This window comes from Dipteris shenzhenensis, chromosome 29 (assembly GCF_047967505.1).
Source record: "Dipteris shenzhenensis isolate YYH24624 ecotype China chromosome 29, Dip_SZ_1.0, whole genome shotgun sequence".
In the NCBI taxonomy this organism is placed as follows: Eukaryota; Viridiplantae; Streptophyta; class Polypodiopsida; order Gleicheniales; family Dipteridaceae; genus Dipteris; species Dipteris shenzhenensis.
In genome coordinates, this window is record NC_141624.1 from 31881425 (window position 1) to 31953513 (window position 72089).

At 41.4% G+C, this 72089-nt stretch overlaps 1 protein-coding gene across 1 annotated transcript; it reads right to left on the reverse strand.

The window, feature by feature from the left end:
• Window positions 1–42863: 42863 nt before the first annotated feature.
• Window positions 42864–46324, reverse strand: LOC147882713 (pentatricopeptide repeat-containing protein At2g33680-like). Its single transcript, XM_087401154.1, has one exon. It carries the CDS (start codon window positions 46219–46221, stop codon window positions 42886–42888), a length of 3336 nt encoding a protein of 1111 aa, XP_087257280.1. The 5' UTR covers window positions 46222–46324; the 3' UTR covers window positions 42864–42885.
• Window positions 46325–72089: the final 25765 nt, after the last annotated feature.

Sequence of the window (72089 nt, forward strand, 5' to 3'; positions counted from 1 at the left end):
CCGCCTCTCAGCCCCGCAAGGCCACTCCCTCCCTGCGTAAGCCTCAGCCCCACAAGCCCACTCCCTCCCTGCGCAAGCCTTTGTTGGAAGGGAAGGGGGTTTAAGAAAAGTCTTAAACTCCTCTCCCCCCCGTGTGAATAGACTTACAGCAAGTGTCCTTAAGTGCAGGAAACAGGAAACAGAGTGCAGGAAACAGAAAACAGAGTAAAACGGGACAAAAAGAGGCAGTTTTGAGGGCAAAAAGAGGCAGTTTTGAGAGTAGAGAATTCAGCAGCTCCACCATGGCCCTCAGAGGTAATTTTGAGCAGAGAATTCAGCACTTCCAGGAGTAAGGAGATGCCACAAACAAGGAGCTTCACCATGGCCCTCCAAGGAGCAAAAGTAGAGAAAGATAAAAGCATAGGTAGCAGTACAAGAGCCGAAGAGGCAAGTTCTTCTTTACCCTTAACATCTCCTTCCCCACCACCTCCAACGACCTCCCTTGCCTCCACCCCAACCCTTTCCTACCCATCTACTTTACTCAATCCTCCTGTGGCTCCAACCCCATCTCCTTTACTTCCATCTCCCCCATCACTTCCGGTTACCTCCCTTGCCTCAATCCCAACCCTTTCCTACCCACCTCCTCTACTCAATCCTCCTCCTCTCCCTCCTTCAGTTTCACCTCCTCCTCTTGCTCCCGTTCATTCCTCCCTAGCCCTTTCCCTTGCTTATTCCTCCCCTCTCCTAGTCCCTACCCATCCTCTTCCTTCCTCTTCCTCCCCTCCCCTAGTCCCTACCCATCCTCTTCCTTCCTCTTCCTCCCCTCCCCTAGTCCCTACCCATCCTCTTCCTTCCTCTTCCTCCCCTTCCCTATTCCCTACCCAGCCTCCTCCCTCCTCTTCTTCCCCTCCCCTAGTCCCTACCCAGCTTCTTCCCACCTCTCCCCACTGACCCTCCCTTTCAGCCCCTTCCTCCCCTAGTGTAGGCTCTTCTTCGGTCCCTGACTCCCTACTTCCTTCTATCGGATCTCTCTCTTCAGGACCTCCATTTTCTGCACCCCTCCTTTACTCACCTTCTTACCCTCTTACCCCCTCATCCTTGTACCCCCTCTCCCCTTCACCCTCCACAGCGGAAGCAGTCCTGGCAAATAATCTACGATTGAGAGATTTAGTTATGCAGTGCATGGAGACTTGCAGACTTCAGGGCGCTGCGATTCAGTCTCTCACAGCACAGATACACACACTGACTGATCAGCTATCGACAGTTGAGAGTCATAGATCTGATCAGAACTCCCATATTCGCCAGCTTCATACCAGAGATATTGATCGGGACATCCAGTTACGGACACATGCTGAGCGCATAGTGCAGCTGGAGGCACGCATTCAGGAGCATGTTGTGGCATGCGATGATCGCCTCCGGTAGCTGCATGTAGCTCCTCCAGCTAGTGCAGCAGTTGAGGAGAGGTTGGCCACACTGCAGATAGAGGTACAAAAGACCTCAGAGTGGGTGGACGTTGTGCGTAGAGCCCCACAGGCCTAGCAGACCACAGTCTCTGAGACTATTGCCGAGAGTCAGCGGCGAGCTCAAAAGGCCCTCAACATCCGCATCCGCGGAGTTGAGCGATCAGATACGAGATCAGCCATGGATCAGGCGACAGAGTTCATATCTGGGACACTCGGAGTTCAGGATCATGGCATAGTAGCTGCATATCGAGTGGGCCGGGATCCACAGCACGGCACCAGCCACTTATCATCAGATTCAAAGATGCTGAGGCCCGTCTCATAGTATTACGAAGGAGATCCAGATTGAGGGACCATCCACAGATTCACATGGATGAGGACCTTACAGCTCTTCAGTGGGAGGAGCATAGATGTCTCATTGCACAGAGGGATGTTGCCCGTCGTGAGGGCAAGTGGGCCGTGATCAGAGAGGGCAGACTTTTGATAGGAGCTATGCGATTTAGACCGGCTGGAGCCCACAGTTGACGACACGAGGCCTATGGGACACGTAGTCTGCCAGATAGCTTGAGTTTCGCAGTTTGGAACTGTAATGGTTCCCTCACAGCTCAGCCTGGCAACTTACGAGAGGCCTTTTTTGATCAGGACATCGTCTTCTTTACAGAGACCCATGAGAGCCCAGAGAGAGGCTTGCCGCAGGTGACAGGGTATGCCTGGGAGTCTGTCTTTCGACAGCAGACTAGACGATCAGGAGGAGTCAGAGGATCTGGCGGTGTGGCAGTTCTTTATAGAGAGCATCTCAGATCGATACTCACAGTCATGAGGAGAGACCATCGGGCCAGATATCTTTGGGTATGGATCAGGAGACCCCCCCTGAGAGACTTGTTTATTGCAGTATGCTACTTTCCCTCGAGACAGTCTCGTTATGCCTCAGATGGACCAGGACAGTCACCTTTTGAGGATTTGTCAGCCGATGTCTTGGAGTACTCACACCGTGGAGAGGTCATCCTTTTAGGAGACTTCAACGCGAGGACATCAGACAGACAGGCAGAGATTTTGGACTTTGCTTAGGATCCAGTCTTAGTTCCAGCTGCCCCAGATGAGAGTTTTCCACGCTTATCTTCAGATAGAGGGGTAGAGGTGACAGATCAGGGACATCGCCTATTGGAGCTTCTCTCATCACATGGCATGGTCATTTATAATGGACTTCGACAGTGGCCGCATTCATCCACAGCCACATGTTTTCCCTTCGCGGGTGGTGGTACGAGCGTCATTGATTACGTCTTGGGTCCCCCGACTTTAATTACTTTTGTACATAACCTCACAGTCGACCCTTTTATGCCTTTAGCCGATCATGCACGTCTGCACTTTATTCTTACCCAGATTCCTCATGCCCCCCCTTCTAGACATCATGAGTGTCAGCCATACTATGAGGTTCATTTTGACCACCAGTTTGATGATATTTATAGCCAGCACCTGAGTGGTCTTCTCCGTCCGCACCTTCTCAATGCCCTACCCTCCACACAGGATCGGTGGGACCTTGTACATACCTCCATCATCTCGACAGCCCACAAGTCCTTCCTCGTCACTTGCCACACATCCAGTCCTCCACCAGTCGGTCTTGTGCCTTGTAATGGATGGTATGATGAGGAGTGTAAAGAACTCCGCAGGAAGCTTCACCTTGAGACACAGGATAAGTCTCCCCTCCTCATTGAGATCAAGAAGAGTTACAAGCGTTTGGTGCGATGCAAAAAATGCCAATTTCTAGCCCGGAATGAGGAGGAGCTGAGAAGTTTACTTTTCAGCTGTGATTCCAAGGAATTCTGGAAGAAATTCCTTCGCTTGAAATTTCAAACTCCTCTTACAGACCCGCAGGTTTGGCTTGCCTATACTTCCACTTTATATGATATTCCAGAGCAGCCACAGATCGACTTATCCCATGTGGCTAGACCCACCTCCTCTGCCTTATTCTCATCCAATAGTGTCCGAGCAGCAGCTCATCGTTTGAAGACTGGGAGAGCTAAGGACCATGATGGATTGCAAGCGGAGTATGTAATCCATGGGATTGATGCCTTAGCTACAGTCCTCTCCCGTCTTTTTAACGAGTCCATTTGTACAGGTCTTCTAGGTAGGCAATTAATCTAGTCTCTGTATGCTTCTCTAATTAGTAGAGTCTTTCTTTTAGCGATGCATGATCGCCCATACATTCTTGTACTGCTATGCATAGACTAGGTATTACAAATTCTAGTGGGACCACAGCTTCAAGGCCGTACACCAATTGAAAAACTGTATTTCCTATACTGACCTTGAGTGTGGTTCTATATGTCCATAAGGCTACATTTAGTTTCTTTGCCCAATCAGAACACTTTGGTTCTACTACCTTGGTGAGGATAATACATAGAAATTTGTTGGTGGATTCAGCTTGTCCATTCCCTTGGGGGTAGTAAGGTGTGCTCTTTCTATGGATCACCATAAAGCCAGACAAGAGTTCTTGGATGACCTCATTGACAAAATGTGTGCCTCTATCTCTAATGCAATTTCAATGGGACATCCATATCGGGTGATCACATTCTCGTACAAGAACCTTGCTGTGCTTTTGGCATCTGCCTTTCTGATGGCCAGCCCACTTAGTAAAGTAATATGTGGCCATAATGATGTAGCGTGCCTGTGTTCCTTTTGCTACTGGATGGATGGGACCCACAAAATCAATCCCCCATTTTTCAAAGGGTTTTTGTGCAATGACTGTTGTTAGGGGATTGAAGTCTTTGTGTTGTGGTATAGAAGTTCATTGGCATACATCATAGCTTTTGACATATTCATAGGCATCTGACCAAAGTGTTGGCCACTAATATCCTGTGAGGACTTTTCTTACTGTTGCTTCCCCTTGGAAATGTCCACTTGCAATGCCTTCATGTGCTTCATTGAGGATTGGCATGATCTCATGTGGCATCACACCTCTCCTTAAAACCTGGTCCTTGCCCATCTTGTATATTTGTCCTTTGATAGGGTGCAACTTTTAGAATTAGTTTCCTAGCATCCACTGCTTTCATTTCAAGAGGTGGTCTTCCTGCTATTAATTTATACCCAATGATGTCTACACACCAATCACGCACAACGTCTATTTGAAATAATGTGGCATCTGGTAGGTCATCTTCTATTTCTTCCAGCTCTTCCCCTGTCCTCAATCGTGACATGTGATCGGCAATGAAATGTTGAGCTCCTTTACTCTGTACGATTTTAAAATTGAATTCTTATAGTAGTAGAAGCCATTGAGTGATCTGGCCTGTGGTACATGGATGATTCACAAGATATAAAAGGCTTGATGATCTGTGTAGAAGATAAAGCCAATAGCCAATAGATAGCTTCAAAATTTCTTCACGCTATAGATCATTGCCAAGGCTTCTCTTTTTGTTGTGGTGTACTTCACCTCCGCATCAGTTAGTTGTCTGCTTGCAAAGTATACTGGGTAGTCCTTGTTGTGTTTGCCAAGTTGACATAACACTCTCCCTACTACATAATTGGAACCATCAGTATGTACATGAAATTCTATGTCCCAATTTGGTGCCATTAGAATAGGGGCTGTGATCCTCCACTTGAGGGTTTCGAATGCTTGTTCGCATTCGTCTGTCCAAATGAAGTTGACTAGGAGCTTGTATAGGGGCTTTGCAATCGTGGCATACCTCAGTATGAGTCTTCTATAGTATCCAGCATGTCCCATTAAGACTTGAATTCCCTTGGCATTTAGCGGGGGGGGAAGTTCCATAATGATCTTTATTTTGTCCATGTTAGTTGCAATCCCATGTCGAGAGACTATGTGTCCCAAGACTACTCCGTGTGTGACCAAGAATTGGCATTTTCGAGGATTCAAAGAGATTCCAAAGTACTTCTTCAAGGCATTTCAAGTGATCTATTTTTCCTGAGTGTACGCACTGTTGGGATAAGTATGATCAAGGGCTTGCTCTATGGTGCATATGTGCATCTAGGGGAGTCACATGTGTGATTGTGTGTGTTGTAAAGGCACATCAAGTGTAGTGTGTGACCGAAGTAATGATGTAAGACAAAGGCAATCCCACTGATGTAGGGATTGATTCCCACTGATGTAGGGGCTGATTGCCACTTATGTGGGGAAGGTATTACCTTCTCCCCCTTTCTATATGAGAGAGACTTCTCTCTCACAATCATAATAGAGAACAACATATTGCTTTCATTGTGCTCTTACACCTCTTGCAAGATGCATCTATTCTATCCTATGGGATTCTACACTTGCTATCAGAGCTTTAGGTTCTAGATCTAGCCTAGCCTAGCATTAGATGCTTTCTCTCGCATAAACTACTAGTTTCTCAAAGCTTCTTCATCTTCTCCATTTTTCTCCTTCTGCCTCAAATCTTTGAGAGCTCTGTTCTCTGCCTACAAATGACCATTGCTTAAACCCTTTGAGTTGCAAACTCCTCACGTATGAGCAAACTTCCAACTGCAAGCATTTGGGGAAATTTCGTCTATACACGCAACGCCAACATGAAGACTCCTCGATAAACTTTTGCACAATGCCACCTCTGTACTTACCTATTTGCAAATTCCTCTAAGCTCGAGCTGGATGACACTAAAGGCAAGCTATTGTTGAAATCTGAGCTTGTTTGGACAAGAAATGGAGGTGCAATAGACAAAAAACCAGTCGATTTTCTCAAGCTTGGCTATGGTGACCTGGCACAACATTGTGCCCTTCCTTGGTGGTGGACCTTCTCTAGTATAATGCCTTTCTTTCTGCATAAAAATCCCCTTGAATAGAGCTATGACCTGTGAGAATTGCACCCTCCAAGTTCAGGTCTTTGTTTTGGACAGTTTTGACAATGTTGTGAGTTTGATGCTACATTAAATGCTACTTTAGCATTTCTGATGTTTTAAAGTGTTGAAATAGCTTTCCTTTGAGTTGCTATACCTGGATTTTCTTGGAATACTTTCATTTAGCCACCTCTATGAAGCATGCAAGTTGAAGCATCATTTCCATTATGTTTTGTAGTATGGAATTTGGTTGCAAGCCTTTGCTACTCCAAACGCTTGTACTTTGAAGCTCTTCAACTCTTTTGAGCCTTGTAAGAGAGTAGACACTGCCCATTTTTGAGTTAGACCCTCTCATGGCTACCTTCTTGAATATGGATAAGTTCAATGGTAAAGGCTTTCACACATGGCAGATGAAGGTTAAGTTTGCATTGATGAGGGAAAACCTCTGGGGGCTTGTCACTAGCAGGATCTCTTGCCGGATGTGTCAGAGTTGAGGATTCTCCAGCATTAGAGGCTGTTGAAGAAGTAGTTGAAAGCCTATGGCATCATTGCCCTGACTTAGGAGATGACTATATTCATCACATTTCTGATTTAGAGTCTCCTTCTGAAGCTTGGCAGAAGCTTGACATTATTTTTGGTGCTAGCTCTCACATCTTAAAATTTTCACTTAAGATTGCTTTCTTTGAATTGAAGATGGCTAGTGGCACTCCTTTGGCTGCCCATGTCAATTATATGTGGAGTCTCATGACTCAACTTGCTTCTATCAACTCTCCAATCACTACAGATGATGCAATGGCAGTGTTGCTCAAAAGTATGCCAGAAGATTATGATCATGTTGTTACCATATTGAAAAATCTTCCTAATCCTACTCTTGAAGGTCTTATTACTACTCTTCAAGAAGAAGAAAAGCACATGGAACTCCGGAGAGGCAATGACATAGCCTATGCCATAAAAATTCAGAAGGGCAAGTTTTCACCTTACAAACATTGTGGGAAGACTAATCACCTCTCAAAAGATTGCTTCAAGATCAATCCATGCAAACATTGTGGCAAAAAAAATCACCATGAAAAGTATTGTAAAGCCAAAAAGGAAGCAACTACCAATCTACTTTTAGTTGATGTGCCTCCACAAGATGAGGCCTCCTATGAAGACTATGCTTTTTAAGCACTTTTTTGTTTATCATCACTTGGTCAAATTTTGAGGTTCTCTGCCTGGAGTAGTACTCCAAAAAGAATATGTTATGTAAATCACCTCTGGTCACCATATGATGTAGACCATGTGATATGTGTTTTGTCTATCCCATTTCTGTGAACCTCACACCCTTAGGAACCCTTGCTAGCATGAGATCCTAGCCAAAGATTTATCCTTGACCACCATGAGATGGCATGAGAAACTATGAGACTAGATGTATCCTTGACACTGCAAGAGGCAACCCCTTGAGGGGGGGTATGTTGGGATAAGTATGATCAAGGGCTTGCTCTATGGTGCATGTGTGCATCTAGGGGAGTCACATGTGTGTTTGTGTGTGTTGTAAAGGCACATCAAGTGCTATGATGTGTCTAGTGTGTGACCTAAGTGATGATGTAAGACAAAGGCAATCCCACTGATGTAGGGATTGATTCCCACTGATGTAGGGGCTGATTGCCACTTATGTGGGGAAGGTATTACCTTCTCCCCCTTTCTATAAGAGAGAGACTTCTCTCTCACAATCATAATAGAGAACAACATATTGCTTTCATTGTGCTCTCAGACCTCTTGCAAGATGCATCTATTCTATCCTACAGGATTCTACATGCACAAGTCGTCAAGGAAGACTTGTAGGAACTTGTTGAGAAATTCCTTGAAGGCGGTGTACATTACCCTTTGAAAAGTAGATGGGGCATTTCATAAGCCAAATGGCATGACTCTATATGCAAAAATGCCCCATTCTATGGCAAACGCTGCCTTTTCTTGATCTTGAGGTGCAATTTGTAATTGGTTGTACCCGTTGAACCCATCCAAGAAGCTATACACTTCAAATCTTGCTACCTTTCTAAAACTATTTCAGTCAATGGTAGGGGATAATGATCTTTGATTGTTGCTGTATTGACATTCTTGAGATTCACACAGATTCTAAGCTTCTTGTTTTTCTTAGGAACAATGACAATTGGTGACACCCAATCGGTATGCTCGATCTCATAAATGAAACCAGCCTCCAGTAGTTTTTCTAGTTCTTCATAGACATGGGTGCCATACTTGGGATTTGTCCTGTAAGGTCCACACACCTTTGGTTTGGATCCTTCCCTTATTGGTATGGTATGTACTGCAACTTCTAGGGAGATCCCTTTCATTTCTTTGTAGGACCAAGCCATGCAATCTCTATATTCCATTAGCAATTCTTTCAATTCATTTTCTTCTTCTAGAGTGAGCTGTTCACTGATGTACATAGGCTTTTGTTCTTCACCGTCCAAGGCAAGATTCAGTTTCCTTGTCTTGTCTGGTCCTTCATGAACTAGGGTATCCTCAATATTATCTATTTCTTTGAGCTCTTATTCCTTGACTAGCCTAGGCATTTCTATTGTTGCTTCTCCTCTAGTGTAGTTTTTGAAGTAATTGGGAACTTCCCTTAGGCCTTCATGGCACTTTGAGGTGCTTGCTTGGCTGCTAGCTCTGCTGGAATATGTTTGGTCCAATTCACATGTGTTCCCTTGTTCTTCTTTTTTGTTACTATTCACCTTTTCACTCTTCATTCTCACATTGGGTTTGAACTTTCTAAGCTTTTTGCTTTGTGAGACCAGTGATGGATTTTCAATAGGAGTTGCACTCCCAAGGAGTGGTTCTTTGGCCATACAACGACCTTTAATCCCTTTAGGATCCCATTTACAATTTGGGGACTCAAGTGCTTTGGTGGGCTTAGTCAAGTACAATTCTACCACCCTTTTCTCCATTCTCTCCACAACCAAAACACTTGATGGGTGTTAGATATGTGGTGGGCCTTACTTGATTAGCATACATCGAGATTAGTCCTTCGGCACCATCCATGTACTACATAGGGTACCCAGTTTCATACTCATAGTGAGGTTCCAGCTCTTCAATTTGGAGTTGTTGCATCGGAACTACTGGAGCAAGATTGGGAGCCCATGGATATTGCAGAGGATTGGGATTCCTCATTAGTTAAGGCACTTGTGTTCTCACCGAGAGTGGATTGAGACATGGCGCTTGTGCATTAGGTGCCAGTCCTGGTTGTCTGTACACTAGGATTTGCGACGGCGGTTGGTATTGTTGGGGCCGAGGTTGTGCTACCCTCAAATTGTAGAAAAGTATTTACATCATGCCCTGCAGCATTGCAAATGGGGCACCATAAGCATGGGGGTGAGCCACTTTTGGTGGGTTAAGTCTATTCCTTAAGATTGGGCATTCATTGGCTGTATGGTTGGCCATACAATGTGGACACCAAACATTTTCTCTCCATGGGTATTGTGGTGGTTGAGAGAGACACAGCTTTTGCTCGATGGCCTACATCATTTCTTCTTTTACTCTTAGGGCCATGGATTCCACTCTGTTTTTGGTGGTGCGATCTTTGTGGGAAGTGCTTCCCTTCTTTGAAGATTTCTTGTTGCAATGACTTGATTTATAGCCATCACTGTCACTGTCAGAATTGGTCATGTTGTCCTCAATGTCAATTGCAGCTTCATGAGCGTCACTGAAATGTGCATAGCTGCTGCTGACTTTTTTCATGTCCTTGTGCGAATGGATTTTTTTAGGCAAGAGATGAATCATGCTATGAGGTACTTGTTGTCTAGAAGGGGATCACATTTTCTATTAATCTTTTCATTCTTCCTAGGTATGTTCAAAACTTTTCTTTCTTGCACATATCTATATTGCCGCGTTGTAATGTGGGGTCATCTTGCAAGCTTTCTGTTTGAAATCTTCCTGTAAACTGGTCAGATAGCAGTGCCGATGTGGCTCTATCCTCTACAAGAAGGTCGAGGTACCAATCTGAAGCTTCATCGGTTGGGGCCATCGGGAACCAAGCGGCTTTGGTTTCATTCGACTGGTCACCTCTAGTACAGCATGCTGCATCAAAGAGTTGAGGGAACCTAGCGGGGCATTATACTTTGGCATTTTCAATTTACCAAAGTGTCATTTGCGATTGTTGTTGTTGCTGCGGTTGTGTCGTTCTTTAAGGTGTTCTGAAGGACTTTGATCGTCGCTACTTATTGCTTCTTCAATTGTGATTTCCTCCATTCTGCTTATCGATGGTGAGAGGTTGAATTCTTGAAGAACATCGAGGGCCCAAGAAAGCTTGCAAAAGTATGTAGGGGCTAGTCTTCGTCCAGATATGAGGTGGATAAACAAGTCCTATTTGTGACTTTTAGGGGGTGCATATGATTGCGAAGTCCAATTATGATTTTGAACTTCATGGACCCGAAAATGGTAAAAAATAAGCAAGCAGTAGGTCAAAATCAGTGCCTATGTGAAGCAACTACTAGAGCCCAAAATTGATGGTTAAACACTTCAAAAAACTTCATTTACAATAGATCTTTACATGTGTGAAATCTGGGTTCAATCCGGGTGCAATTTGGTCTTTAAACGACCATGATATGGGCTTCCAAAAAAAGGAGTAAAAATTGTTAGGGGGGTTAGAGATGCGTTAGTGTCATAGGGACCATCATGTTAAAAATGTGCCTAGGATTGTTCCACGTGAGTGGGAAAATGTTCCAGTGGAAACAGATTGTCAATCGGAGGTCACGGTGGAATCTTATTATCAAAATTGTGTGAAAAAGGGACCCACATGTGGGTGCAAATTCACAAGTGTTATGGATGCCTAAATTGTGTGGAATTGGCTAAAAAAAGTTCCATAGCTCAATGGTTTTGTGTGAATTTGTGGTTCAATCAGGGTCCAATTTGGGTCCCAAACGGCGGGCAAGATATGGACCCTCAAAGTTCAGGGATTTTAGGGACCCGTTTGTCTTTAGGGCCAAGTGTCAATGGTCCTAGACCTTTGACCTAACTAGGGTTGTGTACTAACTGCTAGTTAGTTTGGACCTAGTTACTATAATTGGTCCTTAGCCTAACCTAGTTTATCTAACTATAACAGTTAATCTTAGTCCAATTAACTAAAGTTAATTACTAATTGATCCACAGTTAAGTTAATCTAACTCGATGGTCAATTTACTTAACCTATGGACAACTAACCTAACCAGTTGATCAATTAACCTGATCTAAGTTCAACTAACCTAGCTACGATTAGTACTTTTAGGGTGGGTTAGTTTTTTTCTTTTGTAATAAGGGGGGGTGGCAGTGTTGGCAGATTTGGAGATGTAGGAGGTGGAGGAGGATGCAAACGGAGAGGGGGGGTGGAGGATAGGAGGTTTTGGAGGGAGGGAGAGAGGGCTAAGGCCTCTAATAGTGACCTGGGGCAGTAGAGAGCAGCTAGGCTGGTGGGCACCAGGTGGGCGCCACTGGCGTAGAGGCGAGAGGAGGGTCACAGGTAGGAGGAGGCGGGTGGACCATGGCACCGATGGATGCACCGTTGCAAGAGGCGGGCGCTGTGTGCATAGGCCAAGCCTTACAATAAGCAAGGACTTATTAGGCCCTTACTAAATGGCTAAAGCCCTTAGTTATTAGGTAGGGGCTAAAGCCCCTTAGGAGTAGTTTTAGGGAGGGGTCAGCCAGGAGAGAAAGAGAGAGAGAGAGAGAGAGAGAGAGAGAGGGGGGGGAAGAGAGAGAGAGAGAAGAGGGGGGAAGGAGAGAGAAGAGAGAGAGAGCAGGGGGGAAGAAGAGAGAGAGAGAGAGAGAGAGAGAGAGAAGGGGGGGGGTGGAGGGGGTAAAGGGGGGGTAGAGTTGGGGGGTGGAGGTGGAGAGGGGTGGTGGTGGAGGTGGAGGGGGGAAAGATTGAAAAGGGGGGGAAATGGGTGGTGGAAGTGGGGGGGAAGGGAATGGGGGGTGGAGGTGGAGATGGGGGGGGAAGAGGGAAGGGTGGGGAAGGAGGTGGAGGGGAAAAAGGGGAGATGGGGGGTGGAGGAGGAAAAAAAGGGGGTGGTTGGAGGAGATGGGGGGGGGTAGGATGGGGGATGGAGGAGGAAAAAAGGGGGTGGTGGAGAAGATGGGGGGGTTGGAGGAGATGGGGGTGTAGAGAGAGGTAGAGAGATGGAGGAGATGGGGGGTGGAGGAGATGGGGGGTAGAGAGAGGTAGAGAGATGGAGATTGGGGGGTGGGGGAGATGGGGGGTGGAGGTGGAAATGGGGAGATGGGGTCTAGAGAGAGGTAGAGAGATGGAGAAGATGGGGGGGTGGCGGAGATGGAGGGTGGAGGTTGAGGAGAAAAAGGGGAGATGGGGTCTAGAGAGAGGTAGAGATTGTGAAGATAGTGGGAAAGAAGGAAGGAGTCTCACTTGCGGCTTTCTCACATACACAATGGGGGAATACACACAAAGGTGGAGGCTGAAAATAGTTTTCTTCTTCTTAGTTGTGAAAGCCAAAAGAACTCTAGTACAAAGAAATAGAAGAACCCTATATGTGGGTCTCAAACCAAACTCAGCTAACTAAGGTGGCATACTAACTGAGCCACGAACTAGAGTACATAAGGATAGCTATCATCCAGCTATTATTCATGGGCGGTGTACCAACCGCATCTGCAGCTAACAAGTCGGTGACATAAATGCACAACGGTCACTATGGCATATCACAAGTGAAGCTCGATATCTCAACACTCCCCCTCGAGCTCAATCCCAATTCCTGCACACCAAGCAGGTCGTCTCTGAACTTGCGTAGCTTTTTTGTGCCCAATGCCTTCATGAACATGTCAGCTACCTGATCCTCTGTGCTGACATAAACTAGATCAATAGGACCTAGTAAAACCTTCTCCCACACATAGTGATAATGCACCTCAATGTGCTTTGTTCTAGCATGATAGACTGGGTTATTTGCTAAGTGTATATTGCTTGTGTTGTCACAATAAATGACAACTAGCCCATCTGTGGACTGATGCATATCATAAAGTAGCTTATACAACCAAGATACCTCACATGTAGCCATTGCTGCACCCCTGTACTCAGCCTCTGTGCATGACAAGGCAACTGTAGGCCATTTCTTGCTGCTCCAAGTGATTGTAGCACTCCCAAAAGAGAACATATATCCACTGGCAGATCGTCTATCAAAAATACTACCAGCCCAATTAGCATCAGTGTATCCATGCAACTGTATCTGAACCCCAGCCTCATAAAATAGTCCATACTGCAATGTGGACTTTACATACCTAAGTATGCGTCTAGCCACATCCAAATGCGGTTTCCTTAGAGCCTACATAAACTGACTTACCAATCCAATAGCATAGCTCAAATCTGGCCTAGTAATAGTCATATAAATCAAACTTCCTACTATGCGTCTGTACATAGTAGGATCTTCCAGAAGCTCACCTGCATTTGTGCTCAGCTTCACATTCTACTCCAAAGGAAGTGAAATAGGATTACAGCCTGTCATCCCATATTTGGACAGCATGTCCAATCCATACTGCCTCTACAAGAGTCGTATCCCACTTGGTGATCTAATCTCCTCAATGCGCAAGAAATAACGTAGCTCTCCCACTTCCTTATTCTCAAACTTCTGCTTCAATAGCATTTTCACATGAAGGATATCTTCAACACTATCACCTATGATGATCAAATCATCAACATAAATGACAAGCAGCATAATACCTTTCTCTATTTTTCTCACATAAAGTGAGAAATCTGCCTTGGAAATCTGAAAGCCAATTGTGACAAGATACTATCCTATCTTATCAGACCATGCTCTAGGTGCTTCCTTCAAGCCATACAAGGCTTTCTTCAACCTGCAAACAAACTCAGGATGAACAGCATGAACATAACCTAGTGGTTGCTCCATAAAGACCTCTTCTTGCAAATCACCATGCAAGAAGGCATTCTTTACATCCATCTGATGTAAAGACCATCCCTTTGATGCAGCCATAGCAATGATTGCTCTTACGGTTGCCATTCTTGCAACTAGACTGAATGTTTCTTCATAATCAATGCCATATGTCTATGCATACCCCTTGACAACTAATCTTGCCTTGTATCTATTCACAGAACCATCTGCATTGTGCTTCACCTTACTAAGACCACTTACAGCCAATTGCATTCTTGTCTTTAGGCAAAGGCAGCAATTCCCATGTAGCATTTGCTTCCAAGGCATCCATGGCTTTCTCCCATTTTTCTTTTCCCATGGCTTGCTCAAAAGAAGTGAGTTCTAGTCTCTGTATCACTTTGACCATATAGGCATAGTGAATGGATGTAAATCCATCATATTTCAGCCTATCCATAGGATACCTAGCTCTGGTAGACCTATGCAAAATAGGCTCACTTCCAGGTGCTCTCAAAACATCCCTGGTCTTCCTTACTCTAAGTGTAACAATAGAAGGAATACCCAACTCATCATCAATGCTCTGTTCTGAGCCACTGGATTCACCATCCACATAAGAGTGACCTGCATTCACATCAAACATGGGCTGATCTACCTTCTCTTTTCCTTTTTGTGATACCTGCATACCACTATTTGCATTGCTTTGAGGAGATTCTCCTGATCTCAATCTGCTTGTCCATGGTGAAGTATGTGAATCACTGCTAGAGGACACTATAGGCCCACTAATATTTTTTGACTGCTGTGAATTCTATGCAGCATTACCATTTTGTGCATCTATATCATCATCACATTTACTGGTTTATACCAGCTGCTCATCTCATCAAAAACATCACTGCTCATTGTAAACTTACGAGTAGAAGGGTTATAGCATCTATACCCTTTCTGCTGTTGTGCAGAGAATAACCAATAAAGATGCACTTCTTAGCATTTGGACCTCAACTCATCTGGCACATGAACATAGGAAATGCAACCAAAAATTTTCAAATGAGAAATATTTGGTTTCCTACTATTATACATCTCCTCAGGCCTCATGCCATGTATTGTTGTAGTGGGAGTCTTGTTCATTATGTAAACTACTGTAGCAACTGCTTCAGCCCAATAATAATCTGGTAGGTCTTTTTCATTTAGCATGGCCTGAGATACCTCTCCAATATGCCTGAATTTTTTTTCTGCAAGTCCATTTTGATGTGGGGTATGACTGCATGAATATTGTTGCTTTATGCCATGCTCCTGCAGGAACCTTACAAACTTATTTAAGAGGTACTCTCCCCCTCCATCTGACCTTAGGAATTTTATTTGCAGGCCTATTTCTTTTTCAACCATAGCTTTAAAAGCTTTGAAATGCCCAAACACTTCTCTTTTCTTTTTCATAAAATACACCCAAACTTTTTTGATATAGTCATCAATAAAAGTGACAAAATAATGACAGCCTCCAATAGATGCAGCTTTAGTAGTCCACACATTAGAGTGGATTAATTCCAATGGCTTCTTACTCTCTTGAAAATGTCTAGGAAATGGTTTCCTTGCTTGTTTTCCAAATTGACAGGCTTCACATACCTTATGCATTTCTGCAACCTTGAATTTAGGCAATCCTACAACAATGTTTTGGGCTTGCATTGATTTAAGTTGCTGTACATTAACATGACCAATGCGTTTATGCTAGATATCAATATCTGCAACTACACCAGTCCCATGTGCAAACATCGCTGCACTCAATTCAGGCATGTCCGCATCCAACGTAAACATCATGCCCTTCTTCTTTCCTTTTGCTATCAAGCGACCGTTATTTTTCATATCCTCAACAAAGCATCCATGAGGATTAAATCTGACCTACAAGCCCTACTCAACCATTTGACCAACAGAAACCAGGTTCTTGGTGATATTTGGGACATGAAATACATCAGACAGGTATTTCTTTTTCCCATCCTGCATAGACAAAGGAATTTTACCAATCTGCACAATAGGATGTGCAGCATCATCACCAATCTCCACAAATCCTGAGCTTTCAATTTTCCTTGCATCTTGCATCCATTCTGCATGTCCTATCATGTGGTTTGCAACACCTGAGTCAACATACCACACATCATTGCTTTCTTCTGCACTTTTGGTCATGTGCTGCACCATAAACAGATGCTCATTTTTGTCATCACCCTGTCTACTAGAAGATGCATAATTCCCTTGCTGCAATTTTCCTTTCATGATGTCATTTTACTTTTTATAGCAGTCTTTAGCCATATGACCCATTTTACCATAGTAATAGCATTCAACATTGTTGTTTGCATTTTAACACCATATTAGAGAATTTGGGAAAATCCTGATAATTTGGGAACTTTTGAGGGGTTGTAATTATGTAACATTCAATGTTTTTCATTGATTTTTCCCATAGATTTGGGAGTCCATCCAAATCTTGCAAATGTGCATGGTTTGCATCAACATAAATAAAATGTCAAATGTTGAGGTTTCGACCAATGCATGGTATTTTTTGAGGGGTTACAATTACAATGCATTGAGTGCACTCCATTGGCTTTCTCCCTGGATTTGGCCATGTATATGAAACTCACAATTTAGAGTGTGCCTGTTCTGCATTAGCCGAGAAAAAAACATCATATGTTTGAGTTTAACGAAGCATTTTTTGCCTCTTCTCAAAAAAAGGTGGTGTTCAAAAACACCATTTTAGTTTAGTTGGAGAAAAAGTAAGAATGCAACACTAGTCCTTGATATTTTGTCGAGTGTGCAAAACTTGCAACCACAAAGCAATGGTCTGCAAAAAAAAAGATAAAGAAAAAAGATCAATGTCATACCTTCCAAATATTTGTTAGTATTCAAATAAATTATTGTTGTGCAAGGAAAAAAAAGTCATGCTTTTCAAGTACCTTCACTCCATTGTGGAGTCAGCATCAGAGTCGGAATCTGTTCTATGAGCCATATTAGATAAAGCTCGCTTGCGTGCAATGGTTGGTATCTTCACCTTGATGGGGAGGTTGCTGCTCTTCGAGGAAACCTTCTTTGAGAGGTTACATTTTGGAACCCATGACCATACAATAGCATCAACAGATTCCCAACGTGGAGGATCACCTTTATTGCACATCCAAATCTTGTTCCAACAATCTGCATACACCTCCTCAATTTCTGCATTGTGTCTTTTGCATATAGGTGCCCAATATTGTATGAAAACCTTCTTGAAATTTTTAGATTTATTATCCTTCTGTACATCAGTTTGAGCAATGCCTAGCCAAATTGGGTAAATTTTTTCTGCTGGTCGGACCAAAAGAAAGTGTCCTTTTTGTACATCAACCATTGGATCAAATGATTGTTTTGGCTTTTTCCTTTGAGGTCCACAGTAATGATCATTCAACTCTTCAATTCCTTGAAACTCATCGTTTTCATTATCAAATACTTGCACACAATCAATATGTTGCGTCTTTGGCCAAAATCTCTCGTACATGCCCTCTACACTATTGTTTGGTTTATCAAGCTCATCAATCATGTTCTTCCAGTACTTCACTACTGGCTTGTAAAACTTTGTGAAAGATGCATCTGGACCTTGCAGGTGTGCCCATTTTTCCCAAAAGCGTACATACTCCTTGATACCAACTATCACATCTAAGTGATCCTTCACATACTTGAACATGGTTACATAAGGTGGCTCTCCACTTGGTAGCATTGGATGACCATCCGGATGTCTCTTCCACAACTCAATGCCACCTTCACTTGGTTGCCAATCTAATGATCGTGGATGCACTTTATATTGCATGATAGGAACTTCATTTCGCATAAAGAACCGAAATTGGAGAGGCTTTGAGTGTCCCACTAAAGAATCTTTCCCATCGCATAGGCATCCATCAACATAGCTCTTGAAATCAGGGACTTCCGTTACCAAAAATGGCATTGGAGAAGACTCCTCACATTGTCTAAAAGTATCCATGAGATGTGCAAATGTCAATGTTTGGCTAGTTCTTAACCTCTCTGAAAACCTGCTAAACATTGCATCAATATCCTCATGTGTATGCCCAACCATCAAGAATCCCAATTGAATTGACTTGAAAATCCCTCGAGCAACAAGTAATGATAGGTATGCAAACAAGTACCTATTCTTATTTTCAGAACCACAATTATCCAACTGCAACAATAGGTGTTCGGGTAGTTTCTTATAAGGATTTTCTTGATGGGAACTTCCAAGTCCAAGGTCTTTGAATGTTCCAACCACTGCTCCAAGATGAAGTTGTTGCTTGCCATTAGAAACATAGTGAGAATCCAATGCTTCTCTTGAGGTTAGTGCATTTAGCAGAGCGTTGTCAGACCTTGGCATCCCATCATGTACCAAATCTCCAAGTGCATGGTTATCAAGTCTTTCAAGATTTCTCAAACACAAAGCCAATGAACCAATTGTGAAGTTAGGATCCGATGGCCACAAGGATAAAGAAAAGTGACCATAACATCCTTGACCATGTCCATGTGTTATCATGCCAGTCAAAGCCACTGGGAGCTGAAAGGACTTGTCTGTGTCCTTTGAACGATTGCGTAATCTAGGGATGGCTGTCTTCTTTTGGTCCATCTTATCATGGATAATGCATAAGTATGTCTGAGGATACATTTCAGAAAATCTGCGCCAAGTGTAGTACACATTTCTACAACTTTTTTGTTGTAACATGTGTTTTCTTCTATCTTCCATCAACTTATTACGTTCATTTTGGCATTTTGTCGCTGCAAGCTGAGCCTTGATTGCACTACACAAACCACACTTAGAGAATTCACTTGTTTTTGACAAAGTTACATGCTTGAATTCAGAGTTCCATATGCGGTTGAATGTGGAAGTTGACATCTCCTTACAACCCAAACTATGCTTTAATTGCATGTTAACTTCATAGAGAATATCAACCTGCTTGTATACATCCGGTATCACCAACTGTGTTTCCCTTGATCCATCCTGAAGTGTTCTACTTTTGTGTGGCATACGCTCAGAATTGTTATACACAAAATCTTGGATTATGGCTCTACCCAGTTCTGTGTGGTCCCAACCTCTTCGCACGATTCCTTTATTACCATGTATGCACCTTCGTATACCAATTTCAAATTGCTCCCTGTATCGATAAAATGTTGTTTTTGGAATACCATGCATTTCATACCATGCTCTACAACAAACTTGAATACCATTCAATGAAAAGACATATTTGAACTACCCATTGTCATCTTTTCGACAAGCAACCCCAAGAGTGTCATATACATAATTGGTGCGAGCCTCCAAACTTTGGCCCCAATACTCTATGCGTAATTTGGATATCATTTGACGATCGGCAAATTGACAACAATTTTGTTTACAACAATCAATCATAGATACTTTTATGACTGCATCCCTTGTGAGTCTAGATGATGCTAATGGCATATCATGTTTTTTAGCTTTTCTCTTTATCATGCAGTAACGCCTCTTTTTTGTGGATTTTTCCATTGGGTCCTCATCTTCCATGTGCTTTTTCCCAGAACCACTTGAAGAATTTATGGTGTCATCGATTCTTAATGAAGTTCCATCTAAAAAGGTTATTTGTGCAATGGGCCATTTTATTAAGTGGATGGTATCGATGCCTGATACATCACTATGATACTTTTCAATTCCCACACCTAGATTACCTTCACCAAGCATCTCAAAATTTATAGGTTCAAATGGGTAGACATACAAAACAACACCCTCTGCAATGCTCTTGGTTTTCTGCTCATCCCATATTAAGACTTTCTTGTCCTTCCATGATTCTCGAATGGAAAACTCATCATATTCACATAGAGGTTCAACGTCAATGGTATCTGATGTTATATCATTCATTGGTACAATAGCTCCATTGACATTGTCCACACAACTCATTGATCGTGCTTTCCAACGAACAACACTACCCAAAGCCTCATAGACTAAGAATGCATCCATTGTAGGAAATGGAAGAAGTGCACTTTCATCCATACAAATATCGATCGCCACCGATACATTGTTTTCTCCCAAGGGCACACCTTGGCACATGTCATCATGTGATGTAGAGAATATTGTCCCAATGGCAACAATCTTTCCACTGACAAGCAAGTTGACTTTAACCCCCACTTTCAATGTGGCACCTGCATAGTACATAGCATTTGTTATAGTTCAATATTGATATCTGATGGTGTGACTTAGGATGAAAATGCTTTACAAGATTTCATTGCAAGACCAAATCTTCCTAAACCTTGGTGCTTTGAATTGTAGGCAGCAAAATTTGGCTACATGGCCAAATCTTCATAAACCATGGTGCTTTGAAAGGGAGATAGCAAGATTTGTCCACACAACCAAATCTCCCAAGACGCTGGTGCTTTCAAGAAGCCATCAAGATTCATCCACACATCCAAATCTACTTAGACCTTGGTGCTTTGAAAGAAGCCCACAAGATTTGGCGACATGGTCAAATCTCCCCAGACCCTGGTGCTTTGAAAGGAGCCAACAAGATTTGGCCACATGGCCAAATCTCCTAAGACAGTAGTGCTTTGAAAGAAGCAATAAGATTTGGCCACACGGCCAAATCTGCTCAGACCTTGGTGCTTTCAAAGAAGCTAGCAAGATTTGGATGCACGGCCAAATCCTTCGAGACCTTGGTGACTTCTTTCAAAGCACTGAGAAGATTTGTTTGTGGCATTCTTTCAAACTTGGGGAGATTTGGTCGTGTGTCCAAATCTTCTAGGCTTCTTTCAAAGCACTAGGGTATGGAGAGTTTTGGCCGTGCAACCTCCTCTTGCATGCTTCTTTCAAATCACCAGGTTTTGGGAGATTTGGCCATGTGGCCAAATCTTTCAAAGCATTAGGGTTTGGGAAGATTTTGCCATGCTACCAAATTTTTCTAGCTTCTTTCAAATCACTAGGAAGATTTGGCCACATGGCCAAATCTTCTTTCAAATCACTAGGAAGATTTGGCCACATGGACAAATCTTCAAACGTTAAATTTAAAAATTGAAAATCCAGATTTGAAAATTTAAAATTTAAAGTTCAAAATTCAAAATTCAAAATTTAAAATAAAAAATTCAAATTTCAAGCGTCAAGTTTCAAATTTGGAAATTCAAATCTAGAGATCCTACTTTCAAAAAAATCGTCATGATTCACGCTATCACACTTTAAAATCATACTATTACTTTAAAAGCAAACTAGAAAATGTAAAACTATTAAAAGGCAAAGCTAAACAAACCTTTTAAACCAAGCATAAAAAGTAAACCTATGAGAAGGAATTGAATTTGTCTTCATGGGGGATCAAGTGCTAGGTTCACCTTGTTCTCTCCCTTCCTAGATCTCCAATGTGTACGTAGGGTGGTTTGAGAGCTTTAGGACAACGTCTTAGATGGGGTAGTTCTTGGAAAACACTCCTCCACCCTTGTCTAGCTAATTGCAAGCAAAAAAGTTCAAAACTATGTCAAAATGAGAGGTCCCGGGAGGCTCCCCATCCCAGTTTGTTCCTAACAATGTGTACTTAACTATGTAGGTTTTAAACTTCCATTACCAATTCAACTCTCCATAGATTCCACACACAATAGTTGGATTAGAAAGAAGTCTTTTTTTTTTTTTTTTTTTTTTGCTCTTCATGCTTTTGGGTTGGGGGGGGGGGGGATTGCCCCTTTCTCCCCAAACTTTTGGCGGTTTTTTCTCCCTTGCTTTTTTTAGGCATACTTTTTTCGGGCTTTCTTCTTCTTCTCCTCCTTCCTCTTCTCCTCCGTCGTGACTTCTTTCCTCCTCGATGCACTTCTTTCCTCCTCGACGCAGAGTTCCTTCCTCCCCTCCGCGCCACCACTCGACGACGTCTTCTTTCTCCTCCGCCGTGACTTCTTTCCTCCTCGACGCACTTCTTTCCTCCTCGATGCAGAGTTCCTTCCTCCCCTCCGCGCCACCGCTTGACGACGTCTTCTTTCTCCCCGGCACTCGATGCTCATGCTCCTCTACCCTACGCTCGACGACTTCCTCGACCACGTCTTCTTTTCTCCCCTCCGCGACACTACTCCACATTGCCCTTCCCCTCCGCAATGCTGTTTCTCCTCCACAACTCCCTTTCTCCTCCACGACTTCCACGCTGCTCCTCCCCTCCGCGACACTGCTCCACGCTGCCCCTTCCCTCCGCGACGCTGTTCCTTCCTCCCACAACACAGTTTTCGGCCTGCTTCTTCTTGCTCCTTCCCCCCATGACCCTATTTTTGGCCTATTTCTTCTTGCAGAGCACTGCTTCGAACTGTTTCTTCTTCCTCCGCACAGTTTCGGCCTGCTCTTGCCTTCAGTGACAGGTTTCCTTTGCTGGACGACGTTCCTTGGGTAGGCACAAAGGACAAATCTATTTCTTCTTCATAACCCTCAGCAGGCCACTCTTTCGAAACGAGATCTCATCTTGACGAAATCCAAACAGCACAAGCTCACAAACAACAATGGCTACTCAATCATCCAAGTAAGAAAACGAAAGAAATCGAAAGTGTACCTAATTCATGCATGTTCTCCATTTTCTCCATTTCAGAACACCATGATTTGAAAGAAAGACTCTTGTAAAAGTAGGAATCTCGAAGTGTGATTTGAAAGTAGGGTCTTTAGTATATGATTTGACTTTCAGATCTTCAAATTTGAAATTTGAATTCTGTATCTAAGATTTTGAATTTTGAATTTTGAATTTTGAATTTTGAATTTTAAATTTTGAATCTAAGATTTTGAATTCTTCAGATTTGAAATTCGAATCTTAAGATTTGAATTTTAAATTTTAAATGGGGAGATTTGGCCATGCACCCAAATCTTCTGGCTTCTTTCAAAACATACAAGATTTGGCCGTACGGCCAAATCTCCCTAGACCTTGGTGATTTCAAAGAAGCTATAAAGATTTGGCATCACAACTAAATCTTCCTAAACCTTGCTGCTTTGAAAAGATTGGGCCACACAACCAAATCTTCCTCGACCCTTGTGATTAGAAAGAAGATAGCAAGATTTGGCCGCATGGCCAAATCTCCCTAGACCCTCATGATTAGAAAGAAGCTAGCAAGATTTGGCCGCATGGCCAAATCTCCTTAGACCTAGGTGATTTAAAAGAAGCTAGAAAGATTTGGCATCACAACCAAATCTCCCCAAATCCTGCTGCTTTGAAAAGATTTGGCCGCATGGCCAAATCTCCCTAGACCCTTGTGATGAGAGTGCGGCCAAATCTCCCTAGACCCTTGTGATGAGAAAGAAGCTAGCTGCATAGTCAAATCTCCCTAAACCCTCGTGACTTATAAAAAGCTAGAAAGATTTCGCATCGTAGCCAAATCTCCCTAAACTTGGTGCTTTGAAAAGAATTGGCCGCAATGCCAAATCTCCCTAAACCTGGTGCTTTGAAAAGAATTGGCCGCACGGCCAAATCTCCATGGATCCTTGTGATTGGAAAGAAGCTAGCAAGATTTGACCGCACACAAATCTCCCCAAACCCTGGTGCTTTGAAAAGATTTGGCCGCACAACCAAATCTTCCTCGACACTCGTGATTAGAAAGAAGATAGCAAGATTTGGCTACATGGCCAAATCTCCCTAGACCCTCATGATTAGAAAGAAGCTAGCAAGATTTGGCCGCATGGCCAAATCTCCTTAGACCTAGGTGATTTAAAAGAAGCTAGAAAGATTTGGCATCACAACCAAATCTCCCCAAATCCTGCTGCTTTGAAAAGATTTGGCCGAACGGCCAAATCTCCCTAGACCCTTGTGATGAGAAAGAAGCTAGCCGCATAGTCAAATCTCCCTAAACCCTCGTGACTTATAAAAAGCTAGAAAGATTTCGCATCGTAGCCAAATCTCCCCAAACCTTAGTGCTTTGAAAACTTGGTGCTTTGAAAAGATTTGGCTGCACGGCCAAATCTCCCCAGACCTGGCGCTTTGAAAAGATTTGGCTGCATGGCCAAATCTTCCTAAACCTGTGCTTTGAAAAGAATTGGCCGCACAGCCAAATCTCCATAGACCCTTATGATTAGAAAGAAGCTAGCAAGATTTGACCACACACAAATCTCACCAAACCTTGGTGCTTTGAAAAGATTTGGCTGCACGGCCAAATCTCCATAGACCATCGTGATTAGAAAGAAGCTAGCAAGATTTGGCCGCACGGCCAAATCTCTCTCCCTAAACCTGGTGCTTTGAAAAGATTTGGCTGCACGGCCAAATCTCCCTAAACCTGGTGCTTTGAAAAGAATTGGCTGCATGGCCAAATCTCCCTAAACCTGGTGCTTTGAAAAGAATTGGCCGCACGGCCAAATCTCCATGGATCCTTGTGATTGGAAAGAAGCTTGCAAGATTTAACCGCACACAAATCTCCCCAAACCCTGGTGCTTTGAAAAGATTTGGCCGCACGACCAAATCTCCATAGACCCTCCTGATTAGAAACAAGCTAGCAAGATTTGGCCACACAGCCAAATCTCCCTAAACCCAAGTGATTTAAAAGAAGCTAGAAAGATTTGACTGATTTGAAAGAACCTAGCAAGATATGATTGCACAGCCAAATCTCTCCAGACCCTAGTGCTTTGAAAGAAGCCCACAAGATCTGGACACAAGGCCAAATCTCCCCAAACTTTAGTGCTTTGAAAGAAGCCCATATGATTTGGCCACACATCCAAACCTCCCCTTCCAGTGCTTTAAAAGAAGCCCATAAGATTTGGCCATGTCACAAGGCCAAATCTCCCCAAACTTTAGTGCTTTGAAAGAAGCCCATATGATTTGACCACACATCCAAACCTCCCCTTCCAGTGCTTTAAAAGAAGCCCATAAGATTTGGCCACACGGCCAAATCTCCCTAGTGCGGCCAAATCTCCCTAGAATCTAGTGCTTTCCAAATCTACTACTATGTCTAGTGTCAATTCTAGATTCTATTTCAGATATGTTTATCGATAATGTGTTTTGTCTAACATTAAAGATTATAAAGATGATAGTTTGTATATTGCTTGGGTTTTTTTACAGGAAAGACACAAATGTGAAGAAGGTTGAGAAAGTTGTAAGTGGATTTGCAGAAAAAAGCATACCTTGGTACTTTGACATATATAGTATTGAGGGAGCACAGTTGACACGAGTTCACTTATTTGTTTTGTTACCTAATAAAAGTGCATACACTTGTGTTGGATCGGTACATCAAATCACTGAAGATGTGGTTGGAAAAGAGGGAGATATTGGATTGTTGATCATTATAAATCAAAATAAGAAGTTTCTCTTGGATCCCAGCGATTATGAAGCATCTCGTATGAAGTCTGATGTAGATGACAACATGCACTCAAGAGGCTGGATAAGTGTTCAATCAATTGATGGAAATGAAATTGACACAGTGACAACAATCATTGAATCATATCGCAAAGTTTCAGCAACATTAAAGAAGCATAGGAGTGGGGAAGATAGTGGGGAAGGAACAAAGAAAGGAAAATCGGCTATGGTTCAAGCACCAGGTGGTAGCGGAGAAGGGGCAAAGAAAGGAAAGCTAACTATAGTTGATGTACCACAAGAAGGAACACCTCCAGAGGGTATGCTAGCAGTTGTGGAAAGAAGCAGTGGTAGTGAATTGGAGCCAAGTGGAAAGGTCATAGGAAAAAAAGGGCAAAAGAAACCATCAGGCTTGGTGGAATATGAAAAATACTACCCATTTGGGTTGCATGCAACATTTTCAATTCCAGTTACAAGATGTCAAAAATCTCCTCCAAGCTATGTATATAGAGGGTTGAACAAAGAGCATGTGGAGAAGCTTGCTGCAGACTTCGGTTATAACTCTAGGCCTCCTGCTGCTGTAGCGGATTTAATGCCTTTCAATCCTGAAACAAAGCAGCCCCTGGAAAGGGTAGATAAAAAGGATTTAACCAAGTGCCACTACTGGATACTATCTGGACAACATTCAATATATGCTGCTAAAATATTCACATCTAATGATGATAATAGCACGGCCCAAAGAAAGAACTACTACCGCACCCGCCAGGCGAGGATTGTAGTGAATTGTCCCGCACGCTTTTGTGTGGAGATATCAAAGATGGCAAACCTGGAGTCTCAAAATATCTTGAGACAATCTCCATACATTGATATACTTAAGCAGGTGAGGGGACAATGGATTCTCTTTAACAGACCCAAGAAAGCACAACAAGGGCTTGCAAAAGGACATCCAGATCGTGAGAATTGGGATGTAAGTATAGCTTTTTATTATGAATCATTTTTTACAAGTCAGTTTTTGTAATTATTGCATTCTAATGGATTCATATATTTTGCAGGCTTTCATTGACACTGGCAAGGTAACATTGGGCAATAGCTTTGCGACAAAGGATGTACATATGATAATCACAAGCGATGCCATTTATGATGGTTGGATCTCCATCCTTGAGGATTACATTGCAGGAAAATATTCACAAGATGGAAAATGCCGTAGGCAACCCACACTCTCAATGTTTAGATGCTTGCGTGGATTGAGTGATGATCAACTTGGTCAAATTCAAAATGACATTAAGGAAGGTAGAGTAGTCATAGCTAAAACAAAGACTGATGCCATGATTCTTGATATTGAAGGACGAGCTATGCAGATCAAGAGAGATGCTGCACTACAAGAAGAACTTTATATGTTTATATCCGCAGAACGGCCTTCTTTAGTGTTAAAAAAATTGGGATGAGTGCAGATTACATTTCAAAATTACTCCAGAATTGTATCATCGGATTCGTGGTTGCTCTGACTCATGGTTAAAAGTGAAGCTTCAACAGGGCAAGGAAACTCCACCATTGCCTGATGCTGCAAAGGGGTATCTGAGGTGGATTATGGGACAAAGTGAAGGTGCAAGTCATGGATCGAATTCCACCCGGCCTTGGAGGTTCTACACAGTCGGTTCAAACATGGAGGGAATGGAATTTATACATAATGTGTACCAAGAGCCAATGGCAATAGGGGTTGCCTTTTTGGATGTAATGTATGGACCAAGCAGAAGTAGAAATTGGAATGAGGATCGCTTTGAGTGTTTGTTGAAAAGCTTGATGACAATCGCTTCTCCCCCAGTGCAATTCCTTCTTGTGGTGTTCTTGACCATGGATCATGTATCATGTTTGAAGAAAGCATTAAATAAGACATGCGGACAATGTAAAATACACTTTGGTTGCCTTAATTTTGAAACTGCAGATATATTTGTCACTGGATCTATGGATGGCTTAATTGCCTGTGTACTGGTAAGCAAGGAAAAGCATTTCAACGATATTGAGCGCTATACCAATGCACAATGTAAGCCATCGATATATGTTGCAGATGAAAAATATGAAAAATCAAGTGGTGCAGAAGAATCAGGTGATGAGGATGATGATGATGAGGATGATGATGATGAATTTGACATTGAATTGTCCTTGAAAAGAAAACGTTCAAGTATCATGAAAGACATGATTATGGGTTTCTGTCGAGAAGATGAGTATGTATTGGACTTGTTCTCTGAGGGGCTTGCTGCAATAGAGTCTCTTTCTTGTAAGAGGCGTGTTGTTTCAGTTGTTGAGACTTATGAGGAGTTGGCAAAGGTTGAAAGTATATGTTGCACGTATGCTTACAGTAATCATGAAATTCGACAATGGGCTGGCTTGCAAGAACCAATATTGGCAATAGAGGGGGTGCCAAAAGAAGATGATACAATTGAAGGTGGAGGGGATAAAGAAATTGATACCATACCAGGACAAAAAGAGCTTCAACCGTTCAATGAAGAGCAGCGTGAGCATTTACAAAAACACGCTTCAAAGTTTTGGGAAACAGAAGAGGAAGCAACAGGTCCTTGAAATTGTCCTTTTATATGGTGTTCGTGTTTTCCATATGTTATCTTGCTATATTCTCCATATGATGTATTAATTTTGTTCCAAAGATCTTTTAATATTTCTTGGAAATTTCTTCTATCTCATTGCCATAATTCAAACATTCATATGTATTCTTGAATATGTTTAATTTTCTATATTTCATGAAAAGATGTGTTTGCATGTTGTAATACCTTCGGAGTGTGATACACATCCAAATTTATTTATGAGTTCATAAATGTTAAAAAGTGTGTTGAGTCTTGATTGTGATGAATGAATTAGTGTAAATTGTTGTTTCTATCCTTATTCACTTCATATGAATGCTCAAATATGTTTTGGCCGCTTGGCCAAATATTTTGTTAGTGGGAACACTCGGGCAATGCTAGTTAATGTTGGACTCCACTCTATCTATTACGCAAAGGTTTTTGGCATTGTAAGGATATGTAGTTTTGGGGATTAAAATAACTTGAAAGGGTATAGATTCAACAACTTTAGGGGGTATACTAAGCATATGAACATGAATGCTTTCTTTTTTTTAGTATTCCAATTTTGTTTTGAAAAAGAAAAACATGAATGCTTTCACACAAACAAATTGCATTGAGAGCACACAACCTAAAGTTTGACAATTTGGTTTTCCATCTCAATCTTCAGTTTGTTTCTACATATGAATTTCATTTCCTTGTTTATCAACAGATATTGGCCATCTCAATTTCTCATCGCTAGAAGCATTGCCTGTACATGTGACACCTGATCCAATGATTCATTATGTGCCTAATTTGAACATTAGCATGCAAGTTCCAAGCTCAACATGGTTGATTGAAAATGTTGAGGATGCAATGTCTGCAGTTAATGTTCCATTGACAAATGTGAATGCAAGCTTAGAAGGTAAAGGAGAAGATGCAATGTCATTGTATGAAGCCAAGGTGTAGGAAGAAATCTTAGAAGGTAAAGGAGAAGACATAATGTCACCCTCAGAAATAATGTCAAAAGAGGTGATAACAAAAATAAGACTAGCAGTGATAATAGATTTGAAAGGGTTATTGCTCGAGCATTGTTTTTCGAAGTCAAATAAATATATGAGCTTGCACAATGGGAAGCATTGGCTTGTTCTCCGTCCTGGGTGTTTAGAGTTTCTACAATGGTTGCTCGATCACTACCATGTTGGCATTTGGTCCACTGGAGGAGAAAAGGGCATGGTGCAACACATGCTGGACAGTTTGGAGCATCATGTTAACAGAAAGTTACATTTCTTCATGGTTTGGGGTGCGATGGCATGCCACAAGCATACAAAGAGTAGAATCATTCGACCAGATAGGATGAATGTGGAAGCGGAGTTTAAACCATTAATGAGAGTGTGGTGTTGTTTCAAAGAGGAATGCAAACCAGCAAGAACAGTGTTCATTGATGTTTCACCTTACACGGGTTGTGTTAATCCAGCAGAAAATTGCATTTTCCCTACAAAATTTGATATAGATTGTGGTGATTCTATTTTGCTTCATGAGTTATTACCGTACCTACAGATGCTAGATGATGCAGTAGATGTGCACAGTGCCATCTCTTCTAACAGATTTGGTCAAGCTCCGATTGTCGAAGGGCATGATATGTTCTATTATTTTCAACCAGTGATCCTCAAATTCAAAGAAAAAAACAAAGAAGTTCTCGAAAGGATGAATGTTGAATCTCATATGTCTACTCGTAGTTCAAAAAAAGACACAGAGAAAGGTATTACTTCACCTATAACCAAAACTAGAGTGAGAGGGACTTGTCCTACTACAAGAAGTATGGTGCATGCTCATCATGTTACATTGAATGAAGAGGAAGAATGCATGCTAGGAAAAATTGCCAAAATGGGGCCATTGAAAGATAGTGAGGCAAAACGCTTTGCTATGGTTCTTGGATGCAAGGAAAGGGGAATCACTGCCGATGCTGCAAGGGCATTCTTAGCCAACTTGATTCGATTTTATTGCATAGACAACCCTTAGGGAATGTGAGTGATCTTGTTAATTAGAGTTGCAAACACAAATGCTCAACTAAAACATTTGTACCTACATTCTGATTTATATTTGAACTTTATTTAGATCTGATTTGCAAAACATTATGTTTCAATTTGTTTTGTGAAAGAATTAATAGACATTGAGTTAGTACCTTGTCCAAAAAATGCTATGTGCTTTATGATGTGAGTTTGTATTCCTCCACTAAAAGAATGATTCTTTGATTTTAAACATATGATAGGTGTTGCAGATTGTCCTGAAAAGTTGAAGAGCTATCTTATTACAAATTTTGATCCTGCATCCAATGGCTTATGGAAACATAAATTGCCCATACCCATTGAGCATGTGTTCGAAATGAATGGCATCCATTATGAAGTAAAGAAATCAACAATACCTAGGGCAGGATATGGTCTTTTTGTACATACGAGCATCAAGAAAAAACAAGATTTGATGGTATATAATGGTCCAAAGTATGATTATGATACTTGGAGATCTCTCCTCAAGTTTTTTCCAAGGATGAAGACTTATGGAATGTTTGAAGATCCATTCATTGAGCCATTGATAGATGTGAAATGTATTGTGGGAGATGTATTGTATGGAAAGATTGCTGGATATATAAATAGCTCAATGTATTATAAAGAAAGAACAAATGTTATATTTGTATACATCCCTAAACTACCACCTTGGGCTCAGAAGTCACAAGGAAATTTGAGTGCCCATGGCTACATTACTGTGCAAACCATAAAGGATATCTCCTTCGGAGATGAGCTACTTTGTGAGTATGAATACTAGTATGGAATTGTTAATGATTATGTTAAACGATGTGGTGCAAAATTGGCTATGTGTCAATGGTTTTGATTATATTTAGTACAAGAAAGAAATTTAAAAAAAGGTTTTTATCAAGACCATGTCTCTGAGTTTCATGAGCTCTATTGTGATGGAGAGTTTCATGAGCTCTATTGTGATGGAACGGTGTTTTTGAACACCACATTTATATGATGGATGTCAAAGCTCTACCATAATCCTATTGCATATGTCAATACTGCAATTTATCAACATAGAAACATATGCATTTGACATTAATTTGATACATCTAATATACCAAATAAAAATTGACAGTTGTTGCAAGTTTATTTTTGTTTTTGAAGACCACATTTATATGATGGATGTCAAAGATCTATAACAATCCTATTGCATATATCAATACTCCAATTTAATTTACTCCAATGAATCTTTCTAATGCAACATCTATAAATTGGCTTTTGTTTCTGGTTTCGATGTATACGAAACAACAAACATCTTTCTTTCACTAGCAAATCAACAAATGTTTTGGCCATGGAGCCATGTTCACATCTATTAAGGCCTTTTGCCATAGCAACATACGGAAGATTTTTGCTTGGGTTTCTAGGAATTGGGAAAGTATTGTGCATGGTTTAGTCTCCCCCAACATAATTGAAGCTTGGGTCCTCAATGGAGCTAATGTTTCAATAAAAAACATCAAATTTTACTTTTGAAGTGACTATATTTTATTTCGTGGGAATTGGGATTTTCCCAAATTCTCTAATATAGTGTTTTTTGGCCTCTCTGCCATCCACCACGACCTCTTTGGCTCCCCCTCCCTCTAGAGCTACCATGTCCTCCTCCAAAGGACTGGTTTTCTTGAGTTTCTACATATTCTGATTTCTACCATGGCCTCCAGATCTGGCTTTCTCTACCTCTACCTTTACCTCTTCCAGCATTTGAGTAGAAGATAGTTTCTTTCAAAGTTCCTCCTGAAGAAGATGCACCACCATTTCTCTGCTCTTCAAAAATTAGAAGAGCAAACAACTGCTCAAAATCAAGAAATTTTTCACGGACGACAATGGATGTTTGGAACTATGCATAATCCTTTCCTAGACCATTCAAGGTCACGGAAACTAAATCATCTTCCACTGGTGACCCAATGGAAGCAAGTGCATCTGCAATTTTCTTCACCTTCATGTGGTAGTCATTGATGCTCATATTTTCTCTCTGCACATTGTGCAACTCCTGCTTGAGCTACATTTTCCTGGCTTGTGTATTTGTGCTGTACATTTTTGCCAAAGTATCCCATGCCTCCTTTGTCGTACTTGCATCCTGAATATGCACAATCATAGAATCTGAAATACTGATAGACAACCAGTACATAACTTTTCTGGCTCTCTCATGCCATCCTTTAAATGCCTGCATTTCTTGTTGATTGGGAACATTAGGAAGAACTGGTTCTTCTTCATTTCCTGTAATGAACTCCCAATAGCCTTTTCCCATAAGGAAATTCGTCATTCTAAACTTCCATGCTTGGAAGTTGTTCTTGTTAAGCTTTTCAGTGACAATCTATGAAACAGAATCAGATGCCATTAATGAACACTACAAAATATTTTGTCACTGCAAAAAACACAGCTTCTACCTCATTGGGCAAATCTGCAAAACTGATGAAAGTGGTATTTGACCGCACAGTCACTTCCTAGTGACGATTTTGCATCAACAGGCAATAAGGATGATTTTGTAACTCCCAGTATCTCTGTGCATAGGCATACGATGCAATTTCTATGGCAACTTTTCACCGACCTGCAGCTGGTCGCACAGCAAAAACAGGGCCTTTTTCTCAATGCTTGTGGAGAACTTCCGCCTCCAAAATGGGCCCCAAAATGGCCTCGAATCAGAAAAATAAAGTCACAGAGGGCTTCGGTCTCTTAGGCAGCATATACTGCCCTCTTGCCACACCGCAAGGGGCGTCCCAATCTGAGACAATGCACTCTTGCACTTTTCAGCTGTGCTACCTGCAGAGATTTGCTACCTAACTCGAAAAAGGAAAGCAACACTGGTCCTCTTACCAAGACACCATGAACTTGGTTTGCTTTCTTGAGCTCCTTACCATGAACCAGGCTCTGATACCATGTGAAGATAGTGGGAGAGAAGGAAGGAGTCTCACTTGTGGCTTTCTCACATACACAATGGGGGAATACACACAAAGGTGAAGGCTAAAAATAGTTTTCCTCTTCTTCGTTGTGAAAACCAAAAGAACTCTAGTACAAAGAAATAGATGAACCCTATATGTGGGTCTCAAACCAAACTCAGCTAACTAAGGTGGCATACTAACTGAGCCACGAACTAGAGTACATAAGGATAGCTATCATCCAGCTATTATTCATGGTCGGTGTACCAACTGCATCTGCAACTAACAATTCGGTGACATAAATGCACAACGGTCACCCTGGCATATCACGAGTGGAGCTCGATATCTCAACAGAGATATGGTGGAGTGGAGGGTGATGGAGATGGGGGAAAAGGGGGATGGGGTGTAGAGAGAGGTAGAGAGATGGTGGAGTGGAGGGTGATGGAGATGGGGGGTGGAGGAGATGGGGGGTGGTGGAGGAGATGGAAGGTGGAGGTGGAGGGGGAAAAGGGGAGATGGGGTGTAGAGAGAGGTAGAGAGATGGGGGAGGGGAAAAGGATGGTTACCTTGAGTGGGGGAGATGGGGGATGGATGAAAAAATTGGAGGTGGGGGGGAGGAAGATGATGGGAGGTGGAGATGGAGATGGAAGGGGGGGTGATGGAAAAAGTGGTTGTGAAGGAGGGGTTTGATGGAAAAAGTGGTGGTGGTGGTGGTGGAAATGGTGGACGGAAGTTGGAGGACAGAAAATAGAGATAGACGGAAAATATGAAGGCTTAATGGAATTTGGAGAAGGAAGTGGTTAGCAAAAGTGTGGGGAAAGAAATGAGGGGGTTTGGTTTTACTTTTATAGGATGTGGGGGGATTAAGGGTTAATTTTTGGTGTTTAGTGTATTAATGTGATTTTGTAAGTCAACATTACCCTTTTGCATCATTTGAAAGCATTTTTTCACTCCTTTGCCTTGAGGGATGTATCTTGAATGGCCTTCTGAAGGGGGTTCTTTTTCACACATGCAAGCACGTGCTCTACTTTCGCTTCAAGCGCTAACCTCCCCGGTAGTGGTGCCAAATGTTGTCTCTGTTTTACCCAAATGTAGGTTCCGAGAGTGTTGGTCACCTACAATTGTGTCATTGCTCGTTGTAGCATAGGTGTTCACACGTGTAGCATAGTTCCTCGAGTCATATTTTGGAGAGAGGTGTAGGCTAAAGCATGGAAAACGGATCTCATGCGCGTGTGAATGAGAAAGAGTTATAACAATTGATGGAGGCTCTCGCCTCCATGAGAGTTCAAGGGTTTAGAGGGGGATTTCAGGGTTCGAAGGGGGATAGGGTTGAGAGAACTAACTAGGAGCTCCAGGGTTCAGAGGAGGTTGCAAGGTTTGGGAGGAGTCCAAGTTTGAGGAGTGGAGAGCTAGTCTCCTTCACGGATTCGAGGGGTAAGGGTTGAGGAGGAGGGACAAGGAAGGAGGAGGAAGAGGGAGGAGAGTGGAGGAGGAGGGAGGGAGAGGGAGAAGGAGAAGGAGGAGGCGGGAGGAGAGGGAGGAGGGAGGAGGAGGGAGAAGGAGGAGGAAGGAGGAGGAGGGAGGAGGGAGGAGGGAGGAGGAGGAGGGAGTACAAGGGTAGAGAGTGCAAGGGTAAGGGCATGCTAGAGCACAATAGTGTAAGGGAGCATGGACGCAATGGAGATCAATCGCATGAACACAATAGTGAGCTTGAACACTGAACCCCAAAGCGTAGGAGCTTCATTCCATTGAGAGATATTTATACATGTTGGTCTCTACACAATCTATAGGTACCTCTGTGGTGGGACCTCTTTTGTAGGAGACCTTTTGGACAAGAGTACCTCCACTTTTGGGGGGGACCTTTTGGGTCTCTACACAAAGTGGGGGGACTTTTTGGGTCCCTACACAAAGTGGGGGGACCTTTTGGGTCTCTACACAAAGTGGAGGGACTTTTTGGATCTCTACTCAAAGTGGAGGGACCTCTGAAAGTGTAGGCTTTTAGTCTTTCTCTCTCTAGATTTAGTATTTCTCTCTCTAGATCCTGATTTTGCAAGTATGATTGGATCTTTTCTAGAGAGGAATTTGGTTATCCTCATCCTTTAATATTTATCATACTATCTTTCAGGCTCAAGATATGACAAGCGGAGCTTTGCCGCTACTCTACACACACAATGCTCTCATAGTTGTTGTCCTAGACTGCACTTCTGGCCCTTGTTGCCATAGGGTTAGCATATTCCTTCATGCCACTTTAGCCCCATATAAATGTTTTTTGAAGGGGCAAAGAAATGAGCAAAGTGGGATCCTTGGAGACCACGATATCACTACCTCTAGGAATCGGAGGGACCTCCAAAAGTGTAGGCTTTTAGTCTTTCTCTCTCTAGATTTAGTATTTCTCTCTCTAGATCCTGATTTTGCAAGTATGATTGGATCTTTTCTAGAGAGGATTTTGGCTATCCTCATCCTTTAATATTTATCATACTATCTTTCAGGCTCAAGATATTACAAGCGAAGATTTGCCACTACTCTACACACACAATGCTCTCATAGTTGTTGTCCTAGACTGTTGCCACAGGGTTAGCACATTCCTTCATGCCACTTCAGCCCCATATAAATGTTTTTTGAAGGGGCAAAGAAATGAGCAAAGAGGGATCCTTTGATACCATGATATCGCTACCCCCAAGAATCCCCCTTTGCTCATTTTCCCCCAAGCTCCCTCTTCTCTTCAAAGATAGTGTGTTGTGTGTTCTCTTGTTTCCATTATAGTGCCTACAAGATCCTCGCCAAGGTCTTGAGTTTGCAGTTACGGCCCCATCCACTGACATCATTCACGACACATAGATGGCCATCCTTTTGGATTTGAGAAAGCTTATGATAGGGTGGAGTGGTCTTTTCTGGAGGGTACTATGCGGAGATTAGGTTTCTCAAACAGATGGATCAGAGCTAGCCAACATGAGCATGGGATTTTGTGGGTTGAACAAGCACCACAATACAATGTTAATACTAATGCTGAAGTAGTAGCCTTCATAAATGACCATATCACATATGACAAAAAGCTCCTTAGTGAAAAAATGACCGAAATACAAACTCACAAACATACAAAGACATGTACAAAGGGTCAGTGCAAACTTTGCAGATTCCACTATCCCAAGCCCCCAATGCATGCAACAAAGAGACTAATTCCACTTGAGTGTGGAGATAGGGATAAATTCAAAGAGGCATGTATTCGGATTCGGCAAGGAATTCAAAGAATTGAAACCATAGAAGACGTATAGTTCCCACAATGGTTGGACAGTTTACAAATAGACATACAAACATACATCCTATCCCTAAGAGCTTCAATATTAAAACCAACGTTATTCTTAAAATGTGAGCCGAAGGACATCTTTACCAATGCTTTTAACAAAAAGATTAGCTTCCTCTGGCAATCTAACATGGACATACACTTCATCTTGGACCATTAGCTGCTGCATCATATTGCACCTCATACATTATGAAAATGGACACCACACTCACGCAATTGATGCGCGACACATTTACAACATGCTTGCAAGAGAATAACCCCACACAAAAGAGATTAAGGAAAATGGGGAATACTTTTCTACACACCCAACAAATGAGCACACAACTTGCAGCGTTCATAACTCTCTCACTACCGTGGCACAGATCCAATAGGGACTTCCAATTCATAAACACAAATGAGAAGGGGAAAAGAGCATTCATTTTAAAGCGTAAAGACAAACTATAGGCATTGAACAATGAATCCACCGACATTTCTTGCCGAAGTATCATCGACAAATATATCAATTGGCAAAACATGGATGACTTATGTTTGGCAACCTTTGCTGCTGAATACAACCATGACAACAATACTTCTAATAAAAGAAAGAAACCAAAAATCTTGAGGTTTGTCAAGTTCAACAAATTTAAAGACCCTGACAATCACTACCGCAAGCAACTTCTTCTTTATTGCCCCTTCAGAGATGATGAGGACGAGCAATTGATCTCATCCACAAGACTTGGAAAGAAGCCTACTATGCAACTGAAAATATAATACACATCAACAAAGAGAAGTACAACTACCAGTACTATGATGACAACGACATAGAAAGTCTTCCTACAAACATCATAGACGACACCAAAAATGGTAGAAGCTCGGCTCTCAGCAACGAAGCACAAAAAGAGAACTCCTACTACTATATATCCTTAGACATGCTAGTGATATCAAAAACCATCAAGAGCGACCAGTATATGGTCATTGCCAAGGAGCAAGTTCTAATGGACAACGCTGAGTACTTCTAGAAGATAAGATCACTCAACAAGGAGCAACATTAACTATTCAATGATGTAATGTTGTGCAAACAACTAGTACCACAAGAAAAAATACAATTTTTTCTTATTGGAGCGGCAGGAACGCGGAAAACATATCTTCTACTCCTAATAGTGCAAGGCTTAATTAGACACTACCACAGGAATTCAATACATGTTGACTGCAACCTCCCTACAGTGCTCCTTCTCGCCTACATCAAAAAAGCATCGCATAATATCAATGGTAATACAATTCACTCCGCCTTGCACCTTCCTACACACACAAGCAATTTAACATCCTTTCCAAGGGAGAGATTGGACACATTAACAGCTCTATATTCACAAGTTCAACTTATTATTTTTTATGAATCTTCCTTGGTTAGGAGAAGAACAATGAATTTTGCATATTTAAGAATGCGTACTTTGAAAAAAGATCAGACACATTTCTTTGGAGATGTAGATATCATTACGTGTGGAGACGTCTACCAAGCCCGTGAATTCATAGAGAATGCAATGAGGCACAATTTTTAAACTTTGTTCAAAGAGCGGTTACATATATAGGCAATTGCCTCCATGTTGGTAGATCCTAGATCCACAATCATCTCCATGATTATCTCAATCAGTCACCTCACTTACACATCACACCAACTTGACATACCTAACTGATGAGTCACTAGAACCTTCTAGCACACCTACACTCACACACTCCTTGCATAGGACTCCAAGCCCATAGGCATACACACACACACATCAATTTGCCCCTTCATTCCCCCCCACAATTTGATGACCTCATCCCTGAGCAGTAGTACATGGGATGCTCCATGGCTTGCCCACTATCATGTGGCAACACACATGGCCCCAACTTGTGACTCACTCTTAGGATTCTTGGTTTACAACTGGGAGATAGACAATGACTATGTATGAAAAGCCCAATGAGTCCAACAAGGAAAGAATCTCAAAAAATTAACAATCATATAAGGGTGGACTATCCATGGTAGAGAACCATTATTGACCTCACACACACATAACCTAGAAAACATATGGATCCTCACCCTTGTCAGAATTGACCTGGGTGTTGTAAGCAGTGAGAGCTTTGACATTCTCTGGTTCTTCTTCTTCTTCAGTCTCTGATTCTCTCTGATTCTTCAACAAGATTGGCTGAACATCTCTTCTTTGCATAACATTCCTTTTCAAAGTGTCCAGGTTTGCCATAAAAGTTACACTTCATTTTATTCTTTCCCTTGAAGTTGCTTTTGGCCAAATGTGCCCCTTCTTTGTAATCACTTCTTTGTTTGATCTTTCTTTCCTCTTTCAAGAGGGATGCTTCAATTTCTACCAAACTTATCTTTGGTATATTGATGAGTGTGGTTACAATAGTGCCATATTCTTCAGTGAGACTTCTAAGTAAGATGGAAATTACAATATCTTCATCAAGATTAAACTTGATGCCAGAGATAACTATGTTAAAATGCTCTTCATTGAATTTAGATGTGAAGAGATGGATTCCCCTCTATCCAATTTTAAATCAAAGAACTTGATAAGCAAGCTAGACTTAAAGCATCTCCCTTGTGCTCCAAAGATGTGCTCAAGATGAGTCCATGCAGCATGAGTAGTCTCACACCCATCAATGTGATGGATAAAAGAATCACTCAAACCAAGAGCAATCATAGCGAGTGCTTTTTCATCTTTGGGAAGCCATGAAGCTTCTCCCTCCCTAGTTGTAGGTTTAGTTTATTTTCCATTTGCCACCTTCCATATTCCCCTTTTCATGAGAATAAACTTCAGTTTTGTTTGCCAAGTGTGGAACCCCTCTCCTTCAAACTTATCTATTTTGAGTTTGGAAGCCATTTTGGGAAGGTCTTACCAATTTTTAAGGCAATGTCTAATCCCTTTTACAAAAGATCAATATTTTTGAACAAAGAAATCACCTTCACCATATAGATGCAAATTGCAAGATAAGAATTCATAAAATCCTAGTTGTTTGGCATATGTATAACCAGTTGGCTTCTCCCACAACCTCTTAGTTAGGGTCTTCTTTACCTTGTACTTTGTCTTTGTAGTCTTCTTGACATTGAGCACTTGAAGTTGGGCATGTTGTCAAGAGATCAACATCAATTGAACTTGGAAGACCATTCTCTGAACTGAAAGGGCACACTTTGAATCTCTGAACTGAACTTTCACTCTCAAGCATTTGGTGTAGCATCAAAAACTCCAAATAATAGACTAGAAATGATGCAAAGAACACGGGAACTTTGGAGGCTTGATACCTCACTTCAAACATCATCAAGCTTGCAATCATAGATCTCTAGGTAATGAAGACTCAAAACAAACCATAGGCGAAATGGCACATTATATCTCCTGGGGCAGTAGCATCTTCTTCACTTGAGGAAACTTTGTCTTCTTTAGAGTCGACTGGTTTTTTGCTTATTACTCCCTGATTACTGGACCAAATCACTCCAAATATCTACAGTGGGTAGCTCTAGTAGTAGAGAAAGCATGGCTCAGAGGAATTACGAGGTAATCGATTATGGTGGACCAGCATTGCAAAAGTGGCGCGGATGAGACAGAGATGCAGTGCGCAAAGATGGCGACGAGTTCCATCAATCCCTTTGGTTATGTAAGGAAGTTCTGGCTGAAAGGGTTTCTCAAACCATTGCATGGATGGAGAGAACTGAGCTTCCCAAGGTCACGGTGGAAGAAGGAGAAATGGGAAGCATTTGGGAAGAAGATGGAATCTACTTGGAATATCATTCTAGGCACTAGGATTCTCATCAACCTCTGATACCACATGTGAATTAATAGAGAAAGCAATGAGGCATAATTTTCAAACTTTCTTCAAAGAGTGGTTACATATAGAGGCAAATTCCTCCATGTTGGTAGATCCTAGATCCACAATCATCTCCATGATTATCTCAATCAATCACCTCCTATGATCACTCACACATCACACCAACCTAACATACCTAACTGATGAGTCACTAGAACCTTCTAGCACACCTACACTCACACACTCCTTGCATAGGACTCCAAGCGCATAGGCATACACACACACACACATCAATTTGCCCCTTCAAGGCCAAGCTAGTCAAAGATTCGTGGGTCTTCAAAACAACCGAGAGAGAGCTAGAATGTCTTGTGGAGACATATTGGCAAACTCAACAAAACATGCGTATGCCCAGCACCACTAGACCACACATTCCCCCACCTATACTACACAAATTTGGAAACAAGAAAGCACAACGACATGATAATGCACCTTTGCAATGGGCAAAAGTATGTGCTTCTTGCAAGGGATCACTTCTCGCACGCAACATGCAACAAAACAAAAACACTAGAGGATCCAAGAAACACATGCGGCTTGCACACCAAAATTGAGATAAAGGAAGGAATGCTAGTAGAACTCTGCTCGGAAACATCGACCAACAAGACGAACTAGTAAAAGGTGCCAATGGAGTTTTTAAGACGGCTTCAACATCCGTCGAGAAGGACATAGTGTGGATAGTGTTCCCTTCAAAAGACATTGGCATGTGAGCACGCCAGCATAACATCGATGCCTATGAAAACAACATTCCAAAACAATGGACTCCTATTTTTAGAATTGTGAAAGAGGTGCAAATAGGACCTTCAAAAACAAGCATCCTCACTTGAGAACAATTTCCTATACAGGCGGCAGCTGCAAGAACAATACACCGTGCACAAGGGCTAGCATTGGAAAGACTCACTTTCTGACTAAGGGGAGTACGAGGACATAGGCTAGCATACACGACATTATCCTGAGTAAAGGACATTGAAAGGTTGTACTTGCTAGAACCACTTACAAATGAAAACTTCCACGTCGATAGAAATATACAAGATGAGGTGCATAGACTCAACACGAACGCAACTTGGGTAACGATAGAGAACTCTCATCACCAGCAGAGACAAAACAAACAAATTTCACTAGGGTCACTAAAGACAAGGTCGCTAGCAAAATACAACTAACACCATGAGGATTCAATGCAATTGGAAATTTTTCTCACACAAGACAATGAAGACGGAGCTTATGGACTTCCAATCCTACCAGTGGCTCGCACTCGAAAAAGCGAGCAGAAACCGCAAGTCCGTAAGCTGAACGAAGTATTGAACGATTGGAAGTCCTTCAGTACTTCGTTCAGTATAGAACAAGTCCGTAAGCTGAACGAAGTATTGAACGATTGGAAGTCCTTCAGTACTTCGTTCAGTATAGAACAAGTGGTTTCTGCCTCGCTTTTTCGAGTGCGAGCCACTGGTAGGATTGGAAGTCCGTAAGCTGCGTCTTGGCCTTGAAGAAAGTCTCTGAAGCGATCTGGATTTCAACTGTTTTTCACAGTATCAAGCGATATGGAATCTGAATTTCATTGTCTGTAAAGCGTTTTTCAAAGTTCTTGCATGAATTTCAGATACGGGGCCTCGATCCACCGATACTGTGCTTTCATGGCCGAAATCCCCAATAAAGAAAGGCGTAGTTGGTACTGTGCTTTGATGGCCATCGTCTGTTTCGTCTGTTTCTGCTTTGTTTTCCTCGAACCTTGATTCTGCCTCGCTTTTTTGGGTGTGACCCACTAGTAGCATTGCTGGTCAACTAATCTTTGGCCACTCCTTTGATGTGTATTTCTTGGTAGCATTGCTAGTCAACCAAGGTGGGGTTCTCATAGGGGCCCCGCTTGGTTCCTGAGGCTTCAGGGTGAGGCCTATTTCCAACAAGTCTCACACTTATTATGTCCTCCAAAGTTATCTCACTTATTCTCCAATAAGTCTCTCACTTATCCTATTCTTCAAAGTCAACTGGTTGCTTGTGATGGTTTAACCATGCCAATGTGTTGCCAACATGTAGTAAGCAATCACTCTCTTTCTGACAATTACTCTGTTTCTGAAAACTCCATTCAAGAACAATAGAATTGATATTTTTTTTCTAATAGAGGCACTCACACTAAACTATCACCTTCTCCCACACTGGTTTGCATTGCATACGAACACATCAAAACATATCTCAATGACCACACAAAACTCTCCTTGAAATAATACTTGTTTTCGTTCTCTTTTGTTTATTTGACGTATTTAGTAAGCACTGGGTTTGTCCAAGAGACTCCGCGGGTCTTTAGAAACCCAGTATAGCTGCTTATGCTTGGGCACTGATGACGATATAAGTGTTGCTTTGCTTTCTAAGTATGTCTTTCTTTTGTTTTTCATAAAAGTTTTTGTCTACCTCTTTTTTCTTCTCTTTCATTTTCTCTTTTATTTTATGTGTAGATTTTTTGTCTTTAGAACAACAAAAAAATCTAAATTTGTATGATTGGACTTACTCTAGTCTTACGAAGGTATATTTTTGGGGGGAAGCTGCATTATGTGAACAAGCAGAGAAACTAACCATTCTTGGGCTTCTTAACATGCTGCGAAAACACTGAGTATAACAAAGAATTTGAGTACGTGCATATAAGTTCATTTCAGGATGGAGAAAAGGATTACAGTTTTAAACATTTTTCATATTGTGTAAACCAGTATATTCAGGTTGTTCACGTTTATCCTATATATCAACCTCTAATCCTATGGTAGATTGAGAAAGTGTAAGATCTAAGAAAACAAAAGAATCCCCTCTTGACGTGCAATTCAATTCACAAGAGTCACAAGCATAGATTCCTTTTCCAAAAGCACAAGCGTCTTTGTACATAAAGTCTTGAAAGTCAAGAACAACTGGTACAAATAAATCATCTATAAAACGCCTAACTTGGCTAACTTGGCTAAGCTAAATTTCCCCCCAAAAAGATTGAATGTCAAGCATTTCTAGATTTGGAACATGCCCTTCCCATCTGGTCTCAACACCAAGTCTAGATTCGGCACGTGGCCTTCGCCCTTCATTCGTGAAGTCAGGATTTGCATCACAATTGAAATTTCCTCACTTGGATTGTCACTGACCACAAAGTCATGTACCTTCTTATTCACCTCTATCACAGCGCTTGCAAGCTTTTTTTTTGCTCCGGCATGTTTCCTCAACTCCTCTATTCTGTGTACATCTTCCCAACTGCCAGCACTTGCATGGATGCTTGCCATGAGCACATATGAAGCAGCAGCATCTGGATTCATCTGGACAAGCTCCTTAAAGCATTTCAATCCTAGTTCTGCTTCCCCATAAGCTTTGCATGCACTTAGCAGAGCTGTCCATGCCCCTTCAGATGGAGGGCACTGCATAGTATCTAGAAATTTCTCTGCATCAGACAAATGTCCTGACCTTGCAAACAGATCCACCATACAATTATAGTGCTCAATTGTTGGTGCAATGCCATGTTCTTGTCTCATTACCTTAAAATACTGCTGGCCCTTACAAATCAGGTTTGAATGGCTGCATGCATTAAGAAGACATGTGAATGTAATCGCATCTGGCTTCACACCCTCGTCTTGCATGTCCTCAAAAAACTGTATAGCCATGTCACCATCATGGTTTAGGCCAAATCCTTTTATCATTGCATTCCACGACACAACATCTCGGAATGCCAGCTTGTCGAAGACCTCCCACGCCTCTGAAAGTGAGCCACATTTTGCATACATGTCAACCAAGGTGTTGCCAGCAGGAATATCTTCTTCAAATCCCTTCAGTGTAACCTCAGCATGTATTTCTCGACCCTTGTCTCTGGCTCCTATGCTGCCACAAGCTTTCAAGACACGAACAAATGTAGCAGCATCCGGAGCAACCTCCTCAAATTGCATCTGTTCAAAGCAACTAAGTGCTGCTTGACACAATCCATGTTCAGCATATCCTGCAATTAGTGCAGTCCAGCACACGACAGGTCGAACTGGTAACTTGTCAAAGACTTCCCCTGCCTCTCGAAGTGAGCCACATTTGGCATACATGTCAACCAAAGTGCTGCCAACAAGTAGATCCAATTCAAAACCCTTTCGTGTGATCTCCATGTGTGTTTCTCGCCCCTCGTCTATGGCTCCAATGCTGCCACAAGCTTTCAAGATACCAATGTACGTGACAGCATTTAGTGACACACCCTCAAGTTGCATCTGTTCAGAACACCTCAGTGCTTCTCGACCAAGTCCATATTCAGCATACCCCCCAATTAACACAGCCCATGACACAACATCTCGAACCGGCAGCATGTCAAAGACTTCCTGTGCCTCTGACAGTGAGCCACATTTCGCATACATGTCAGTCAGAGTGTTACCCACAGAAAGATATCTTTCAAATCCCTTTTGTGCAATCTTTGCATGTATTTCTCGGCCCTTTCCTATGGCTCCTATAGTGGCACAAGCTTTCAAGACACATACAAATGTAACATCAGTTGAAGCAAGGCCCTCCAATTGCATCTGCTCAAAACATCTCAATGCTTCCTCATGAGGTCCATGTTCAGCATACCCTGCAATCAATGATGCCCATGACACAACATCTCGAACTCCCAGCTTGGCAAAGACTTTCCGTGCCTCGAAAAGAGAGCCACATTTGGCATACATATCAATCAAAGTGCTGCCAACAAGAAGATCCCTTTCAACTCCCATTTTTAATACCTCAGCATGTATTCCTCGCCCCTTGTCTATGGCTCCTATGCTGCCACAAGCTTTCAAGACGCACACAAATATGACAACATCTGGAGAAACACCCTCCAGTTGCATCTGTTCAAAACATTCCAGCGCTTCTTGACCGGGTCCATATTCAGCATACCCTGCAATCAGTGCTGCCCATGACACAATATCTCGTATTGTCAACTTGTCAAAGACTTCCCGTGCTTCCGCAAGTGAACCACATTTGGCATACATGTCCACCAAACTGCCACCAACAAGAATATGTCTTTCAAACTCCCTTCTTGTGATGTCCATGTGAATTTCTCGCCCCTTCTTTATGGCTCCTGTCTTACTGCAAGTTTTCAAGATGAAAACAAACATGAGAGCATCAGGAGTAACACCCTCCAGTTGCATTTGTTCAAAGCACTTCAACGCTTCCTGGCCATGTCCATGTTCAGCATACCCTGTAGTCAGTGCAGCCCAAGATACAACATCTCGAACTGGCAGCTTGTCAAAAACTTCCTGTGCCTCTGAAAGCAAGCCACATTTGGCATACATGTCAACTAAAGTGTTGCCCACAAAAGGAAATCTTTCTAAATCCATTTGTGTCATCTCAGCATGTATCTCTTTGCCCTTGGCTATTGCTTTTGTACTGCTACAAGCTTTCAAAGCACAAACAAACGTGACAGCATTTGGAAAGACACCTTCTAGCTGCATCTGTTCAAAATATGTTAGCGCCTCCTCACCAGATCCATGTTCAGCATATCCAGCAATAAGCGCAGTCCATGACACAATGTCCCGAACTGGCAGCTTATCAAAGACTTCCTGTGCCTCTGCAAGTGAGCCGAATTTGGCATACATGTCAACCAAAGTGTTGCCAATCCGAACACTTGTCTCAAATCCCTTTAGGATGATATCTGTGTGCATTTCTTGGCCTTTGTCTATGGCTTCTATGCTGCCACAAGCTTTCAAGGCGCAAACATAGGTGACAGCATCCGGAGAGATCCCCTCCACTTGCATCTGTTTAAAACATTCCAGCGCTTCCTTACCCAGTCCATGTTCAACATATCCTGCAATTAGTGCAGTCCATGACACAACATGTCGGATTAGCAGCTTATCAAAGACTCCCCGTGCCTCTGCAAGTAAGCCACATTTAGCATACACGTCAACCAAAGTGCTGCCAACAAAAATGTCTTTTTCAAATCCCTTCCGTGTAATCTCAAAATGAATCTCCCTGCCTCTTTCCACGTCTTTCTGCCTAGCACAAACTTTTAATAGGGCCAGAAGGGTATACCTGCTAGGAGGTACACCATCCTCTTGCATTTTCTGGTAAAAGTTGAAAGCTTGCTGCATTCTCCCACATTGGATATACCCTAGTATGAGTGAAGTCCATGAATGCTCATTCCCATGGATCAAGGTGGTGAAAACCTGCTGAGCATCGGACAAACTTCCACATTCAACGTACGTGGGCACAATAAAGTTCGCAACAGCTTTATGAGCTTCCATCCCATTCTTGCAAATTTGTGCATGCACATGTTTGGTGTATACTAAACTTCTATTTTTCCTGCACGTCTGCAAGATGGATATAAAGTTCTCGACCGAAGGCACTTCAGCCATCTGCTCCACAAGACTGAAAGTTCACTGTACTTCAGAACTAAAGCCGGCCTAGCACATGTGATCAGATTGGGCACAAGCCTGTTCTTGCTTTGCATGCAGAAAGTATGTCTTTCTTATTAATCAAGCTGGCTGTCGAGCGTTTCGGCTCACCCACCACACAGTCTCGGCCAACAAAGCAAGATCTTTCTTCAGCTTCACTTGTGTAGAGGTTTTCCCAGCCCCCTTCATCACACAATGTTCTCTCTGTACGCCTGCCATAAGCACTCTGTACGTGACCTTGGTTCCGCATCTGCAAGCAGGGACACAGCAAGAGCGAGTAACGAAGTGGCGGACTATTGCTGCATTCCCTGTAGACAAAAAAACTGACCTCCACAACCGAAACATGAGGTGACGGAGGGGAAGTAGCGAGCAGGCATCGACAGAGCGTCATTGCAAGAATCCTCCCGCACGCCCAACTCTGATATGGATGTAATCCTATGAAAGGGTGTCCCGACAGAGGCTTAAGATGTAGGGAATCGGCTCCCGGCGGAGTACCGATTTCGCCGGCGACCGGCCGTAGCCGGTCACCCGCCTTTCCGACCGGGAATCAGCGACCGGAGCCGCATTCCTGGTGGCGCAAGGAGCACACGTGTCAGTTTCGTATTTGTTGAGTTCGTCGCGGGCGGCTTTGGTGAGCGTGACATGTGTCATAGTGGCGTGTGTGGTGCCCCAGACCTCGTTCGTGTGGCGAGCAAACAGGCCACATGGCGGTTAGAGGGGCGTGGTGATCTAACGGCTACCATGGGGCGATGATTGCAAGCCATTGGATGACATTTAGATGCGCCGCGCACCTGATTCAAATGAGTGGTTTGAGGTGGACGTGGTTGAGGACCCAGCTACAATAATTTCCAACTCAGCTAGTGCCAAGGATGGGTGGAGGTAACAGAACGTTTTGAGCCATAAATTGCCCTTGGTTGGTAGGAGTGGCTCCTTGAATAGCCAATCATCCTTGATTTGACGGATTCGGTGGTGTGAGCAATGTTAGAGGTGGGGCCTTTGTTGATACATCGGCTGGGGTTGACCTTACGCATTAGGAGAAAAGAGAACTCATTTTGGGACCTTTTGGCCAAAATGAAAAACCCTCTCCACCAATCACAAGAGGGCCGATGTAACATTGAGAAAATAGAGAAAATACAAAATAGTTTTACATAATAAGAGAAAGAGACAAAACTTTATGGAGGTACAATTGTATAAACCTGACAAGGAGTCATTTTCAAAAAAGATCACAGAATAAAATATGATTTCCCTCCTAAAGAAGTTTTCTCACTTCAAAGATTCAAATGTGCTTTCTTGAGTCTAGGATTGAGCCTATTTTTCCCCCAATTGTCCTGCTAGCACTTTCCATCCATGGTAATAGGCACCCTAGGGTGTCTTTCGTGCCTAAACGGGCTTTATTGCTTGCATTCCTACTTTTCCTCCTAGTTCTCTATCTTGCATTTTCACCCATTTGCGAGTTTGGTTCTCTTTCACGAATCATCCATGGCAACAGGCAACCCAAGGCGTCCCAATGCGAAGTGGTCGTAAGTCAGAAATGCAGATGAAGGGCAGAAGACCAAGACATAGAGGTGGGAGTTGTTTCTCAGCGACCTAGAACATGCATATCATCTATAGAGCTTGTCAATAGGATGAATGCATATGGTCACTGGCAAAAGATGGTTGTGTCGAAAGGAAATTGGATGCTAATGTAGCCAACGAGAAAAAAACCACAGTCGAATAATATATTTCTGGCCTTTTGGAAAGGAAGGGTCAAAGATTTCAAAACAATAGATGGTAAGAAAGGTATTAAGAAAATACTAGTCGAGCATGTATATATATATATGCACAATGAACTTCTGCTACATGATTATCCTGATTATCTTCCACGGCATAGGCCCAATTGTGAGTTTTTAAACCTTTCAGTTTCGGAATTGTAGTTTCGAACATTGCTATTTTCTTCGTAAACTAAAACATTTTTTGTTTTTCAGATTTGTATCCATCATCATATGAAGAACGGCCGCCAGTGGAGTGCATTTTGGGATTCTTGGATGTCTTGCATGGAGCAATAGGAGAATGACAATATCAAGGTAGATCTGCAACTCAATACGCGCAAACACAGGTATCTTCTTCTATGACCATTTTTATGAATTGTTGGACAAAGCAAATACTCATGGTGTGTTGAGGAAACAAGATCTTCTACCATGGAATACGATAGACTGGTCAGTGCCCCCTAGTAGTGTAATAGAGACATACAGGACTAAACTATTTATAGAAATTCAACGATCTTTACGTCCGGGCATTACTACAAGAATTGTAAAAAGCAATGTATGCATGCCAATCACTGTTTTTATTGACCTGTTTAACAAGAATCCAGTCAAGGTGTACAAAACAATGCTCACCTACAAAGCAACTGGAAATGAAGAGAATCTTCACTCCTTAGATGATGGTTGGGATAAATTAATATCAAACAAGGTCTACTTTGAGGTGGTGCCAAGTACGGTTACCATTAAGTGTATGATTGCAAGCCATAATTTTATATTTTCTTTTTACTACAAACGTAGTAGGTTCATTGCGGATCAATTAGTTCCAATGGACCAAGACCTTAACTTGTTTGGCCCTAAAAACAAAGTATTGGAGATCAAGGTCTATGAAGATGGAATATTGGTAAGCATAATCTCAATAGGGTAGTGTTGTACGCTAGCCCAATTGCGTCATGACATTCGTGTGAAGAAGAGGACAATATTTCGAAAGAATTCTCATTCATTATCAACAACATACAATGCTGACAAATAGGTTCTTTATTATCTTCATTTGTTATATTTACATGATTCATTCATTGTCTTCATTTACATTGCAATAGCTATTGTGTAGGAGGGAGAGCACAATTCAATGCAAAAGCATCGTTGGAGAGACTGCTTATATTACTTCTCAAGAATAATGTATAGGATTTCTTATGATTTTTGTACATGTACCAATAGCCACATTGATCTTAGTGATTGTGTACATGTGTAGATATCTACCATGGTCCAACTCATAGAGAAGGCTGATCCTCATTCACAGGCTGCTGCTTTTCTAGATCTTGTTCCAAATGCAATTTCTATTGTTGGTGGCAATGGAGACTTTCAACTTTCGCTATACCTGGATGCTCCCTTTGATGCACCTACACGATCCTCTAATGTTCTCCTTGTGCAGCAACTCCTCCTACACCAACATCTCATATTCATCTCTTCTTGAGCTATTCGAGAAGCAACTAGAGAAAGCAACCATTGGAGCCTAGTGTGTATTGAGCTTCAACAAAAACAAGCCTTTCGTATGAATTCTCTCTATGGAACACATAAGGAGCTTGATCTGTATGTTTCTTTTCTTTAATACATCCCTATATAAAATAAAGCTCTGAGTTGTTACTTCACCATTGTTAACAATAGGATTTTATCTTGCTGAGGCCTGAAAAGGTTATTGGATGTCTTGGATCAGTGTCCTCCAAATGTGGACTTGCTAGATATTGTTCAAATTGTTAACTTAAGGGCAAGAACATTTGTGGATGTTCAATGATGTTTTTCACCTCCTCAATTATAAACCATATCTTAAGGTTGTTAAGTTTGTGCAAGTGCCACAACAGGATGATGCCCATTCATGTGGGTGGAGGACAATGATCCATGCTAAGTATTTGTTAAATACTTACTTTGTCGCCCATTCATGTGGGTGGAGGACAATGATCCATGCTAAGTATTTGTTAAATACTTACTTTGTAGATCTATAACTAGATAGGGTAAGCATATAAATCTATATATCCATAATGACTCTTGTACAAATGCCATCGTGAAATATTATTGTTCTTGATTGTAGGTTTCAAAGGATAGCTCTACATCAGTGTATGTGGATTGATATAGAGCCATGGTCATGAAAAGCTCCTAAGTTATGCTTATAAATTATTCCAAGGGAGATGCAGAGTGAGATCTAGAGGTAGTGCTTCCGGAACCAAGGAGCCTATTGTTGCTGAAGGAAAGGAGCCTACCACCACAAGTGGTATGAAGGAGCAGGGGGGTGAGGAAACCATCATAGCTGAGAACAGTCCCGAAGTGGAAGAGAAGCTTTCCAATGAGGGCCATCATTGGCATACGGAGGATCCACAACAGCCTGATCAGCAGCCTCCTTCACAATATCTTGATGAGCAGCCTTCATAGTAGCCTTCGAATTGTATCAGTCACCCACTCTCCTCATGACCTCAAAGCTCACAAATAGTCTTGGTTCAATGTTATATCTCTCACAGAAGTGGCATCTTAAAACTTAAGGATAATATTTGATCCCAACTCAGTTATCCTTTAATTATTTCTAAGGTCCCTTAGGGCAATCTCTTGGATGAATTGCCTATTGGAAGCATCCCTCTGCTCTATTATGGCCTGCTCATATGCAGCCTTGCCTTGGATGCATCAATTTTATGAGCAAAAACCTGAGTAAGTTTATCCAAGCGTGTTTTTAAAGAGGTTTTAAAAAATATATTTCTTTAGGAAACATGGTTTTTACACTTTTATTTTCACTAGAGCTAGATTCCTTTATCATAAAAATATATAGACTAGTCACTCATTCATTTTTACATAACATAAATTTTGTTATCCATAGACATCCCTTTGTACCCCTATTATTACCTAAAAAAAGTATTGAAAAATAATTCCCTTAAGAAACATCCCTCGTAATTACTCTCAATGTAATAATATAATACATATACAATTACTTATTAAACACATTTATATCAACATGACAAGAGCTTTCTAGTGTTTTTATAGCATAAATAAAAGATATTTATGGATATGTTTCTAAAGAAGTTTAAATTACGATAAATAAATATTAACTTGTGCTTATATATCACTCTCATAAAATACATGTAATATGTATTAATATATATGCATTATTTTCCAAAATACAACGCCATAGATGTTCTCAAATGGGGTTTTCCAATCAATTTGAGTGGTTGAATGACTATATTGGGACATTGGATGTGAAAGTTATGTCACTTTTGATGTCCAAGGTAGTTTTGCTACCTTGGAAGACTTACTTCAAAGGGGTTTCACTGGTGAAACTAACTTGATGGCTTGCTTCAATGAGGTTTCTTTGGAGAAACCCTTTCATGAAGATAGGTTGAGAGAGTGTTTTCAATGTCACCCCCTATTAAGTAATATTTGTAAGAAGAATCATAAGGGAATTTTCATAGAGATGACTACTCTACACGTGGGTTTCTTTAAAGTCCATCCCATTATGTTACTCACCATTCCCAAAGATTCATGTAAATATTTTTGTATAAAATATGCATTGCTATAATACTTTGCATATTTCTAAGTGAAACTATGTTTTTTTCCAATAGTTGTCCCCATCTTGACCCTTGTGTCCTTGCTATGTGTTACCTCCTCTAGATGTATCCCTTCATCCTTTGGTTTCCTTGTTGGTGGTACAAATAGAATATCCCTCATTTTCAAGTCCACCCGATCGCAAGGATGAAGAATTCTATCATATCTATAACAAACTCTCTAAAGTGTCTCAAAATCGTTCACCATCAAGGTGACCCTATGAGTATGAGTAGCAACAATCATGCTATCCTAAAAGAATTCTATCATCCAATCTTTAGCTGACTCTTGGAGGGCAAACATCGCAAATCTATGCCATCGATAACCTTTGAAGATTCTCATCACAAGTATCCCTCACAAGCCTTTGAAGGGGAACTTTTGGTATTTCATATCCCATGGCCTTTTGTGCCTTCCTTATCTCCATAAGTACGAACACCTTTTGGAAAAGCTTCCTCTTCTTTTCCTGTCTGAGGATATGCACGGACTTTCCTTTCCTCTTCTGAGATTCTTTGACACTAGCACTAGTAGTAGGGGCAATGGTAGCTTGAGCAATGGGAATCCCCTCACAAACCACCCTGGCTATGTGCTTTGTCTTTGCCATGATAGTCTTCTAACCTGCAAGCAAGAGCTTCATTAGAGAAGTGGTCCCTATTAGCCCTGTAGAGGAAGAAAGCAATACAAAACATGCAACAAGAACATATGAAAAAATGTGCTTAAGAAAGCGATTTGGTAGGTTGGGAATTGTACAACAGGCCAAATCCTTTTCTTAAGCACATTATTGCAAAACTATTCCAAACAACTTGTTTGTCTCTCACATTCCACTAAATTGATCAGAATTCCAACACAACATAAAGATAACACAACCAGTAATGTAGATTATCAAATGTAGTCCTTATTGGACCTATAGAGGAAGAAGAGCAAGACAAAACATGCAACAATAATATATGCAAAAATGTGCTTAAGAAAGCGATTTGGAGGGTTGAGAATTGTCCAATAGGCCAAATCACTTTCTTAAGCACATTCTTGCAAAACTATCCCACACAATCTGTATGTCTCTCACATTCCACTAAATTGATCAGAAGTCCAACACAGTTGAAAGATAACACAACTAGCAATGCTGAAAATCAAAAGCACTCCCTATTGGCCCTTTAGAGGAAGAAGAACAAGACAAAAAACCGCAACAAGAAACATATGCAAAAGTATGCTTAAGAAAGCGATTTGGAGGGTTGGGAGTTAGTTGTCCAACAGGCCAATCACTTTCTTAAGCACATTATCAATTTTTTGTCCCATACAATCTATTTATCTCTCACATTCCACTAAATTGATAAGAAGGTCAACACATCTGAAAGATGACACAACTAGCAATGTAGAAAATCAACAGTATCCAAGCACATTTCAAAACTTTGATTAATATAATCATATCTATTTCCAAATAAATAAATAGGAGGAAATTGATGCCCCTACTTTAGAACATGATTCCAAGGTTTGGGAGGATGCCCAACATCCCAAATCACTTTCTTAAGCACATTACACCTATTACGCCAGATTTTCACCTAGTGTTTCAATTGCCAACTACCTTTTAGAAGCTTGAAGAGAATAGTATCATCAAAATTCCAAATGAAAAAGCAAGTGATGCTCCTACTTCAAAACAAACTACCTTTGGAACAAACTTCATGCATGTGCCTAAGAAAGCGATATTTAGTGTTGAATTCCAAATACATTCAGAAGACTGCAGATAATATCACCAGCAAGAATCCAAAATAAAAACCTTATGTAGAAGTGTGCCTAAGAAAGCGATTTGTAGAGTTGGCAGTAGGACCAACAGACCAAATCGCTTTCTTGAGCACATTTCTAATATAACCTACTAGATTCCAAACACGTGCATTTTATGCTCTTTCCAAAGAAATTTTGATTTGTGCTAAAGAATGCTATTTGGAGTGTTGGAGCCTGTGGCCCAATAGCTCAAATCGCTTTCTTGAGCACAGTTTACTATGTGATGGATGTAGAAACAAAGTAGATTCAGAATAGGGATGGACTTCATCATACCAAGCTCTAGGTGTGATAGACCCTCTACCTGCAGGTTGGTTTCTATAGCATGGCAACATATCCTAGCGCACGGTTGTGGAGTGCATGCAAAGAAACGAGATAGTAGGGAGCAGGTTGGAGCACGAGCAATGGTATGAGATAGTAGAGAGCTCAAGTAAGCAGACGATAGAGGTACCGGGAGAGGTATATGCACCTACCTCCTAAAACAGTCAAGCCACATTGGAATGCGTGTACACATGTGTGCCATAAATAGAAGGACTCCCCATTTAGGCCCCAAGTATGACCACTATACATTTCATAAATAGAAGCATGTCATAATAAAGGCATCATCATCGAGAATCATGCCCATCAACGGCTATTGTACAGACATTGGGAGCCATGCTCACAGGTATACAAGGTTGGAAAGGCTTACTTCATGCCTCCTACTCTCTAATGCTGGCTTGCCCTCTTGTGTTCTCCCTTTTGACCTTTTACAGCACCGCCGTACTCTCCTCTTTCGACAGCCTACAACACCGCCATATTCTGCTCTTCTTTCATCTTGATTCTCAAACTGTAGTAGCAACAACAACTTTAGCCGTGTTGGGAATGGAAACACACCAGGAGGTATGCACTTACCAAATGGTTGGAAGAGTGCAATTAAAAAAAAAAAAGCCTAGCCAACAGGCCAAATCCTTTTTTAAGCACAATCCTGGGATTGTGCTTAAGAAAGCGGTTTCAGGAGTGGAGGCCTAGCCAACATGTCAAATCGCTTTCTTAAGCACAATCTTGAAAATGTGTTGAAGAAGGCAATTTTGGGCTCTCTAGACATGGCCAACAAGCAAAATCGCTTTGTTAAGCACATTCTTGAGTTTCCATTGGGTTATATTATTTCTTAGGCTCAACAATCCAAACTATTATATTTCCATTTAGATCAAAGGGATCCACGCAGAGTATCCCAATAAAGGAGGCTCGACTTCACATCCCAGATTGTGTTCAACCAAAATCCTATACCACTCTTTGTGTCAAGAGTCCTATTCCTTTGCTGGTTTTATTTTGACTGAATGTAGATACTATGTAAAGCAAAAGCATCCTTAATACAGCGATTTTTCATGTTGGAATTTTGTCCAATAAGCCAAATCACTTTCTTGAACTCCAATTATTGAAGTGTGTTAAATTTCTACTTTACACACAATTTCTATTGTGGTTTTGCTCTCTATATATAGAGCACTCACTACAGGTGCATGTGAGGCTATATGGATCAGAAGACTATTGCTAGAAATGGACTACTTTGTTGAATCAATGCCAACAACAATATATTATGATAATCAATTGGCTCAAGCATTGGCCAAGAATCTATTATATCACTCTTGGACAAAGCACATTAAAGTCAAAGAGCACTTCACAAGAGAAAGAGTGTTACTTGGTGACATCACACTATAACATTGAAGAGAATGTTGCAGACATCTTTATCAAACCATTTGGCAAAGAGCTTTTTGAGAAGTGCTAACAAGCTCTTGGTTTGAAGCAAAAGAAGGACATTCCCATTAAAGGGGTGCGATGGAATGTAATGCTCAGTCCTTCTTCGATTCCCCAGAATCATCATCTTGAGGGTGACAAAATATGAAGAGGGGAGAGGAGAGGAGTGGAGATGAGGAGAGAGGGCATAGCTAGAGAGCACACCACAAGTGACTAACTGTACACTAGATTTAGTTGAAAATGTAGAATATATACAGACCCATTTAGGGTTAGGGTTAGGGCATCTAACCCTTTCCTTTATAGCACTCTATAAGTGTTAGTGCTATGCACATGTAATCACATGATGTTGAGCGTGGTCTCTTAACACTTTCCCTCAAGATCAACATCATGAAGTAGGCCTTCCCTCAAGATGATGATTCTGGGGAATTGAAGAAGGACTGAGCATTACATTCCATCACAACCCTTTAATGGGAATGTCCTTCCTTTGCATCAAACCAAGAGCTTGTCGGTGTTTCTCGAAAAGCTCTTTACTGAATGGTTTGGTAAAGTTGTCTGCAACATTCTCTTTGCTATCAGAATGTGGCATTTGTAATAGCATCTTGCACCTTCAAATCTATCAAAAGTTTAGGCTCATCATGGACACTAAAAAAGGAATAGATAGTGTCTTCCACAAGACTAAGATATCGTGGCATCCTAGGAGATAATTTCTATAAATTTTTGGCTACCAAACAAAGGGAGAACAAAGAAAGGATCATTTAGGTATTATATGGAGGAGCTTAAGTCTGAGCTACTATTATAAGGAGCTACAATTGAACTATGATGACTCAAACTAGAGGTAATGCTTAATACTAAATTAAAATTAACTTTAGCACAACCGAGCGGGAAGCCTTGGGTATGATTTACAGTGTCCCAAAATTTCGACATTACTTACTGGGTAATCCACTCATTTTCTATGTGGATCACTAGGCACTTCTATACTTAAAAATCAACAAGACAATGATCCAAGGAAGGTTAGTTTGGTGGATGCTACTTCTTCAAGAATTCATTTTCCAGATCATTCACAAACTGGGAAAAACAAATGTAGGAGCCGACTGCCTATCCCAATTGCCAGCTCCACCCGAGGAAGAAGCATCAGGAGTAAAAGATCAGACAATACAACGTCTGTGCTCAATAGATAACAGGATCCGTATGCAAGAGAGAAAAGAAGATAGTATGGAGAATCAAAAATTTGATTACTGTAAAATTGATACAATAGATGGCACTGCCTCCCAGCCGTGTGCTCCTGTTTGAGAAGCTTCAATGGCATGCGAGAAACAGTAGAGGACGGAGGCTGGATGCTAAGGAATCAGGGTTTCTATAGCTAGTGATGATTATGGGCTTCATGGGCTTGCTCTTATATAGCCACCAGTCGTAGTCAGTTAGACCCAATTGGGAGACCGACCCAGTCGGCCCAAAACGTCTTTGATCGTGAAAGAGGCCACCAACCACACGTTAGAACCGTGGTGCAGAATAGAGCAACTGCCCTATGGTCGTCATTTGGCCCAGAGCCATCCAGGATCATCTGGGGCTCCAAATGGGCCCCGTAGCCCAAGAGTGGGCTGCCCCGAAAAATGCTCCATCTACCCTCAATGCAATCAGTCATGGGATGCCTTCCCGCACTTGCATGTAGCCTAGTTGGCAGTGTGCCAACTCTATCTGAAGCTATCCAACCATCAGGCCACACATGGCCCCCATCTGGTGTCCAAACTAGGACCTACCAGGTAACCAAGCTACTCAAATGCCTTCTCCTCATATGGAGGGCTTACAAGTAGAGTTCGCTAGTTCCCACATAGTTACATGAGAGTGGAGCATTGATATCTAACACCCCCCCTCAATGTCCACCCGCAAGGGAACTTACTTTTTCGGCCCAATGCCAAGTCGATGAAGATGCCTCTCCAGCAAGTCTCTTCCAAGAGACTTCGTGAAGATGTCCGCAACATTCTCTGTAGTCGGACAGTACACCAAGTCAACCTCTCTATCCATGATGAGCTCATGTACAAAGTCATATTGAATCTCAATGTGTTTTGTGCAAGCGTGGAACATAGGGTTCTTTGCAATTGCCATGCAACTATGATTATCACATGATAACTGCATAGGCTTGTTCTACACTCCACCCATGTCCCCTAAAATCCTCCTCAACCACACTACCTCACAAGAAGCAAAACATGTTGATTTGTACTCAGCCTTGGTAGAAGAAAGAGCAACTGTAGGTTGCTTCTTACTGACCCATGACAGCTCCAGATCCAAGTGAAAAACAGTAACCTGTCACTGATCTCCTGCTGTCCACGTCTCCTGCCCAATCCGAGTCACAGAATCCGGCCAAGATGTTGCCCTTGGTATAGGTGGTGCCATAATCAATGGCACCACCTATACCTGCCTTTGATGTATTTCAGCACCCAGATCCCTGCCCTCCAATGGTTCTCCCGGGGCTTATTGGAAAAACTTGCTTAGTACACAAGTCGCAAAGCTGATGTCCGGCCGTGTGTTGCACAAGTAAATCAAACTACCCACAAGCCTTCTGTACTTTGCTTCATCCACCAGTGGTGATGAATCCTCGTTTGAGAGCTTCACATCAACCTCCATAGGGGAGCCAACTATCTTGCACTCAGCCATGCCAAATTCCTTATCTCTCCAGCATACTTTAGCTGTGAGATGAAGATCTGTTTTGGCTCTTGCCAAACTTCAATCCCCAAATAGAAATGCATCAATCTGAGGTCATCATTTCAAACTCTCTTCCTAGCAAATGCTTTGTCTATGAGATCTTCTCTTCATGATTCCCTATTATGACAAGGTTGTCCACATAAAGGACCACGATCATACACTTGCCTCCTTCTCTATAGTTATACAAATTTGCATCAGATGGGCTCCTCCTGAACCTGTTTTGTAGAAAGTAGGCATCAATCCATTGGTACCATGCTCATGGGGCCTGTTTTAGCCCATAAAGTACCTTCTTTAGTTTACAAACTTTACCTTCTGAACCGGGGATCACAAAACCTGGTGGCTGTTCCACGTATACCTCCTCCTTGAGATCTCCATTTAGAAAGGCAGATTTTACATCCATTTGAAACACAGGCCAACTTTCCTATGCTGCTACAGCCAAAACACTGCAATTTGTGGTTAGTCGAGCTATTGGAGCAAACGTATCCTGATAATCAAAACCATCTACTTGTGCGAATCCTTTTGCCATGAGCCGAGCCTTGTACTTATCCAACGTGCCATCCGATTTGTACTTGGTCCTATACACCCACTTGGTGCCGATTACCTTGCATTTTGGTGGTTGATCCACAAGGTCCCAAGTGTTGTTCTTCATTATGGAGCCATATTCCGACTGCATAGCCTCCATCCACCTATCATCACCCTGTGCCTCTTTAAGAAACTTGGGTTCTTCAGCACGGATCACCTCTATCATCAAAGCATAGTTGACCAAGTGTTCGTGCGCCCTTCTTTGCTCCTCTAATCTCTTGGACCGGCGGTGTTCGGATGGTTCCTTCTACCCACTTTGGGAATGGCCGTTGCCATTGTGGTTTTGCAGGCTCTTCTTCCTCTTCTTTATCTTGAATCCTCCCAAGCACCATTGGGGGAGTTCGGTCTACTGTTGGTGGTTGTACTGGATGGATATCTTGGTCCTGGTTGTTTGGGAAGGAAGTATCCTCCTCCAATTGATGTGGCTATTCTGAGAAGACCACATCGCAACTTACTATTACCTTCTTGGTAACATGATTATAGAGATGGTAACCCTTCACCTCTTCACTGTAGCCCAAGAAAATACACTTTCGACTCTTTGGTTCCCATTTGGTCCTGTTAGCATCAAGGACATGCAAAAACAATCACATCCAAAAACTCTGAAATATGCAACTGAAGGTTTCTTACCATAAAAGGCCTACAGTGGAGTCATCCCATTCACATCCTTCGTGTAGCTACGATTCAGAATGTAAACTATTGTGTTACATGCTTCAGCCCAGAAAGTCTTTGGCAAATCTTTCCCTTTCATCATACTCCTACCCATTTCACAGATGATGCGCATCTTGCACTCTGCTACTCCATTTTGCTATGATATATGTGGTGGGGGTTTCTTCCTCTTGATCTTGTGACTTTTGCAGTAACTTTTGAATTCACTTGATGTGAACTCTCCATCTCTGTCTGATCTCAACTTCTTCATCTTCCTCCTCGTTTCTTTCTTGACCATTACATGCCATTCTTTGAACTTACTAAAAGCCTCATCTTTAGTCTTCAGGAAGTATATCCATATCCTTCTACTGTAGTCATCGATCAAGGTCATGAAGTAGTAGGAACCACCCAAAGCTTCCATCTCCATCTTTCCATAGAGGTCCATGTGACGAGCTCTAGAGGAGCCTTTACCCTGCTGGCCTCTTTAGGAAAGGGCTGTCGATGCTACTTACCCATCATGTAAGCTTCACATACATCGGGCAGATCTATAATTTCTGGCAGGTCTGCAATCATTCCACTTTTATGCATCTCCTTTAAAGAACTAAGGTTTAGATGATGAAACCTCTCATGCCATAGCTTAGTGTTGCTCACATTGGCTCGAGCACTGAAAGCTGAGAGTTTGTGGATGTTGTTGCACCATGTATCTTTACCAAAGACCTTCCCTTGAAGATCTAAAATCTATGTGCCATTCTTATCGAAGTGAGCTTTGAGGTCCCGATCCATGATCGCAGAAATAGACAACAAGTTCCTCTTGATATCTGGCACATAAAGAACATCGGACAACTATTTTACAACTCCAGAGTCTGACTTGAGAGCAATCATACCTTTTCCTTTTGCTGGACATTTTGCATCATTGTCGACTGCTACTAGGATGTCATTCCCTATCAGATGTAGAGAGGTATACCAATCCTTCTGACTGGTCATGTGGCACGATGCACCACTATCAATAATCCCATGCAAATCTCCTCAATTGCTATGAATAGCTCTACTGGTACTGCCTGTGTGTTGTTGCTGGACTCTTTCTTTCCGTTCTTCTCATCTGCAATCTTCTTCCAGCACTCATTCTGCTTGTGCCCTACCTTGTTGCAATAGAAGCACTTGATCTTCTTCTTTCTCTTTTTATCATCAGAAGAAGATGGGTTACCAGAGTCCTTACCCTTACCTTTCTTTGATCCACAGTCGAGAAAGTCGAATCTTCTCCAATCCTCGTCTTTTGATGCATCTCCTCCTCCAAAAGCATTGCACTGAAATCCTCAAAGTTGAGGGGCAGATTTCTATTTTGCATATTCAGCGCCCGTAACAAGACCGTCATATTTTGGTGGGAGATTCCGTATGCACCTTCGTGCTAGATTCTCGTTGGTGATGGTGATGCCAATCGTAGTCATCTGATCATGCAGATTCTTCACCCTAGTGATGAACTTCTCTGCCATTTCAAACTCAGATCTGTGGTGACATGTTGAATTAATGCCATGACAGAATCACTTACACTACAGACAATAGAGCATAGCGCATCTGCATTTCTTCTTGTCCATGCGAGAATCTCATCTGCAATCCAATTTTTTAATGCTCACAATAGCTGAATTTATGGAGGAAAATATGATTGGTGAAGATATTTACAACTTGTTCTTGTGTCGAATCATACATAGGTCCCCCCTCGCGCGACTCACATGCACATGGCAACTATGTGGGTCACATCTATGCATGGCCTATGATGACAAGCAACATGGGTCATCTCAAGTGATTTATACATAGACAGTCAACACAAGTGGGAAAATGCACAGCATTTTGAGCTACCACTGCTCCACAAATCATGAGTAGCTTTATTTCTCCATTGAGAACTTTATTTAGTCATGCAACTCTCTTAACTAATTATATGCTCCTTGGAAAAGTTTTTTTGGATGTCTTGGAGAATTTCCAACCTTAAATGGAATTCATCTAAAAAATGGGTAGCCCGATTTTGCCAAGCTTTTCCCACCATTGCATTAATGTCCAATTAAGAAAAATTGTCTTGAGATCAGCATCCTCGTGTAAGGCTAGGCCATCAACTATTTGTTCATATGATTCAAGGTTGGAAATAAATGGCATAAACCTAAAAACTATTGGGATAACTCTATCTAAGCAAGCCTTCCAACCCATACCGATGACAAACAAATAAATTGTTAGCCTTAAGGTCATGCTCTACCAATCCAACACTATCTAACCAAGCCTTCCATTCCATACCGATGGCATCAATTAGATTGTTAGTATTAAGGGAATGCTCTAACAATCACCAAATCTATCCAACCTTTGAGTGATTTCCATATTCTTCATATGGGCGGAGGGAAACGTCATCCTCCTCAAAAGTCCATGGATCATCTAGATAGGTTGTCAAGTGGACGTCCCTACTACAAACCACATCCTATGAAGAGGCAGAAACCAAATAGTCATAAATGCTGATTTAGACGTGATGGAAACTAAAAGAGCCAAAGATTATTATTTAGAGTCAATGAAAGAGGGAGATGAGGACCTTGTGACCCCTTTTGGGTCAAGACTTTGATGACATATACAAGATCTTTCAGAAAGGAAATGGATAACATGATTTCTAACATGTAAAAAGATAAAGAACCAAAGGTCCAAGATGTGGGTGTTTGGATGATAAATCTTGGTATATTTTATGACCCTAAGAAGATGAAATTTGGTACTTGACTCTAACATTCAAGACTAGGTCATAGATCTATTCATCACATTCATTGATGTCTTTGTGTTGTCATGTTGGGACCTCACCTATTGAAGGAAAACCAATAGATTTCTTTGAGGCATAATTCCAAATAAATCCATCCACCTTGCAAACAACTAGTGAAGATATTACATGCTATGCAAAAATCAAGAACTACTTGAAAATAATTTGAACTTTCCTATAAGGTGTATGAAAGGTGTTCTCTAATGTTTGTCTTACCCAATAAAAGGTAGTCAAAACATCGAGTGACTACATTTGAGTGAGAGAAGCATTTGAGCGGCACATTCTACAATTTGACATGGATATCATGTCGTTTCTTGGATGTGACTATGACAAAGTGAGTGACACACCACCAACATTTATAGGCGGAGACCTATTAATCACCAAGGACATACCCCATAGTTGATGAATTAATATTACTTTTACATAAAGTCATATAAATTAGATACCATAGAGTCATTATTATTTAAGAGATTCATTGTTCTTTTACATGCTAGAAGACAAAAAACATGAAAAATATATATTCTCTTCCTTAAATGATTGTTTCATGAAACATGAACTGCAACATGAAATATCATCTATGACACCCCTAAAAGATAAATTTCTTTAGAACATGCTCTAATAGAAACTGATAATATTATTATGCGACCAGTTCTTATATTGTACAACTTTTTTCGTTGTCCAATTTCTTGTGCAATGATAGTTCAAATTTGTTTTGTAGTATCTCCTCTAATGGCATCAATGATGAGATATTCAAAATGAATATTAATAAGTTTTCATTTTTCAGTCCTCTACCAAACTCTACCAAATTCAAGATAAACTTATCCTTCCATCCATATTGAGTACCACCTTGCACAACTAGAAGCTCTTTAAAATTCATGCTTTTGTACTTTTTGTGAAGCTATACTCAATTAAAAGAGAGGGTTAATAGAAATGGTTATTTCCATGAGCTCTTGTTCCAATTCATCACACACTTTAGCCTCGTGTAAGAGGTGCTCTTATAAAGACCCCGAGCTTTACAATAGAATCTCTTACATTGGGCCAAGCCTTTGTGACAAGTTGAAAAAGAGCCCATGGAAACAACCAATTTTACCTACCTCTATGTTTTCATACAGTAGAGTTTCACAAAAAATTACAAAAGGGTTAACTTTGAATAGCTCCATTGGTTAGGAAACACTACTTAGTAGGGATGAAAGTTGAGGCTTAGGGTAGATCTGATAGAATCATATAAAAGGACAAATGAAAAATTATTAATATTTGATCAAAATATCCCACCATTTCTATTCTTAAAATGAAGAAAGGAAAATAGGAAACATAGAAACATTAATAGCCTCCATTGGATTTAGTGCTAAAGAAAATTCTCTTTTGTGGCTTTCTAGAATAGAATTTCATTTTGATATGCATTGGAATACTGCACTCATGAAACAAGTACTTGCAAAAAATAGGATTATCTATGTTTATTGTCTTCCATCATGTGCAAGGTTTGCAAATCTCTAGTAGTAGTAATAACACCATGGGTACATACTTTATTGAAGTCATTAATTGGATGACTAATTTATCAACAATCTTAACATTCTACTCAATCATTAAGAAGCATGGATGATTTTTTCAAGCTAGTTTCATTAAGAAGCTAAAATTTTATATTGGCATAGAAAGTTTCTATGCCCTTATAAATATAAATGTTTTAAACATTCGCCAAGATTTGAAACTTTTATGCAAAAATGTAAAGTTTCACCAGAATGTACATTTTTGCCTTCAAAATTCAAAAGAAAGTATTAAAAAAAGTACTACATTGTACCAATCTGGTGAAACTAAAAAAATGAGCTTGAAAACTTTTGCCAAGATTTTATATTAATATATAAGCATAGCTTCGATATAAGAATATCCCTGTTAAGAAGAATTGCCTTTTTGCGCTCATCTCTGGCATGGAGTAGCATTATAATCTTTGCCATGGTTCCCCAAGAACTGACATAAAGAGGATACCAATAGAACCACAAATAAAGATATGCTTTAAAGTTAATTCTGACACAAAATGGATGTCAACACAGGGTCAACACAAGGCTTGAACCCAAAAGAAAAAGCCACCATCTGAAGTGCCAACTTTGTACTAACTCTTCATTCTCATACATAGCATACATGCATCTAGCAAATGTATTTATTTTATTGAAAAGCCTACTAATTACTCTTTTACCAGCCTTGAATTTCCCCAAGGAGCTTTGCACATTCCTCTTCAAATGGAAAAAAATCGACTAAATTATGCATAGTTTTATGCAATTACTACTTACAAACCAAGACCAAAACTTTGTAACTAGTTAGTAAGTTACAAGAAGTCACAAGTTTATTAGTTAGTAAGTTACAAGAAGTCACAAGTTTATTAGTTAGTCTTAAGTACAAAGCTCGTCTTCATTTAGTATTTAGTAACTACCTCTGGCCCATCTCACAATAGTTCGGTTGATGCTCCTCCTCATGATAGCTATTATAATAGTTAGAAACCATTAGTAGTGTCTAGTTAGTAAGTTTACTACTTCGCAACTTGTAAGTTAGTAGTCACAAGTTTATTAGTTAGTCTTAGTTTACTACTTGGTAAATAGTTAGTAAGTTAGTAGTCACAAGTTTATTAGTATTGTTAGATATCAATGCTCCACTCTCATGTAACTACACGGGAACTAGCTAACTCTACTTGTAAGCCCCCCATATGAGGAGAAGGCATTTGAGTAGCTCGGTTATCTGATAGGTCCTGGTTTGGACACCAAATGGGGGCCATGTGTGGCCTGATGGCTGGATGGCTTCAAATAGAGTTGGCACACTACCAACTAGGCTACATGCAAGTGCGGGAAGGCATCCCATGACTGACCACACTGAGGGTTCACAGAGCATTTCTCGAGGCAGCCCACACTCTCGAACTGTGGAGCTCGTTTGGAGCCCCAGATGATCTCGAATGGCTCTGGGCCGAATGGCATCCATATGTCAGTTGCTCTATTCTACACCACGGTTCTAACGTGTGGTCGATGGCCTATTTCGGAACCGATCTCCAATCGGCCATTTTGGGCTGACTGGGTCGGTCTCCCAATTGGGTCTAGCCGACTATGAATGGTGGCTATATAAGAGCAAGCCCGTGAAGCCCATAATCATCACTGGCTACAGCAACCCTGATTCCTTAGCATCCAGCCTCCGTCCTCTACTGTTTCTAGCACACCATCAAAGATTCTTACACAGGAGCACATGGCTGGGAGGCAGCGCCATCTATTGTATCAATTTTACAATAATCAAATTTTTTATTCTCCATACCATCTGCTTTTCTCTCTTGCATACGAGATCCTATTATCTGTTGAGCACAGACATATTGTTTTCTTACATGGTATAAGAGCTTGGGTTCTAGCAAGAAGATTTGGTAGTGTGTTTCTATTTGCGAGCAGATTGTGAGAGATGGCCCCGCCCACAAGACTGCAAATCCCACTATTTGACGAAAGCGGAAAGTTGGATGGCACTAACTATCCACTCTGGAAGTTCAAGATGAAGACCATCCTAAGCACATATGAGCTTTGGGATACTGCTATTGGGGTGGATGGGAAGCCGGTTGTGAGACCAAATCCATCCAATGCAGGACAATAGACAGTACTTTCTAAGATCAACCCCAACTTAAGAAGGAAAAGATGGTTAAGAGTGTACAATCATTCATTACTCCCCATGTTAATTATTAATAAATGAGAGACTATCACTCCTATAGGTTCCACCATTCCATCCTTCTTTAGTGTCTTAGCAAGTAAAGGCAAAGCTTTGTTAGGATAAGGAAGATTTAGAATGCATGAGGCAAAGAGGAGACCATTAGCATGTGGTGAGATTTCTTCAAGATGATCTCAAGGACATTTGATTCCCATCATGCACATTCACATTCTCTACATGCACCACAATTGGCAAATGCACATGTTAGAAGTCCCATGGATTAAAAATGTGAGATCAAGCTTTCTCCAAATTCATCAATTATGTTTTTTATAGACTGGGTATGGTCATTGAGTATAGCACCAACTTTCCTTTTATAGAGATATGTGTAGTAAGTGTAGCATTTAGGAAATCATGTAGAAAACACCTTTCAAAAAGTCACTCCTCCTCACTCACATAGCAAATATTGTTTGAGAAGGTGACATTAAAAGGATTCCCAATGCCAAGGCAATGGAATAAGCACTACTTCTATAACAAGGAAGGTGAGCACATAGACCCACAATTAGGCAAAGACTAATAAATGCCAAAGTTCAGTGCCCCAAGATTTTCACAAGTCTAGCTTTTGAGTACTATATTCCCATCATTGATGCTATAAAAAAGGTGGCCATGCAATTCACTATTGTTTAAGTGGATGATTCAAGCCTATTGTTGTGTCATGGCTAAAGTCTTATGTTCCACAACCTTTGGGGGGGGGGGATTTCCAAGACAAGGATCATGAAGTGGAAGTTAATGAGGTTGTAGTTGTAGATTAGGCAAGCCTACTTGCATCACAGCTTAAGCCCCATATAGGATATAGCAATTTATTCAAAAACATAGGATATAGACTATATCATTGTCTCCGCTATGTAGAGATCATATGGAATTGTGTCAATCTCTGTGGAGAATGCTAATAAAATTAGACTACCACTAGTGGGGAATGGTAGTGATGCCAATCTCATGCTGGCAACTATATAATGACATTGAGATCATCAAATTCACATTTGGATTGGAATCGAACACCACTCTCCTATGATCACTGGAATACCCCTCCTAGAATAGTAGGGTAAACATCAATCTATAGGTTTAGTTTGTCTAGATTACCACTAGCGGAGAATGGCAGTGATGCCAAACTCATGCTGGCCCTGTGTAGAGATCATATGGGATTGTGTCAATCTCTTATTAGGCCCTGAAATGTCAATCTATAGGTTTAGTTTTTCTAGACTACCACTAGTGGGAAATGGCAGTGATGCCAATCTCATGCTGGCAACTATATAATGACATTGAAATCATCAAACTCACATTTGGATTTTAATCGGACACCACTCTCCTATGATCACTGGAATACCCCTCCTAGAATAGTAGGGTAAAATTTGTAAAAGTGGAGAATGGCAGTGGTGCCAATCTCTTATTAGGCCTTAATAAATGGCATTGAGAAGCCTAAACTCACATGTGCATTCTTCTATGTAGTGATCATTGTCTCCACTGTGTAGAGATCATATGGAATTGTGTCAATCTCTGTGGAGAATGCCACCAATGGAGAATGACAATGGTGCCAATCTGATACCATGACCTGAAAATATGCACAAGGAATCCTAAACTCACATGTGCATTAGCACTTTTGCCATTATCCTACTTTCATTCTCTGCTAGTGGTAATGTGCATTCTTCTATGTAGTGATCACTGTCTTCGCTGTGTAGAGAACATGTGGAATTGTGTCAATCTCTGAGGAGAATGCCACCAATGGAGAATGGCAGTGGTGCCAACTCAGTGCCATGACTTGAAAACATGCACAAGGAATCTCATGCCATGACTTGAAAACATGCACAAGGAATCCTAAACTCACGTGCATTCTTCTATGTAGTGATCACTGTCTCCACTGTGTAGAGTTCATATGGAATTGTGTCAATCTCTGTGTAGAATGCCACCAATGGAGAATGGTAGTGGTGCCAATCTCATACCATGACCTGAAGGAATCCTAAACTCACATGTGCATTCTTCTATGTAGTGATCACTGTCTGCACTGTGTAGAGATCATAGGGAATTGTGTCAATCTCTGAGATCATCAAACTCACATGTGGAATGGAATAGGACACCACTCTCCTATGATCACTAAAACCCCTCCTAGAATAGTAGGGTAAACATTTGTACAAGTGGAGAATGGCAATGTTGCCAATCTCTTATTAGGCCCTAAGAAATGGCATTGAGAAGCCTAAACTCACATGTGCAGAGATCATCTGGATTTGTGTCAATCTCTATGGAGGCGAATGGTAGTGGTGCCAATCTCATACCATGACCTGAAAACATGCATAAGGAATCCTAAACTCAAATGTGCATTCTTCTATGTAGTGATCACTGTCTCCGCTGTGTAGAGATCATATAATATTGTGTCAATCTCTGTGTAGAATGCCACTAGTGAAGAATGATAGTGGTGCCAATCTCATACCATGACCTGAAAACATGCACAAGGAATCCTAAACTCACATGTGCATTCTTCTATGTAGTGATCACTATCTCCGTTGTGTAGAGATCATATGGAATTGTGTCAATCTCTAAGATCATCAAACTCACATGTGGAATGGAATAGGACACCACTCTCCTATGATTACTGGAACCCCTCCCAGAATAGTAGGGTAAACATTTGTACAAGTGGAGAATGGCAGTGGTGCCAATCTCTTATTAGGCCCTAAGAAATGGCATTGAGAAGCCTAAACTCACATGTGCAGAGATCATATGGATTTGTGTCAATCTCTGTGGAGGAGAATGGCAGTGGTGCCAATCTGATACCATGACCTAAAAACATGCACAAGGAATCCTAAACTCAATTGTGCATTCTTCTATGTAGTGATCACTATCTCCGCTGTGTAGAGATCATATGGAATTGTGTCAATCTCTGTGGAGAATGCCACCAGTGGAGAATTGCAGTGGTGCCAATCTCATACCATGACCTGAAAACATGCACAAGGAATCCTAAACTCACATGTGCATTGGCACTTTTGCCATTATCCTACTACAGCCAATAAAATTAGTGGAATGTCAATCTATAGGTTTAGTTTTTCTAGATTACCACTAGCGGAGAATGGCAGTGATGCCAATCTCATGCTGGCCCTAATAAATGGCATTGAGAAGCCTAAACTCACATGTGCATTCTTCTATGTAGTGATCACTATCCCCACTGTGTAGATATCATATGGAATTGTGTCAATCTCTATGGAGAATAGCAGTGGTGCCAATCTCATACCATGAACTAAAAACATGCACAAAGAATTCTAAACTCACATGTGCATTGGAACTTTTGCTATTATTCTACTGCAGCCAATAAAATCAATGGAATGTCTAGACTACCACTAGTGGAGAATGGCAGTGATGCCAATCTCATGCTGGAACCTACATAATCACACTAAGATTATCAAACTCACAGGTGGATTGGAATTGGACACCACTCTCCTAGAATACCCCTCCTAGAATAGTAGGTAAACATTTGTACAAGTGGAGAATGGCAGTGGTGCTAGTCTTATGAGGCTCTAGAAAATGGCATTGAGAAGCCTAAACTCACATGTGAATGCTTATTAGCATCAGTGCCCTTCTCTAGAAGGTCAGGTGAGAAAACTCTCATGTGATAACCTTCACATAAGGATAATGGCACTGATTCCATTCTTTGATTCTTTGCAATCCATGTGATGAATCAAACTTCTGCCATTCTGCTTAACATCATGGAGGATGGCACCAGTGGCATTATCCTCAAACTCTCACGGAGGATGGCACTTGTGCCATTCTGAACAAACTCACAATCCATGTGTTCAATGGCATTTGTGACACTCTTCTAACATCATATTATGTTGGAGAATGGCACGAATACCATTCTTTATTATAACCATCTTACCTTTGATATTGTGTATATTTTCTTACTGTGTTGGTGTAGTTTTTCATAAGGCAATGTGTATCAATTGGATCCTACTTGTTTTGATCATGCAAGGATGAATGCTACTGGGGAGGACACGATGATATCTAGGGGTTGGATTAATGAGCCAGAAAATTATACGAACCAACAGATATTAGAAAGCTTTGATTTGGTAACAAAAGGGATAAAGTAAGTTTTAAAAAAGAGTAGAAAAGTTTCGAAAAGAACCAAGAAAAGTGATGTTGAGGGATCAAGCTCTCAAGTGTCTCAGAACACATTGAAAGAGAAGGCTAGAGAGACCGGTGAGGAGGAAACAATAGGTGAGAAGGAAATAAGGTCAGATGGAAAAACAAGCATTGGGGATAAACTGGAGGCTAAAGACAAAGAGACAACTTTAGGAGGAAAACAGAGAGGTACAAGAATAGTCACTGATGGAACTGGAAGTGGAGGTGATGCAACGGGGAGTGGTGAGACACATATAACAGGACTTGGTGAGAAATCATCTGAAGCAACTATCATCCTGTATAAGAAAATCCAGCCAGATGTTGACTTTAAGGCACTACAAAAGAAATTGGAAAGGAAGGACACAAGTATGATAGGCTTGATGGAGTACGTAGAGTACTTCCCATTTGGTTTGGAGTTTGAGGTGTTGATCCCAGTGATGAATTGCTTTAGAGCACCAAGCCAATATGTGTACAGGACATTGACCCTCAGCTATGTCAGTGACTTGGTCAAGAGTTTTGCAATGAATGCATGACCTCCTGCAACATGTGCATATCTTATGCCTTACCACACATGCACAAATACTCCGATGTGCAAGGAAGAGATAAAGGTGGAGAAGTTAAAGGAGTATAATTATTGGATTCTCACAGGGCAGCATTCGATTTATGCTACAAGGATGTTTATAACTAAAGCACATGGAGAAGCCTTCAATCAACAAAAAGTTTTCTATACACGGAGGAAGGCGAGAATTGTTGTCAATGCACCAGTTGAAGCAAGTTGTAAGATATCATCAATGGCCAACATGGAGGCACAGACCGTTATGAAAAATCAACCATATATCGATATCTTACAACACCTAAGGGCACAGTGGATTGCATTCGGACGACCAAAGAAACCAGCCCAAGGCCTTGTCAAAGGGCATAAAGATCGACAAAGTTGGGATGTGAGTAATAAACTTTGTTTTGTATGCATTTTTTATTTCAAGAATGTTTATGGCTTTGTAAAAGAAATGATAGTAGTGTCAATTCCCTAATGTGAGAATGGCACTAGTGCCATTCTTCTAGTTACCAAGTCATGCTTTTGACATGGTAATGGGAGAATCGCACTAGTGTCATTATTATCTCTATTACATGATTTGGATTAGAAGAATGTCTAAGATGATTTTGATTTTTTTTATATAGAATTTTGTAGGAGTTGCAAGCGTATTGATGGGCGTAAACTTTTCTACCAAGGACACACACATGGTCAGATACGATGATGACATCTATGAACAATGGATTAGGATTTTGATATTGGTGAAGGAGGGTGATCTTGAGGGTTGAAATCCCACAATAACATATATGAGGTGTCTGCTAGGATTGGAAGACAAAGATGTATGTGCACTTCAAGCAGAGATTGAGTCTAAAGAAATAGTCTTGGTCAAGTCAAGCAAAGACAAGTACTCCATTGAAATGTCTCAACGGGCAATGGAGATTAAGCATGATAGAGCCCTAAAAGAAGCGCTCATCAAGGAGTTCAACTCCCGTCACCCTTCGCCCCAACATCAAACATGGGATGCCCTTGCAACTTACTTCAAAATTGATTTAATTGTTTATCAGAGCTTCAAGGGTTCATGTGAGTCATGGGTCAAAGAGAAGCTGCAAGTTGGCAAGTCCACACCTGATTTCCCAAAAGCCACATCAATCTATGTTAATTGGATGATTAGTTCAATAGAGTGTAACAAGTCTACATCGCAGTCTTGTTTTCCTTGGACAATTATTCAAGTGAACATGGAGATGGAGGGGGAGAGCTTTCTAACACGTCACTCCAAGGGACAACTTCCAATCAGCTTGTGTGTGCTTGACACCTCAGAGGGATCTGCCAAAGGCATGTGTTGGGATAAGGATGCCTTCAAGAAGTTGCTCTGTGGCTTGATGGAGACCGTTGCCACTCTGTCACAGTATGTATTGCTATCATTTATGACAATGATAGAGATGGTAAATCTCAAGGAAGCAATGATAGAGGCTCGATTTATGCATAGAAGGTTTGTGGTGTTGGGATATCTCAAGGTGTATGCCTCAGGCACACCTTATGTTTCTATGTGTGAGTGCTAGAGGCACAGTTAGGTGCCCACAAGCACAGTTAGGTGGTGGAGAGCCACATAAGATGATTGAGAGAATCTAGGAGCAGATTGAGGAGATGATTGTGGAGCTCTGAAGTCATCAGTGATGTCAGTGAGCATGTATGAGGTGCCTACTTAAGGACTTCACTCTTCTTCATTCTATAAGCAAGTAATGCAAGTATTCTGAGTTTTGTGTCCACTCTACTCTTTTCCTTCAGTTTTCCAACATGGTATCAGAGCCATTTGATCCGCCTTGAGCCCATTTCTGCCACATCATCATCATCTTCTTCTTCTTCTTCTTCACCATCTCTCCCTCTTCTTTCCAAAATTTGCTTAAGCCTGTTCTCCTCAGGTTCTCAACCATTTCCCACGCCCTTCCTGCTGGAGATC

Coding starts and splice junctions, on each gene's coding strand:
- LOC147882713 (XM_087401154.1), bottom strand. CDS start 46,221: ATGGCTGAAGTGCCTTCGGTCGAGAACTTTATATCCATCTTGCAGACG.